Source organism: Narcine bancroftii, chromosome 2 (genome assembly GCF_036971445.1).
Source record: "Narcine bancroftii isolate sNarBan1 chromosome 2, sNarBan1.hap1, whole genome shotgun sequence".
Taxonomy (NCBI): Eukaryota; Metazoa; Chordata; class Chondrichthyes; order Torpediniformes; family Narcinidae; genus Narcine; species Narcine bancroftii.
In genome coordinates, this window is record NC_091470.1 from 263,032,237 (window position 1) to 263,102,519 (window position 70,283).

Below are 70,283 nucleotides of genomic sequence, written 5' to 3' on the forward strand. Positions count from 1 at the left end.
TGCTCCTCTGCTGTTCCTCTGATGCTCCTCTGATGCTCCAATGATGCTCCTCTGATGCTCCTGTGATGCTCCTCTGATGCTCCTCTGATGCTCCTGTGATGCTCCTCTGATGCTCATCTGATGCTCCTCGCTGTTCCTCTGATGCTCCTCTGATGCTCCTCTGATGCTCCTCTGATGATCCTCTGAGGCTCCTCTGATGCTCCTCTGATGCTCCTCTGATGCTCCTCTGATGCTCCTCTGATGCTCCTCTGATGCTCCTCTGATGCTCCTCTGATGCTCCTGTGATGCTCCTGTGATCCTCCTCTGATGCTCCTCTGCTGCTCCTCTGATGCTCCTCTGATGCTCCTCTGATGCTCCTGTGATGCTCCTCTGATGCTCATCTGATGCTCCTCGCTGTTCCTCTGATGCTCCTCTGATGCTCCTCTGATGCTCCTCTGATGATCCTCTGAGGCTCCTCTGATGCTCCTCTGATGCTCCTCTGATGCTCCTCTGATGCTCCTCTGATGCTCCTCTGATGCTCCTCTGATGCTCCTCTGATGCTCCTGTGATGCTCCTGTGATCCTCCTCTGATGCTCCTCTGCTGCTCCTCTGATGCTCCTCTGATGCTCCTCTGATGCTCCTCTGATGCTCCTCTGATGATCCTGTGATGCTCCTCTGATGCTCCTGTGATCCTCCTCTGATGCTCCTCTGATGCTCCTCTGATGCTCCTCTGATGCTCCTCTGATGCTCCTCTGATGCTCCTCTGAGGCTCCTCTGATGCTCCTCTGATGCTCCTCTGATCCTCCTCTGATGCTCCTCTGATGCTCCTCTGATGCTCCTCTGATGCTCCTCTGATGCTCCTCTGATGCTCCTCTGATGCTCCTCTGATGCTCCTCTGATCCTCCTCTGATGCTTCTCTGATGCTCCTCTGATGCTCCTCTGATGCTCCTCTGATGCTCCTCTGATGCTCCAATGATGCTCCTCTGATGCTCCTGTGATGCTCCTCTGTTGCTCCTCTGATGCTCCTGTGATGCTCCTCTGATGCTCATCTGATGCTCCTCTGCTGTTCCTCTGATGCTCCTCTGATGCTCCAATGATGCTCCTCTGATGCTCCTGTGATGCTCCTCTGATGCTCCTCTGATGCTCCTGTGATGCTCCTCTGATGCTCATCTGATGCTCCTCGCTGTTCCTCTGATGCTCCTCTGATGCTCCTCTGATGCTCCTCTGATGATCCTCTGAGGCTCCTCTGATGCTCCTCTGATGCTCCTCTGATGCTCCTCTGATGCTCCTCTGATGCTCCTCTGATGCTCCTCTGATGCTCCTCTGATGCTCCTGTGATGCTCCTCTGATCCTCCTCTGATGCTCCTCTGCTGCTCCTCTGATGCTCCTCTGAGGCTCCTCTGATGCACCTCTGATGCTCCTCTGATCCTCCTCTGATGCTCCTCTGATGCTCCTCTGATGCTCCTCTGATGCTCCTCTGATGCTCCTGTGATCCTCCTCTGATGCTCCTCTGCTGCTCCTCTGATGCTCCTCTGAGGCTCCTCTGATGCACCTCTGATGCTCCTCTGATCCTCCTCTGATGCTCCTCTGATGCTCCTCTGATGCTCCTCTGATGCTCCTCTGATGCTCCTCTGATGCTCCTCTGATGCTCCTCTGATGCTCCTCTGATGCTCCTCTGATGCTCCTCTGATCCTCCTCTGATGCTCCTCTGATGCTCCTCTGATGCTACTCTGATGCTCCTCTGATGCTCCTCTGATGCTCCTCTGATGCTCCTCTGATGCTCCTCTGATGCTCCTCTGATGCTCCTCTGATGCTCCAATGATGCTCCTCTGATGCTCCTGTGATGCTCCTCTGTTGCTCCTCTGATGCTCCTGTGATGCTCCTCTGATGCTCATCTGATGCTCCTCTGCTGTTCCTCTGATGCTCCTCTGATGCTCCAATGATGCTCCTCTGATGCTCCTGTGATGCTCCTCTGATGCTCCTCTGAAGCTCCTGTGATGCTCCTCTGATGCTCATCTGATGCTCCTCGCTGTTCCTCTGATGCTCCTCTGATGCTCCTCTGATGCTCCTCTGATGCTCCTCTGAGGCACCTCTGATGCTCCTCTGATGCTCCTCTGATGCTCCTCTGATGCTCCTCTGATGCTCCTCTGATGCTCCTCTGATGCTCCTGTGATGCTCCTGTGATCCTCCTCTGATGCTCCTCTGCTGCTCCTCTGATGCTCCTCTGAGGCTCCTCTGATGCACCTCTGATGCTCCTCTGATCCTCCTCTGATGCTCCTCTGATGCTCCTCTGATGCTCCTCTGATGCTCCTCTGATGCTCCTCTGATGCTCCTCTGATGCTCCTCTGATGCTCCTCCTATGCTCCTCTGATGCTCCTGCTCCTGCTCCTGCTCCTGCTCCTGCTCATGCTCCTGCTCCTGCTCCTGCTCCTGCTCCTGCTCATCTGATGCTCCTCTGATGCTCCTGCTCCTGCTCCTGCTCCTGCTCCTGCTCCTGCTCCTGCTCCTGCTCCTGCTCCTGCTCCTCTGATGCTCCTCTGATGCTCCTCTGATGCTCCTCTGATTCTCCTCTGAGGCTCCTCTGATGCTCCTCTGATGCTCCTCTGATGCTCCTCTGATGCTCCTGTGATGCTCCTCTGATGCTCCTCTGCTGCTCCTCTGATGCTCATCTGATGCTCCTCTGATGCTCCTCTGATGCTCCTCTGATGCTCCTCTGATGCTCCTCTGATGCTCCTCTGATCCTCCTCTGATGCTCCTCTGATGCTCCTCTGATGATCCTGTGATGCTCCTCGATGCTCCTGTGATCCTCCTCTGATGCTCCTCTGCTGCTCCTCTGATGTTCCTCTGATGCTCCTCTGATGCTCCTCTGATGCTCCTCTGAGGCTCCTCTGATGCTCCTCTGATGCTCCTCTGATCCTCCTCTGATGCTCCTCTGACGCTCCTCTGATGCTCCTCTGATGCTCCTCTGATGCTCCTCTGATGCTCCTCTGATGCTCCTCTGATGCTCCTCTGATCCTCCTCTGAGGCTCCTCTGATGCTCCTCTGATGCTCCTCTGATGCTCCTCTGATGCTCCTCTGATGCTCCAATGATGCTCCTCTGATGCTCCTGTGATGCTCCTCTGATGCTCCTCTGATGCTCCTGTGATGCTCCTCTGATGCTCATCTGATGCTCCTCTGCTGTTCCTCTGATGCTCCTCTGATGCTCCAATGATGCTCCTCTAATGCTCCTGTGATGCTCCTCTGATGCTCCTCTGATGCTCCTGTGATGCTCCTCTGATGCTCATCTGATGCTCCTCGCTGTTCCTCTGATGCTCCTCTGATGCTCCTCTGATGCTCCTCTGATGCTCTTCTGAGGCTCCTCTGATGCTCCTCTGATGCTCCTCTGATGCTCCTCTGATGCTCCTCTGATGCTCCTCTGATGCTCCTCTGATGCTCCTGTGATGCTCCTCTGATGCTCCTGTGATCCTCCTCTGATGCTCCTCTGCTGCTCCTCTGATGCTCCTCTGAGGCTCCTCTGATGCACCTCTGATGCTCCTCTGATCCTCCTCTGATGCTCCTCTGATGCTCCTCTGATGCTCCTCTGATGCTCCTCTGATGCTCCTCTGATGCTCCTCTGAGGCTCCTCTGATGCTCCTCTGATGCTCCTCTGATCCTCCTCTGATGCTCCTCTGATGCTCCTCTGATGCTCCTCTGATGCTCCTCTGATGCTCCTCTGAAGCTCCTCTGATGCTCCTCTGAAGCTCCTCTGATGCTCCTCTGATGCTCCTCTGATGCTCCTCTGATGCTCCTCTGATGCTCCTCTGATCCTCCTCTGATGCTCCTCTGATGCTCCTCTGATGCTCCTCTGATGCTCCTCTGATGCTCCTCTGATGCTCCTCCTATGCTCCTCTGATGCTCCTGCTCCTGCTCCTGCTCCTGCTCCTGCTCATGCTCCTGCTCCTGCTCCTGCTCCTGCTCCTGCTCATCTGATGCTCCTCTGATGCTCCTGCTCCTGCTCCTGCTCCTGCTCCTGCTCCTGCTCCTGCTCCTGCTCCTGCTCCTGCTCCTGCTCCTGCTCCTGCTCCTGCTCCTGCTCCTCTGATGCTCCTCTGATGCTCCTCTGATGCTCCTCTGATGTTCCTCAGATGCTCCTCTGATGCTCCACGTATGCTCCTCTGATGCTCCTCTGATGCTCCTCTGATGCTCCTCTGATGCTCCTCTGATGCTCCTCTGTTGCTCCTCTGATGCTCCCCTGATGCTCCTCTGATGCTCCTCTGATTCTCCACTGATGCCCCTCTGATGCTCCTCTGATGCTCCTCTGATGCTCCTCTGATGCTCCTCTGATGCTCCTCTGAGGCTCCTCTGAGGCTCCTCTGAGGCTCCTCTGATGCTCCTCTGATGCTCCTCTGATGCTCCTCTGATGCTCCTCTGATGCTCCTCTGATGCTCCTCTGATGCTCCTCTGAGGCTCCTCTGATGCTCCTCTGATGCTCCTCTGATGCTCCTCTGATGCTCCTCTGATCCTCCTCTGATGCTCCTGTGCTGCTCCTCTGATGCTCCTCTGATGCTCCTCTGATGCTCCTCTGATGCTCCTCTGAGGCTCCTCTGATGCTCCTCTGATGCTCCTCTGATGCTCCTGCTCCTGCTCCTGCTCCTGCTCCTGCTCCTGCTCCTGCTCCTGCTCCTGCTCCTGCTCCTGCTCCTGCTCCTGCTCCTGCTCCTGCTCCTGCTCCTGCTCCTGCTCCTGTTCCTGCTCCTGCTCCTGCTCCTGCTCCTGCTCCTGCTCCAGCACCTCTGATGCACCTCTGATGCTCCTCTGATGCTCCTCTGATACTCCTCTGATGCTCCTCTGATGCTCCTCTGATGCTCCTCTGATGCTCCTCTGATACTCCTCTGATGCTCCCCAGATGATCCTCTGATGCTCCTCTGATGCTCCTCTGATGCTCCTCTGATGCTCCTCTGATGCTCCTCTGATGCTCCTCTGATGCTACTCTGATGCTCCTCTGATGCTCCTCTGATGCTCCTCTGATCCTCCTCTGATGCTCCTCTGAAGCTCCTCTGATGCTCCTCTGATGCTCCTCTGATGCTCCTCTGATGCTCCTCTGATGCTCCTCTGATGCTCCTCTGATCCTCCTCTGATGCTCCTCTGATGCTCCTCTGATGCTCCTCTGATGCTCCTGTGATGCTCCTCTGATGCTCCTCTGCTGCTCCTCTGATGCTCATCTGATGCTCCTCTGATTCTCCTCAGATGCTCCTCTGATGCTCCTCTGATGCTCCTCTGATGCTCCTCTGATCCACCTCTGATGCTCCTCTGATGCTCCTCTGATGCTCATCTGATGCTCCTGTGATGCTCCTCTGATGCTCCTCTGCTGCTCCTCTGATGCTCATCTGATGCTGCTCTGATTCTCCTCTGATGCTCCTCTGATGCTCCTCTAATGCTCCTCTTATGCTCATATGATCCTCCTCTGATGCTCCTCTGATGCTCCTCTGATGCTCCTCTGATGCTCCTCTGATGCTCCTCTGATGCTCCTCTGATGCTCCTCTGATGCTCCTCTGATGCTCCTCTGATGCTCCTCTGATGCTCCTCTGATCCTCCTCTGCTGCTCCTCTGATGCTCCTCTGCTGCTCCTCTGATGCTCCTCTGATGCTCCTCTGATGCTCCTCTGATGCTCCTGCTCCTGCTCCTGCTCCTGCTCCTGCTCCTGCTCCTGCTCCTGCTCCTGCTCCTGCTCCTGCTCCTGCTCCTGCTCCTGCTCCTGCTCCTGCTCCTGCTCCTGCTCCTGCTCCTGTTCCTGCTCCTGCTGCTGCTCCTGCTCCTGCACCTCTGATGCTCCTCTGATGCACCTCTGATGCTCCTCTGATGCTCCTCTGATACTCCTCTGATGCTCCTTAGATGCTCCTCTGCTGCTCCTCTGATGCTCCTCTGATGCTCCTCTGATGCCTCTGTGATGCTCCTCTGATGCTCCTCTGATTCTCCTCTGATGCTCCGCTGATGCTCCTCTGATGCTCCTCTGATGCTCCTCTGATGCTCCTGCTCCTGATCCTGCTCCTGCTCCTGCTCCTGCTCCTGCTCCTGCTCCTCTGATGCTCCTCTGATGCTCCTCTGATGCTCCTCTGATGTTCCTCTGATGCTCCTCTGATGCTCCTCTGATGCTCCTCTGAGGCTCCTCTGATGCTCCTCTGATGCTCCTCTGATGCTCCTCTGATGCTCCTCTGATGCTCCTCTGATGCTCCTCTGATGCTCCTCTGATCCTCCTCTGATGCTCCTCTGATGCTCCTCTGATGCTCATCTGATGCTCCTCTGATACTCCTCTGATGCTCCTCTGAGGCTCCTCTGAGGCTCCTCTGATGCTCCTCTGATGCTCCTCTGATGCTCCTCTGATGCTCCTCTGATGCTCCTGTGATCCTCCTCTGATGCTCCTGTGCTGCTCCTCTGATGCTCCTCTGATGCTCCTCTGATGCTCCTCTGAGGCTCCTCCGATGCTCCTCTGATGCTCCTCTGATGCTCCTGTGATGCTCCTCTGATGCTCCTCTGCTGTTCCTCTGATGCTCCTCTGATGCTCCTCTGATCCTCCTCTGATGCTCCTCTGAGGCTCCTCTTATGCTCCTCTGATGCTCCTCTGATGCTCCTCTGATGCTCCTCTGATGCTCCTCTGATGCTCCTCTGATGCTCCTCTGATGCTCCTCTGATGCTCCTCTGATCCTCCTCTGATGCTCCTCTGATGCTCCTCTGATGCTCCTCTGATGCTCCTCTGATGCTCCTCTGATGCTCCTCCTATGCTCCTCTGATGCTCCTGCTCCTGCTCCTGCTCCTGCTCCTGCTCCTGCTCCTGCTCCTGCTCCTGCTCCTGCTCCTGCTCCTGCTCCTGCTCCTGCTCCTTCTCCTGCTCCTGCTCCTGCTCCTGCTCCTGCTCCTGCTCCTGCTCCTGTTCCTGCTCCTGCACCTGCTCCTGCACCTCTGATGCTCCTCTGATGCACCTCTGATGCTCCTCTGATGCTCCTCTGATACTCCTCTGATGCTCCTCAGATGCTCCTCTGATGCTCCTCTGATGCTCCTCTGATGCTCCTCTGATACTCCTCTGATGCTCCTCAGATGCTCCTCTGATGCTCCTCTGATGCTCCTCTGATGCTCCTCTGATGCTCCTCTGATGCACCTCTGATGCTCCTCTGATGCACCTCTGATGCTCCTCTGATGCTCCTCTGATACTCCTCTGATGCTCCTCAGATGCTCCTCTGATGCTCCTTTGATACTCCTCTGATGCTCCTCAGATGCTCCTCTGATGCTCCTCTGATGCTCCTCTGATGCTCCTCCGCTGCTCCTCTGATGCTCCTCTGATGCTCATGCTCCTACTCCTGCTCCTCTGATGCTCCTCTGATGCTCCTCTGATCCTCCTCTGATGCTCCTCTGATGCTCCTCTGATGCTCCTCTGATGCTCCTCTGATGCTCCTCTGATGCTCCTCTGATGCTCCTCTGATGCTCCTCTGATCCTCCTCTGATGCTCCTCTGATGCTCCTCTGATGCTCCTCTGATGCTCCTCTGATGCTCCTCTGATGCTCCTCTGATCCTCCTCTGATCCTCCTCTGATGCTCCACTGATGCTCCTCTGATGCTCCTCTGATGCTCCTCTGATGCTCCTGCTCCTGCTCCTGCTCCTGCTCCTGCTCCTGCTCCTGCTCCTGCTCCTGCTCCTGCTCCTCTGATGCTCCTCTGATGCTCCTCTGATGCTCCTCTGATGCTCCTCTGATGCTCCTCTGATGCTCCTGCTCCTGCTCCTGCTCCTCTGATGCTCCTCTGATGACCTCTGATGCTCCTGCTCCTGCTCCTGCTCCTGCTCCTGCTCCTGCTCCTCTGATGCTCCTCTGATGCTCCTCTGATCCTCCTCTGATGCTCCTCTGATGCTCCTCTGATGCTCCTCTGATGCTCCTCTGAGGCTCCTCTGAGGCTCCTCTGATGCTCCTCTGATGCTCCTCTGATGCTCCTCTGATGCTCCTCTGATGCTCCTCTGATGCTCCTGTGATGCTCCTGTGATGCTCCTGTGATGCTCCTCTGATGCTCCTGTGATGCTCCTCTGATGCTCCTCTGCTGCTCCTCTGATGCTGATCTGATTCTCCTCTGATGCTCCTCTGATGCTCCTCTGATGCTCCTCTGATGCTCCTCTGATGCTCCTCTGATCCTCCTCTGATGCTCCTCTGATGATCCTCTGATGCTCCTCTGATGCTCCTCTGAGGCTCCTCTGATGCTCCTCTGATGCTCCTCTGATGCTCCTCTGATGCTCCTCTGATGCTCCTCTGATACTCCTCTGATGCTCCTCTGATGCTCCTGTGATGCTCCTCTGATGCTCCTCTGCTGCTCCTCTGATGCTCATCTGATGCTCCTCTGATTCTCCTCTTATGCTCCTCTGATGCTCCTCTGATGCTCCTCTGATGCTCCTCCGATCCACCTCTGATGCTCCTCTGATGCTCCTCTGATGCTCATCTGATGCTCCTGTGATGCTCCTCTGATGCTCCTCTGATGCTCCTCTGATACTCCTCTGATGCTCCTTAGATGCTCCTCTGCTGCACCTCTGATGCTCCTCTGATGCACCTCTGATGCTCCTCTGATGCTCCTCTGATACTCCTCTGATGCTCCTTAGATGCTCCTCTGCTGCTCCTCTGATGCTCCTCTGATGCTCCTCTGATGCCTCTGTGATGCTCCTCTGATGCTCCTCTGATTCTCCTCTGATGCTCCGCTGATGCTCCTCTGATGCTCCTCTGATGCTCCTCTGATGCTCCTGCTCCTGATCCTGCTCCTGCTCCTGCTCCTGCTCCTGCTCCTGCTCCTCTGATGCTCCTCTGATGCTCCTCTGATGCTCCTCTGATGTTCCTCTGATGCTCCTCTGATGCTCCTCTGATGCTCCTCTGAGGCTCCTCTGATGCTCCTCTGATGCTCCTCTGATGCTCCTCTGATGCTCCTCTGATGCACCTCTGATGCTCCTCTGATGCTCCTCTGATCCTCCTCTGATGCTCCTCTGATGCTCCTCTGATGCTCATCTGATGCTCCTCTGATACTCCTCTGATGCTCCTCTGAGGCTCCTCTGAGGCTCCTCTGATGCTCCTCTGATGCTCCTCTGATGCTCCTCTGATGCTCCTCTGATGCTCCTGTGATCCTCCTCTGATGCTCCTGTGCTGCTCCTCTGATGCTCCTCTGATGCTCCTCTGATGCTCCTCTGAGGCTCCTCCGATGCTCCTCTGATGCTCCTCTGATGCTCCTGTGATGCTCCTCTGATGCTCCTCTGCTGTTCCTCTGATGCTCCTCTGATGCTCCTCTGATCCTCCTCTGATGCTCCTCTGAGGCTCCTCTTATGCTCCTCTGATGCTCCTCTGATGCTCCTCTGATGCTCCTCTGATGCTCCTCTGATGCTCCTCTGATGCTCCTCTGATGCTCCTCTGATGCTCCTCTGATCCTCCTCTGATGCTCCTCTGATGCTCCTCTGATGCTCCTCTGATGCTCCTCTGATGCTCCTCTGATGCTCCTCCTATGCTCCTCTGATGCTCCTGCTCCTGCTCCTGCTCCTGCTCCTGCTCCTGCTCCTGCTCCTGCTCCTGCTCCTGCTCCTGCTCCTGCTCCTGCTCCTGCTCCTTCTCCTGCTCCTGCTCCTGCTCCTGCTCCTGCTCCTGCTCCTGCTCCTGCTCCTGCTCCTGCACCTGCTCCTGCACCTCTGATGCTCCTCTGATGCACCTCTGATTCTCCTCTGATGCTCCTCTGATACTCCTCTGATGCTCCTCAGATGCTCCTCTGATGCTCCTCTGATGCTCCTCTGATGCTCCTCTGATACTCCTCTGATGCTCCTCAGATGCTCCTCTGATGCTCCTCTGATGCTCCTCTGATGCTCCTCTGATGCTCCTCTGATGCACCTCTGATGCTCCTCTGATGCACCTCTGATGCTCCTCTGATGCTCCTCTGATACTCCTCTGATGCTCCTCAGATGCTCCTCTGATGCTCCTTTGATACTCCTCTGATGCTCCTCAGATGCTCCTCTGATGCTCCTCTGATGCTCCTCTGATGCTCCTCCGCTGCTCCTCTGATGCTCCTCTGATGCTCATGCTCCTACTCCTGCTCCTCTGATGCTCCTCTGATGCTCCTCTGATCCTCCTCTGATGCTCCTCTGATGCTCCTCTGATGCTCCTCTGATGCTCCTCTGATGCTCCTCTGATGCTCCTCTGATGCTCCTCTGATGCTCCTCTGATCCTCCTCTGATGCTCCTCTGATGCTCCTCTGATGCTCCTCTGATGCTCCTCTGATGCTCCTCTGATGCTCCTCTGATCCTCCTCTGATCCTCCTCTGATGCTCCACTGATGCTCCTCTGATGCTCCTCTGATGCTCCTCTGATGCTCCTGCTCCTGCTCCTGCTCCTGCTCCTGCTCCTGCTCCTGCTCCTGCTCCTGCTCCTGCTCCTCTGATGCTCCTCTGATGCTCCTCTGATGCTCCTCTGATGCTCCTCTGATGCTCCTCTGATGCTCCTGCTCCTGCTCCTGCTCCTCTGATGCTCCTCTGATGACCTCTGTTGCTCCTGCTCCTGCTCCTGCTCCTGCTCCTGCTCCTGCTCCTCTGATGCTCCTCTGATGCTCCTCTGATCCTCCTCTGATGCTCCTCTGATGCTCCTCTGATGCTCCTCTGATGCTCCTCTGAGGCTCCTCTGAGGCTCCTCTGATGCTCCTCTGATGCTCCTCTGATGCTCCTCTGATGCTCCTCTGATGCTCCTCTGATGCTCCTGTGATGCTCCTGTGATGCTCCTGTGATGCTCCTCTGATGCTCCTGTGATGCTCCTCTGATGCTCCTCTGCTGCTCCTCTGATGCTGATCTGATTCTCCTCTGATGCTCCTCTGATGCTCCTCTGATGCTCCTCTGATGCTCCTCTGATGCTCCTCTGATCCTCCTCTGATGCTCCTCTGATGATCCTCTGATGCTCCTCTGATGCTCCTCTGAGGCTCCTCTGATGCTCCTCTGATGCTCCTCTGATGCTCCTCTGATGCTCCTCTGATGCTCCTCTGATACTCCTCTGATGCTCCTCTGATGCTCCTGTGATGCTCCTCTGATGCTCCTCTGCTGCTCCTCTGATGCTCATCTGATGCTCCTCTGATTCTCCTCTTATGCTCCTCTGATGCTCCTCTGATGCTCCTCTGATGCTCCTCCGATCCACCTCTGATGCTCCTCTGATGCTCCTCTGATGCTCCTCTGATGCTCCTCTGATGCTCCTGTGATGCTCCTCTGCTGTTCCTCTGCTGTTCCTCTGATGCTCCTCTGATGCTCCTCTGATGCTCCTCTGAGTCTCCTCTGATGCTCCTCTGATGCTCCTCTGTTCCTCCTCTGATGCTCCTCTGATGCTCCTCTGATGCTCCTCTGATGCTCCTCTGATGCTCCTATGATGCTCCTCTGATGCTCCTCTGATGCTCCTCTGATGCTCCTCTGATGCTCCTCTGATGCTCCTCTGATGCTCCTCTGATGCTCCTCTGATGCTCCTCTGATCCTCCTCTGATGCTCCTCTGATGCTCCTCTGATGCTCCTCTGATGCTCCTCTGATGCTCCTCTGATGCTCCTCTGATGTTCCTCTGATGCTCCTCTGATGCTCCTCTGATGCTCCTGCTCCTGCTCCTGCTCCTGCTCCTGCTCCTGCTCCTGCTCCTGCTCCTGCTCCTGCTCCTGCTCCTGCTCCTGCTCCTGCTCCTGCTCCTGCTCCTGCCCCTGCTCCTCCTCCTGCTCCTGCTCCTGCTCCTGCTCCTGCTCCTGCTCCGGCTCCTGCTCCGGCTCCTGCTCCGGCTCCTGCTCCTGCACCTCTGATGCTCCTGCTCCTGCTCGATGCTCCTCTGATGCACCTCTGATGCTCCTCTGATGCTCCTCTGATGCTCCACTGATGCTCCTCAGATGCTCCTCTGATGCACCTCTGATGCTCCTCTGATGCTCCTATGATGCTCCTCTGATGCTCCTCATATGCTCCTCTGATGCACCTCTGATGCTCCTCTGATGCTCCTCTGATGCTCCTCTGATGCTCCTCTGATGCTCCTCTGTTGCTCCTCTGATGCTCCTCTGATGCTCCTCTGATGCTCCAATGATGCTCCAATGATGCTCCACTGATGCTCCTCTTATGCTCCTCTGATGCTCCTCTGATGCTCCTCTGATGCTCCTCTGATGCTCCTCTGATGCTCCTCTGATCCTCCTCTGATGCTCCTCTGATGCTCCTCTGATGCTCCTCTGATGCTCCTCTGATGCTCCTCTGATCCTCCTCTGATGCTCCTCTGATGCTCCACTGATGCTCCTCTGATGCTCCTCTGAGGCTCCTCTGAGGCTCCTCTGAGGCTCCTCTGATGCTCCTCTGAGGCTCCTCTGATGCTCCTCTGATGCTCCTCTGATGCTCCTCTGATGCTCCTCTGATGCTCCTCTGATGCTCCTGTGATGCTCCTCTGACGCTCCTCTGCTGCTCCTCTGATGCTCATCTGATTCTCCTCTGATGCTCCTCTGATTCTCCTCTGATGCTCCTCTTATGCTCCTCTGATCCTCCTCTGATGCTCCTCTGATGCTCCTCTGATGCTCCTCTGATCCTCCTCTGATGCTCCTCTGAGGCTCCTCTGATGCTCCTCTGATGCTCCTCTGATGCTCCTCTGATGCTCCTCTGATGCTCCTCTGATGCTCCTCTGATGCTCCTCTGATGCTCCTCTGATCCTCCTCTGATGCTCCTCTGATGCTCCTCTGATGCTCCTCTGATGCTCCTCTGATGCTCCTCTGATGCTCCTCCTATGCTCCTCTGATGCTCCTGCTCCTGCTCCTGCTCCTGCTCCTGCTCCTGCTCCTGCTCCTGCTCCTGCTCCTGCTCCTGCTCCTGCTCCTGCTCCTGCTCCTTCTCCTGCTCCTGCTCCTGCTCCTGCTCCTGCTCCTGCTCCTGCTCCTGTTCCTGCTCCTGCACCTGCTCCTGCACCTCTGATGCTCCTCTGATGCACCTCTGATGCTCCTCTGATGCTCCTCTGATACTCCTCTGATGCTCCTCAGATGCTCCTCTGATGCTCCTCTGATGCTCCTCTGATGCTCCTCTGATACTACTCTGATGCTCCTCAGATGCTCCTCTGATGCTCCTCTGATGCTCCTCTGATGCTCCTCTGATGCTCCTCTGATGCACCTCTGATGCTCCTCTGATGCACCTCTGATGCTCCTCTGATGCTCCTCTGATACTCCTCTGATGCTCCTCAGATGCTCCTCTGATGCTCCTTTGATACACCTCTGATGCTCCTCAGATGCTCCTCTGATGCTCCTCTGATGCTCCTCTGATGCTCCTCCGCTGCTCCTCTGATGCTCCTCTGATGCTCATGCTCCTACTCCTGCTCCTCTGATGCTCCTCTGATGCTCCTCTGATCCTCCTCTGATGCTCCTCTGATGCTCCTCTGATGCTCCTCTGATGCTCCTCTGATGCTCCTCTGATGCTCCTCTGATGCTCCTCTGATGCTCCTCTGATCCTCCTCTGATGCTCCTCTGATGCTCCTCTGATGCTCCTCTGATGCTCCTCTGATGCTCCTCTGATCCTCCTCTGATCCTCCTCTGATGCTCCACTGATGCTCCTCTGATGCTCCTCTGATGCTCCTCTGATGCTCCTGCTCCTGCTCCTGCTCCTCTGATGCTCCTCTGATGACCTCTGATGCTCCTGCTCCTGCTCCTGCTCCTGCTCCTGCTCCTGCTCCTCTGATGCTCCTCTGATGCTCCTCTGATCCTCCTCTGATGCTCCTCTGATGCTCCTCTGATGCTCCTCTGATGCTCCTCTGAGGCTCCTCTGAGGCTCCTCTGATGCTCCTCTGATGCTCCTCTGATGCTCCTCTGATGCTCCTCTGATGCTCCTGTGATGCTCCTGTGATGCTCCTGTGATGCTCCTCTGATGCTCCTGTGATGCTCCTCTGATGCTCCTCTGCTGCTCCTCTGATGCTGATCTGATTCTCCTCTGATGCTCCTCTGATGCTCCTCTGATGCTCCTCTGATGCTCCTCTGATGCTCCTCTGATCCTCCTCTGATGCTCCTCTGATGATCCTCTGATGCTCCTCTGATGCTCCTCTGAGGCTCCTCTGATGCTCCTCTGATGCTCCTCTGATGCTCCTCTGATGCTCCTCTGATGCTCCTCTGATACTCCTCTGATGCTCCTCTGATGCTCCTGTGATGCTCCTCTGATGCTCCTCTGCTGCTCCTCTGATGCTCCTCTGATGCTCCTCTGATGCTCCTCTGATCCTCCTCTGATGCTCCTCTGATGCTCCTCTGATGCTCCTCTGATGCTCCTCTGATGCTCCTCTGATGCTCCTCCTATGCTCCTCTGATGCTCCTGCTCCTGCTCCTGCTCCTGCTCCTGCTCCTGCTCCTGCTCCTGCTCCTGCTCCTGCTCCTGCTCCTGCTCCTGCTCCTGCTCCTTCTCCTGCTCCTGCTCCTGCTCCTGCTCCTGCTCCTGCTCCTGCTCCTGTTCCTGCTCCTGCACCTGCTCCTGCACCTCTGATGCTCCTCTGATGCACCTCTGATGCTCCTCTGATGCTCCTCTGATACTCCTCTGATGCTCCTCAGATGCTCCTCTGATGCTCCTCTGATGCTCCTCTGATGCTCCTCTGATACTCCTCTGATGCTCCTCAGATGCTCCTCTGATGCTCCTCTGATGCTCCTCTGATGCTCCTCTGATGCTCCTCTGATGCACCTCTGATGCTCCTCTGATGCACCTCTGATGCTCCTCTGATGCTCCTCTGATACTCCTCTGATGCTCCTCAGATGCTCCTCTGATGCTCCTTTGATACACCTCTGATGCTCCTCAGATGCTCCTCTGATGCTCCTCTGATGCTCCTCTGATGCTCCTCCGCTGCTCCTCTGATGCTCCTCTGATGCTCATGCTCCTACTCCTGCTCCTCTGATGCTCCTCTGATGCTCCTCTGATCCTCCTCTGATGCTCCTCTGATGCTCCTCTGATGCTCCTCTGATGCTCCTCTGATGCTCCTCTGATGCTCCTCTGATGCTCCTCTGATGCTCCTCTGATCCTCCTCTGATGCTCCTCTGATGCTCCTCTGATGCTCCTCTGATGCTCCTCTGATGCTCCTCTGATCCTCCTCTGATCCTCCTCTGATGCTCCACTGATGCTCCTCTGATGCTCCTCTGATGCTCCTCTGATGCTCCTGCTCCTGCTCCTGCTCCTCTGATGCTCCTCTGATGACCTCTGATGCTCCTGCTCCTGCTCCTGCTCCTGCTCCTGCTCCTGCTCCTCTGATGCTCCTCTGATGCTCCTCTGATCCTCCTCTGATGCTCCTCTGATGCTCCTCTGATGCTCCTCTGATGCTCCTCTGAGGCTCCTCTGAGGCTCCTCTGATGCTCCTCTGATGCTCCTCTGATGCTCCTCTGATGCTCCTCTGATGCTCCTGTGATGCTCCTGTGATGCTCCTGTGATGCTCCTCTGATGCTCCTGTGATGCTCCTCTGATGCTCCTCTGCTGCTCCTCTGATGCTGATCTGATTCTCCTCTGATGCTCCTCTGATGCTCCTCTGATGCTCCTCTGATGCTCCTCTGATGCTCCTCTGATCCTCCTCTGATGCTCCTCTGATGATCCTCTGATGCTCCTCTGATGCTCCTCTGAGGCTCCTCTGATGCTCCTCTGATGCTCCTCTGATGCTCCTCTGATGCTCCTCTGATGCTCCTCTGATACTCCTCTGATGCTCCTCTGATGCTCCTGTGATGCTCCTCTGATGCTCCTCTTCTGCTCCTCTGATGCTCATCTGATGCTCCTCTGATTCTCCTCTTATGCTCCTCTGATGCTCCTCTGATGCTCCTCTGATGCTCCTCCGATCCACCTCTGATGCTCCTCTGATGCTCCTCTGATGCTCATCTGATGCTCCTGTGATGCTCCTCTGATGCTCCTCTGCTGCTCCTCTGATGCTCATCTGATGCTCCTCTGATTCTCCTCTGATGCTCCTCTGATGCTCCTCTGATGCTCCTCTTATGCTCATATGATCCTCCTCTGATGCTCCTCTGATGCTCCTCTGATGCTCCTCTGATGCTCCTCTGATGCTCCTCTGATGCTCCTCTGATGCTCCTCTGATCCTCCTCTGCTGCTCCTCTGATGCTCCTCTGATGCTCCTCTGATGCTCCTCTGATGCTCCTGTGATGCTCCTCTGCTGTTCCTCTGCTGTTCCTCTGATGCTCCTCTGATGCTCCTCTGATGCTCCTCTGATGCTCCTCTGATGCTCCTCTGATGCTCCTGTGATGCTCCTCTGATGCTCCTGTGATCCTCCTCTGATGCTCCTCTGATGCTCCTCTGATGCTCCTCTGATCCTCCTCTGATGCTCCTCTGATGCTCCTCTGATGCTCCTCTGATGCTCCTCTGATGCTCCTCTGATGCTCCTCTGATGCTCCTCTGAGGCACCTCTGATTCTCTTCTGATTCTCTTCTGATGCTCCTCTGATGCTCCTGTGATGCTCCTCTGATGCTCCTCTGATGCTCCTGTGATGCTCCTCTGCTGTTCCTCTGCTGTTCCTCTGATGCTCCTCTGATGCTCCTCTGATGCTCCTCTGAGTCTCCTCTGATGCTCCTCTGATGCTCCTCTGATCCTCCTCTGATGCTCCTCTGATGCTCCTCTGATGCTCCTCTGATGCTCCTCTGATGCTCCTATGATGCTCCTCTGATGCTCCTCTGATGCTCCTCTGATGCTCCTCTGATGCTCCTCTGATGCTCCTCTGAGGCTCCTCTGATGCTCCTCTGATGCTCCTCTGATCCTCCTCTGATGCTCCTCTGATGCTCCTCTGATGCTCCTCTGATGCTCCTCTGATGCTCCTCTGATGCTCCTCTGATGCTCCTGCTCCTGCTCCTGCTCCTGCTCCTGCTCCTGCTCCTGCTCCTGCTCCTGCTCCTGCTCCTGCTCCTGCTCCTGCTCCTGCTCCTGCTCCTGCTCCTGCTCCTGCTCCTGCTCCTGCTCCTGCTCCTGTTCCTGCTCCTGCTGCTGCTCCTGCTCCTGCACCTCTGATGCTCCTCTGATGCACCTCTGATGCTCCTCTGATGCTCCTCTGATACTCCTCTGATGCTCCTTAGATGCTCCTCTGCTGCTCCTCTGATGCTCCTCTGATGCTCCTCTGATGCCTCTGTGATGCTCCTCTGATGCTCCTCTGATTCTCCTCTGATGCTCCGCTGATGCTCCTCTGATTCTCCTCTGATCCTCCTCTGATGATCCTCTGATCCTCCTCTGATGCTCCACTGATGCTCCTCTGATGCTCCTGTGATGCTCCTGTAATGCTCCTCTGATTCTCCTCTGATGCTCCTCTGATGCTCCTCTGATGCTCCTCTGATGCTCCTCTGATGCTCCTCTGATGTTCCTCTGATGCTCCTCTGATGCTCCTCTGATGCTCCTGCTCCTGCTCCTGCTCCTGCTCCTGCTCCTGCTCCTGCTCCTGCTCCTGCTCCTGCTCCTGCTCCTGCTCCTGCTCATGCTCCTGCTCCTGCTCCTGCTCCTGCCCCTGCTCCTCCTCCTGCTCCTGCTCCTGCTCCTGCTCCTGCTCCTGCTCCGGCTCCTGCTCCGGCTCCTGCTCCGGCTCCTGCTCCTGCACCTCTGATGCTCCTGCTCCTGCTCGATGCTCCTCTGATGCACCTCTGATGCTCCTCTGATGCTCCACTGATGCTCCTCAGATGCTCCTCTGATGCACCTCTGATGCTCCTCTGATGCTCCTATGATGCTCCTCTGATGCTCCTCATATGCTCCTCTGATGCACCTCTGATGCTCCTCTGATGCTCCTCTGATGCTCCTCTGATGCTCCTCTGATGCTCCTCCTATGCTCCTCTGATGCTCCTGCTCCTGCTCCTGCTCCTGCTCCTGCTCCTGCTCCTGCTCCTGCTCCTGCTCCTGCTCCTGCTCCTGCTCCTGCTCCTGCTCCTTCTCCTGCTCCTGCTCCTGCTCCTGCTCCTGCTCCTGCTCCTGCTCCTGCTCCTGCTCCTGCACCTGCTCCTGCACCTCTGATGCTCCTCTGATGCACCTCTGATTCTCCTCTGATGCTCCTCTGATACTCCTCTGATGCTCCTCAGATGCTCCTCTGATGCTCCTCTGATGCTCCTCTGATGCTCCTCTGATACTCCTCTGATGCTCCTCAGATGCTCCTCTGATGCTCCTCTGATGCTCCTCTGATGCTCCTCTGATGCTCCTCTGATGCACCTCTGATGCTCCTCTGATGCACCTCTGATGCTCCTCTGATGCTCCTCTGATACTCCTCTGATGCTCCTCAGATGCTCCTCTGATGCTCCTTTGATACTCCTCTGATGCTCCTCAGATGCTCCTCTGATGCTCCTCTGATGCTCCTCTGATGCTCCTCCGCTGCTCCTCTGATGCTCCTCTGATGCTCATGCTCCTACTCCTGCTCCTCTGATGCTCCTCTGATGCTCCTCTGATCCTCCTCTGATGCTCCTCTGATGCTCCTCTGATGCTCCTCTGATGCTCCTCTGATGCTCCTCTGATGCTCCTCTGATGCTCCTCTGATGCTCCTCTGATCCTCCTCTGATGCTCCTCTGATGCTCCTCTGATGCTCCTCTGATGCTCCTCTGATGCTCCTCTGATGCTCCTCTGATCCTCCTCTGATCCTCCTCTGATGCTCCACTGATGCTCCTCTGATGCTCCTCTGATGCTCCTCTGATGCTCCTGCTCCTGCTCCTGCTCCTGCTCCTGCTCCTGCTCCTGCTCCTGCTCCTGCTCCTGCTCCTCTGATGCTCCTCTGATGCTCCTCTGATGCTCCTCTGATGCTCCTCTGATGCTCCTCTGATGCTCCTGCTCCTGCTCCTGCTCCTCTGATGCTCCTCTGATGACCTCTGTTGCTCCTGCTCCTGCTCCTGCTCCTGCTCCTGCTCCTGCTCCTCTGATGCTCCTCTGATGCTCCTCTGATCCTCCTCTGATGCTCCTCTGATGCTCCTCTGATGCTCCTCTGATGCTCCTCTGAGGCTCCTCTGAGGCTCCTCTGATGCTCCTCTGATGCTCCTCTGATGCTCCTCTGATGCTCCTCTGATGCTCCTCTGATGCTCCTGTGATGCTCCTGTGATGCTCCTGTGATGCTCCTCTGATGCTCCTGTGATGCTCCTCTGATGCTCCTCTGCTGCTCCTCTGATGCTGATCTGATTCTCCTCTGATGCTCCTCTGATGCTCCTCTGATGCTCCTCTGATGCTCCTCTGATGCTCCTCTGATCCTCCTCTGATGCTCCTCTGATGATCCTCTGATGCTCCTCTGATGCTCCTCTGAGGCTCCTCTGATGCTCCTCTGATGCTCCTCTGATGCTCCTCTGATGCTCCTCTGATGCTCCTCTGATACTCCTCTGATGCTCCTCTGATGCTCCTGTGATGCTCCTCTGATGCTCCTCTGCTGCTCCTCTGATGCTCATCTGATGCTCCTCTGATTCTCCTCTTATGCTCCTCTGATGCTCCTCTGATGCTCCTCTGATGCTCCTCCGATCCACCTCTGATGCTCCTCTGATGCTCCTCTGATGCTCCTCTGATGCTCCTCTGATGCTCCTGTGATGCTCCTCTGCTGTTCCTCTGCTGTTCCTCTGATGCTCCTCTGATGCTCCTCTGATGCTCCTCTGAGTCTCCTCTGATGCTCCTCTGATGCTCCTCTGTTCCTCCTCTGATGCTCCTCTGATGCTCCTCTGATGCTCCTCTGATGCTCCTCTGATGCTCCTATGATGCTCCTCTGATGCTCCTCTGATGCTCCTCTGATGCTCCTCTGATGCTCCTCTGATGCTCCTCTGATGCTCCTCTGATGCTCCTCTGATGCTCCTCTGATCCTCCTCTGATGCTCCTCTGATGCTCCTCTGATGCTCCTCTGATGCTCCTCTGATGCTCCTCTGATGCTCCTCTGATGTTCCTCTGATGCTCCTCTGATGCTCCTCTGATGCTCCTGCTCCTGCTCCTGCTCCTGCTCCTGCTCCTGCTCCTGCTCCTGCTCCTGCTCCTGCTCCTGCTCCTGCTCCTGCTCCTGCTCCTGCTCCTGCTCCTGCCCCTGCTCCTCCTCCTGCTCCTGCTCCTGCTCCTGCTCCTGCTCCTGCTCCGGCTCCTGCTCCGGCTCCTGCTCCGGCTCCTGCTCCTGCACCTCTGATGCTCCTGCTCCTGCTCGATGCTCCTCTGATGCACCTCTGATGCTCCTCTGATGCTCCTCTGATGCTCCACTGATGCTCCTCAGATGCTCCTCTGATGCACCTCTGATGCTCCTCTGATGCTCCTATGATGCTCCTCTGATGCTCCTCATATGCTCCTCTGATGCACCTCTGATGCTCCTCTGATGCTCCTCTGATGCTCCTCTGATGCTCCTCTGATGCTCCTCTGTTGCTCCTCTGATGCTCCTCTGATGCTCCTCTGATGCTCCAATGATGCTCCAATGATGCTCCACTGATGCTCCTCTTATGCTCCTCTGATGCTCCTCTGATGCTCCTCTGATGCTCCTCTGATGCTCCTCTGATGCTCCTCTGATCCTCCTCTGATGCTCCTCTGATGCTCCTCTGATGCTCCTCTGATGCTCCTCTGATGCTCCTCTGATCCTCCTCTGATGCTCCTCTGATGCTCCACTGATGCTCCTCTGATGCTCCTCTGAGGCTCCTCTGAGGCTCCTCTGAGGCTCCTCTGATGCTCCTCTGAGGCTCCTCTGATGCTCCTCTGATGCTCCTCTGATGCTCCTCTGATGCTCCTCTGATGCTCCTCTGATGCTCCTGTGATGCTCCTCTGACGCTCCTCTGCTGCTCCTCTGATGCTCATCTGATTCTCCTCTGATGCTCCTCTGATTCTCCTCTGATGCTCCTCTTATGCTCCTCTGATCCTCCTCTGATGCTCCTCTGATGCTCCTCTGATGCTCCTCTGATCCTCCTCTGATGCTCCTCTGAGGCTCCTCTGATGCTCCTCTGATGCTCCTCTGATGCTCCTCTGATGCTCCTCTGATGCTCCTCTGATGCTCCTCTGATGCTCCTCTGATGCTCCTCTGATCCTCCTCTGATGCTCCTCTGATGCTCCTCTGATGCTCCTCTGATGCTCCTCTGATGCTCCTCTGATGCTCCTCCTATGCTCCTCTGATGCTCCTGCTCCTGCTCCTGCTCCTGCTCCTGCTCCTGCTCCTGCTCCTGCTCCTGCTCCTGCTCCTGCTCCTGCTCCTGCTCCTGCTCCTTCTCCTGCTCCTGCTCCTGCTCCTGCTCCTGCTCCTGCTCCTGCTCCTGTTCCTGCTCCTGCACCTGCTCCTGCACCTCTGATGCTCCTCTGATGCACCTCTGATGCTCCTCTGATGCTCCTCTGATACTCCTCTGATGCTCCTCAGATGCTCCTCTGATGCTCCTCTGATGCTCCTCTGATGCTCCTCTGATACTACTCTGATGCTCCTCAGATGCTCCTCTGATGCTCCTCTGATGCTCCTCTGATGCTCCTCTGATGCTCCTCTGATGCACCTCTGATGCTCCTCTGATGCACCTCTGATGCTCCTCTGATGCTCCTCTGATACTCCTCTGATGCTCCTCAGATGCTCCTCTGATGCTCCTTTGATACACCTCTGATGCTCCTCAGATGCTCCTCTGATGCTCCTCTGATGCTCCTCTGATGCTCCTCCGCTGCTCCTCTGATGCTCCTCTGATGCTCATGCTCCTACTCCTGCTCCTCTGATGCTCCTCTGATGCTCCTCTGATCCTCCTCTGATGCTCCTCTGATGCTCCTCTGATGCTCCTCTGATGCTCCTCTGATGCTCCTCTGATGCTCCTCTGATGCTCCTCTGATGCTCCTCTGATCCTCCTCTGATGCTCCTCTGATGCTCCTCTGATGCTCCTCTGATGCTCCTCTGATGCTCCTCTGATCCTCCTCTGATCCTCCTCTGATGCTCCACTGATGCTCCTCTGATGCTCCTCTGATGCTCCTCTGATGCTCCTGCTCCTGCTCCTGCTCCTCTGATGCTCCTCTGATGACCTCTGATGCTCCTGCTCCTGCTCCTGCTCCTGCTCCTGCTCCTGCTCCTCTGATGCTCCTCTGATGCTCCTCTGATCCTCCTCTGATGCTCCTCTGATGCTCCTCTGATGCTCCTCTGATGCTCCTCTGAGGCTCCTCTGAGGCTCCTCTGATGCTCCTCTGATGCTCCTCTGATGCTCCTCTGATGCTCCTCTGATGCTCCTGTGATGCTCCTGTGATGCTCCTGTGATGCTCCTCTGATGCTCCTGTGATGCTCCTCTGATGCTCCTCTGCTGCTCCTCTGATGCTGATCTGATTCTCCTCTGATGCTCCTCTGATGCTCCTCTGATGCTCCTCTGATGCTCCTCTGATGCTCCTCTGATCCTCCTCTGATGCTCCTCTGATGATCCTCTGATGCTCCTCTGATGCTCCTCTGAGGCTCCTCTGATGCTCCTCTGATGCTCCTCTGATGCTCCTCTGATGCTCCTCTGATGCTCCTCTGATACTCCTCTGATGCTCCTCTGATGCTCCTGTGATGCTCCTCTGATGCTCCTCTGCTGCTCCTCTGATGCTCCTCTGATGCTCCTCTGATGCTCCTCTGATCCTCCTCTGATGCTCCTCTGATGCTCCTCTGATGCTCCTCTGATGCTCCTCTGATGCTCCTCTGATGCTCCTCCTATGCTCCTCTGATGCTCCTGCTCCTGCTCCTGCTCCTGCTCCTGCTCCTGCTCCTGCTCCTGCTCCTGCTCCTGCTCCTGCTCCTGCTCCTGCTCCTGCTCCTTCTCCTGCTCCTGCTCCTGCTCCTGCTCCTGCTCCTGCTCCTGCTCCTGTTCCTGCTCCTGCACCTGCTCCTGCACCTCTGATGCTCCTCTGATGCACCTCTGATGCTCCTCTGATGCTCCTCTGATACTCCTCTGATGCTCCTCAGATGCTCCTCTGATGCTCCTCTGATGCTCCTCTGATGCTCCTCTGATACTCCTCTGATGCTCCTCAGATGCTCCTCTGATGCTCCTCTGATGCTCCTCTGATGCTCCTCTGATGCTCCTCTGATGCACCTCTGATGCTCCTCTGATGCACCTCTGATGCTCCTCTGATGCTCCTCTGATACTCCTCTGATGCTCCTCAGATGCTCCTCTGATGCTCCTTTGATACACCTCTGATGCTCCTCAGATGCTCCTCTGATGCTCCTCTGATGCTCCTCTGATGCTCCTCCGCTGCTCCTCTGATGCTCCTCTGATGCTCATGCTCCTACTCCTGCTCCTCTGATGCTCCTCTGATGCTCCTCTGATCCTCCTCTGATGCTCCTCTGATGCTCCTCTGATGCTCCTCTGATGCTCCTCTGATGCTCCTCTGATGCTCCTCTGATGCTCCTCTGATGCTCCTCTGATCCTCCTCTGATGCTCCTCTGATGCTCCTCTGATGCTCCTCTGATGCTCCTCTGATGCTCCTCTGATCCTCCTCTGATCCTCCTCTGATGCTCCACTGATGCTCCTCTGATGCTCCTCTGATGCTCCTCTGATGCTCCTGCTCCTGCTCCTGCTCCTCTGATGCTCCTCTGATGACCTCTGATGCTCCTGCTCCTGCTCCTGCTCCTGCTCCTGCTCCTGCTCCTCTGATGCTCCTCTGATGCTCCTCTGATCCTCCTCTGATGCTCCTCTGATGCTCCTCTGATGCTCCTCTGATGCTCCTCTGAGGCTCCTCTGAGGCTCCTCTGATGCTCCTCTGATGCTCCTCTGATGCTCCTCTGATGCTCCTCTGATGCTCCTGTGATGCTCCTGTGATGCTCCTGTGATGCTCCTCTGATGCTCCTGTGATGCTCCTCTGATGCTCCTCTGCTGCTCCTCTGATGCTGATCTGATTCTCCTCTGATGCTCCTCTGATGCTCCTCTGATGCTCCTCTGATGCTCCTCTGATGCTCCTCTGATCCTCCTCTGATGCTCCTCTGATGATCCTCTGATGCTCCTCTGATGCTCCTCTGAGGCTCCTCTGATGCTCCTCTGATGCTCCTCTGATGCTCCTCTGATGCTCCTCTGATGCTCCTCTGATACTCCTCTGATGCTCCTCTGATGCTCCTGTGATGCTCCTCTGATGCTCCTCTTCTGCTCCTCTGATGCTCATCTGATGCTCCTCTGATTCTCCTCTTATGCTCCTCTGATGCTCCTCTGATGCTCCTCTGATGCTCCTCCGATCCACCTCTGATGCTCCTCTGATGCTCCTCTGATGCTCATCTGATGCTCCTGTGATGCTCCTCTGATGCTCCTCTGCTGCTCCTCTGATGCTCATCTGATGCTCCTCTGATTCTCCTCTGATGCTCCTCTGATGCTCCTCTGATGCTCCTCTTATGCTCATATGATCCTCCTCTGATGCTCCTCTGATGCTCCTCTGATGCTCCTCTGATGCTCCTCTGATGCTCCTCTGATGCTCCTCTGATGCTCCTCTGATCCTCCTCTGCTGCTCCTCTGATGCTCCTCTGATGCTCCTCTGATGCTCCTCTGATGCTCCTGTGATGCTCCTCTGCTGTTCCTCTGCTGTTCCTCTGATGCTCCTCTGATGCTCCTCTGATGCTCCTCTGATGCTCCTCTGATGCTCCTCTGATGCTCCTGTGATGCTCCTCTGATGCTCCTGTGATCCTCCTCTGATGCTCCTCTGATGCTCCTCTGATGCTCCTCTGATCCTCCTCTGATGCTCCTCTGATGCTCCTCTGATGCTCCTCTGATGCTCCTCTGATGCTCCTCTGATGCTCCTCTGATGCTCCTCTGAGGCACCTCTGATTCTCTTCTGATTCTCTTCTGATGCTCCTCTGATGCTCCTGTGATGCTCCTCTGATGCTCCTCTGATGCTCCTGTGATGCTCCTCTGCTGTTCCTCTGCTGTTCCTCTGATGCTCCTCTGATGCTCCTCTGATGCTCCTCTGAGTCTCCTCTGATGCTCCTCTGATGCTCCTCTGATCCTCCTCTGATGCTCCTCTGATGCTCCTCTGATGCTCCTCTGATGCTCCTCTGATGCTCCTATGATGCTCCTCTGATGCTCCTCTGATGCTCCTCTGATGCTCCTCTGATGCTCCTCTGATGCTCCTCTGAGGCTCCTCTGATGCTCCTCTGATGCTCCTCTGATCCTCCTCTGATGCTCCTCTGATGCTCCTCTGATGCTCCTCTGATGCTCCTCTGATGCTCCTCTGATGCTCCTCTGATGCTCCTGCTCCTGCTCCTGCTCCTGCTCCTGCTCCTGCTCCTGCTCCTGCTCCTGCTCCTGCTCCTGCTCCTGCTCCTGCTCCTGCTCCTGCTCCTGCTCCTGCTCCTGCTCCTGCTCCTGCTCCTGCTCCTGTTCCTGCTCCTGCTGCTGCTCCTGCTCCTGCACCTCTGATGCTCCTCTGATGCACCTCTGATGCTCCTCTGATGCTCCTCTGATACTCCTCTGATGCTCCTTAGATGCTCCTCTGCTGCTCCTCTGATGCTCCTCTGATGCTCCTCTGATGCCTCTGTGATGCTCCTCTGATGCTCCTCTGATTCTCCTCTGATGCTCCGCTGATGCTCCTCTGATTCTCCTCTGATCCTCCTCTGATGATCCTCTGATCCTCCTCTGATGCTCCACTGATGCTCCTCTGATGCTCCTGTGATGCTCCTGTAATGCTCCTCTGATTCTCCTCTGATGCTCCTCTGATGCTCCTCTGATGCTCCTCTGATGCTCCTCTGATGCTCCTCTGATGTTCCTCTGATGCTCCTCTGATGCTCCTCTGATGCTCCTGCTCCTGCTCCTGCTCCTGCTCCTGCTCCTGCTCCTGCTCCTGCTCCTGCTCCTGCTCCTGCTCCTGCTCCTGCTCATGCTCCTGCTCCTGCTCCTGCTCCTGCCCCTGCTCCTCCTCCTGCTCCTGCTCCTGCTCCTGCTCCTGCTCCTGCTCCGGCTCCTGCTCCGGCTCCTGCTCCGGCTCCTGCTCCTGCACCTCTGATGCTCCTGCTCCTGCTCGATGCTCCTCTGATGCACCTCTGATGCTCCTCTGATGCTCCACTGATGCTCCTCAGATGCTCCTCTGATGCACCTCTGATGCTCCTCTGATGCTCCTATGATGCTCCTCTGATGCTCCTCATATGCTCCTCTGATGCACCTCTGATGCTCCTCTGATGCTCCTCTGATGCTCCTCTGATGCTCCTCTGATGCTCCTCTGTTGCTCCTCTGATGCTCCTCTGATGCTCCTCTGATGCTCCAATGATGCTCCAATGATGCTCCACTGATGCTCCTCTGATGCTCCTCTGATGCTCCTCTGATGCTCCTCTGATGCTCCTCTGATGCTCCTCTGATGCTCCTCTGATCCTCCTCTGATGCTCCTCTGATGCTCCTCTGATGCTCCTCTGATGCTCCTCTGATGCTCCTCTGATCCTCCTCTGATGCTCCTCTGATGCTCCTCTGATGCTCCTCTGATGCTCCTCTGAGGCTCCTCTGAGGCTCCTCTGAGGCTCCTCTGATGCTCCTCTGAGGCTCCTCTGATGCTCCTCTGATGCTCCTCTGATGCTCCTCTGATGCTCCTCTGATGCTCCTCTGATGCTCCTGTGATGCTCCTCTGATGCTCCTCTGCTGCTCCTCTGATGCTCATCTGATTCTCCTCTGATGCTCCTCTGATTCTCCTCTGATGCTCCTCTTATGCTCCTCTGATCCTCCTCTGATGCTCCTCTGATGCTCCTCTGATGCTCCTCTGATGCTCCTCTGATGCTCCTCTGATGCTACTCTGATGCTACTCTGATGCTCCTCTGATGCTCCTCTGATGCTCCTCTGATGCTCCTCTGATTCTCCTCTGATGCTCCTCTGATGCTCCTCTGATGCTCCTCTGATGCTCCTCTGATGCTCCTCTGATCCTCCTCTGATGCTCCTCTGATGCTGTCTGATGCTCCTCTGATCCTCCTCTGATGCTCCTCTGATGAGCCTCTGATGCTCCTCTGATGCTCCTCTGATGCTCCTCTGATGCTCCTCTGATGCTCCACTGATGCTCCTCTGATCCTCCTCTGATGATCCTCTGATGCTCCTCTGATGCTCCTCTGATGCTCCTCTGATGCTCGTCTGATGCTCCACTGATGCTCCTCTGATGCTCCACTGATGCTCCTCTGATGCTCCTCTGATGCTCCTCTGATGCTCCTCTGATGCTCCTCTGATGCTCCTCTGATGCTCCTCTGATGCTCCTCTGATGCTCCTCTGATGCTCCTTCTCCTACTCCTGCTCCTCTGATGCTCCTCGGATGACCTCTGATGCTCCTGCTCCTGCTCCTGCTCCTGCTCCTGCTCCTCTGATGCTCCTCTGATGGTCCTGCTCCTGCTCCTGCTCCTGCTCCTGCTCCTGCTCCTGCTCCTGCTCCTGCTCCTCTGATGCTCCTCTGATGCTCCTGCTCCTGCACCTGCTCCTGCTCCTGCTCCTGCTCCTGCTCCTGCTCCTGCTCCTGCTCCTCTGATGCTCCTCTGATGCTACTGCTCCTGCACCTGCTCCTGCTCCTGCTCCTGCTCCTGCTCCTGCTCCTGCTCCTGCTCCTGCTCCTCTGATGCTCCTCTGATGCTCCTCTGATGCTCCTCTGATGCTCCTCTGATGCTCCACTGATGCTCCTCTGATGCTCCTCTGATGCTCCTCTGATGCTCCTCTGATGCTCCTCTGATGCTCCTCTGATGCTCCTCTGATGCTCCTCTGATGCTCCTCTGATGCTCCTCTGATGCTCCAATGATGCACCTGTGATGCTCCTGTGATGCTCCTGTGATGCTCCTGTGATGCTCCACTGATGCTCGTCTGATGCTCCTCTGATGCTGCTCTGATGCTCCTCTGATCCTCCTCTGATCCTCCTCTGATGCTCCTCTGATGCTCCTCTGATGCTCCTCTGATGCTCCTCTGATTCTCCTCTGATGCTCCTCTGATGCTCCTCTGATGCTCCTCTGAGGCTCCTCTGAGGCTCCTCTGAGGCTCCTCTGAGGCTCCTCTGAGGCTCCTCTGATGCTCCTCTGATGCACCTCTGATTCTCCTCTGAGGCTCCTCTGATGCTCCTCTGATGCTCCTCTGATGCTCCTGTGATGCTCCTCTGATGCTCCTCTGCTGCTCCTCTGATGCTCATCTGATGCTCCTCTGATGCTCCTCTGATGCTCCTCTGATGCTCCTCTGATGCTCCTCTGATGCTCCTCTGATCCTCCTCTGATGCTCCTCTGATGCCTCTCTGATGCTCCTCTGATGCTCCTCTGATGCTCCTCTGATGCTCCTCTGATGCTCCTCTGATGCTACTCTGATGCTCCTCTGATGCTCCTCTGATGCTCCTCTGATGCTCCTCTGATGCTCCTCTGATGCTCCTCTGATCCTCCTCTGATGCTCCTCTGATGCTCCTCTGATGCTCTACTGATGCTCCTCTGATGCTCCTCTGATGCTCCTCTGAGGCTCCTCTGATGCTCCTCTGATGCTCCTCTGATGCTCCTCTGATGCTCCTCTGATGCTCCTCTGATGATCCTGTGATGCTCCTCTGATGCTCCTGTGATCCTCCTCTGATGCTCCTCTGCTGCTCCTCTGATGCTCCTCTGATGCTCCTCTGATGCTCCTCTGATGCTCCTCTGAGGCTCCTCTGATGCTCCTCTGATGCTCCTCTGATCCTCCTCTGATGCTCCTCTGATGCTCCTCTGATGCTCCTCTGATGCTCCTCTGATGCTCCTCTGATGCTCCTCTGATGCTCCTCTGATGCTCCTCTGATGATCCTCTGATGCTCCTCTGTTGCTCCTATGATGCTCCTGTGATGCTCCTCTGATGCTCATCTGATGCTCCTCTGCTGTTCCTCTGATGCTCCTCTGATGCTCCAATGATGCTCCTCTGATGCTCCTGTGATGCTCCTCTGATGCTCCTGTGATGCTCCTCTGATGCTCATCTGATGCTCCTCGCTGTTCCTCTGATGCTCCTCTGATGCTCCTCTGATGCTCCTCTGATGCTCCTCTGAGGCTCCTCTGATGCTCCTCTGATGCTCCTCTGATGCTCCTCTGATGCTCCTCTGATGCTCCTCTGATGCTCCTCTGATGCTCCAATGATGCTCCTCTGATGCTCCTGTGATGCTCCTGTGATCCTCCTCTGATGCTCCTCTGCTGCTCCTCTGATGCTCCTCTGAGGCTCCTCTGATGCACCTCTGATGCTCCTCTGATCCTCCTCTGATGCTCCTCTGATGCTCCTCTGATGCTCCTGTGATGCTCCTGCTACTGCACCTGCTCCTGCTCCTGCTCCTGCTCCTGCTCCTGCTCCTGCTCCTGCTCCTGCTCCTCTGATGCTCCTCTGATGCTCCTGCTCCTGCACCTGCTCCTGCTCCTGCTCCTGCTCCTGCTCCTGCTCCTGCTCCTGCTCCTGCTCCTGCTCCTGCTCCTGCTCCTCTGATGCTCCTCTGATGCTCCTCTGATGCTCCTCTGATGCTCCTCTGATGCTCCACTGATGCTCCTCTGATGCTCCTCTGATGCTCCTCTGATGCTCCTCTGATGCTCCTCTGATGCTCCTCTGATGCTCCAATGATGCACCTGTGATGCTCCTGTGATGCTCCTGTGATGCTCCTGTGATGCTCCTCTGATGCTCGTCTGATGCTCCTCTGATGCTGCTCTGATGCTCCTCTGATCCTCCTCTGATCCTCCTCTGATGCTCCTCTGATGCTCCTCTGATGCTCCTCTGATGCTCCTCTGATGCTCCTCTGATGCTCCTCTGATGCTCCTCTGATGCTCCTCTGAGGCTCCTCTGAGGCTCCTCTGAGGCTCCTCTGAGGCTCCTCTGATGCTCCTCTGATGCTCCTCTGAGGCTCCTCTGATGCTCCTCTGATGCTCCTCTGATGTTCCTCTGATGCTCCTGTGATGCTCCTCTGATGCTCCTCTGCTGCTTCTCTGATGCTCATCTGATGCTCCTCTGATGCTCCTCTGATGCTCCTCTGCTGCTTCTCTGATGCTCATCTGATGCTCCTCTGATGCTCCTCTGATGCTCCTCTGATGCTCCTCTGATGCTACTCTGATGCTCCTCTGAGGCTCCTCTGATGCTCCTCTGAGGCTCCTCTGAGGCTCCTCTGAGGCTCCTCTGATGCTCCTCTGATGCTCCTCTGATCCTCCTCTGATGCTCCTCTGATGCTCCTCTGATGCTCTACTGATGCTCCTCTGATGCTCCTCTGATGCTCCTCTGATGCTCCTCTGAGGCTCCTCTGATGCTCCTCTGATGCTCCTCTGATGCTCCTCTGATGCTCCTCTGATGCTCCTCTGATGATCCTGTGATGCTCCTCTGATGCTCCTGTGATCCTCCTCTGATGCTCCTCTGCTGCTCCTCTGATGCTCCTCTGATGCTCCTCTGATGCTCCTCTGATGCTCCTCTGAGGCTCCTCTGATGCTGCTCTGATGCTCCTCTGATCCTCCTCTGATGCTCCTCTGATGCTCCTCTGATGCTCCTCTGATGCTCCTCTGATGCTCCTCTGATGCTCCTCTGATGCTCCTCTGATGCTCCTCTGATCCTCCTCTGATGCTTCTCTGATGCTCCTCTGATGCTCCTCTGATGCTCCTCTGATGCTCCTCTGATGCTCCAATGATGCTCCTCTGATGCTCCTGTGATGCTCCTCTGTTGCTCCTCTGATGCTCCTGTGATGCTCCTCTGATGCTCATCTGATGCTCCTCTGCTGTTCCTCTGATGCTCCTCTGATGCTCCAATGATGCTCCTCTGATGCTCCTGTGATGCTCCTCTGATGCTCCTCTGATGCTCCTGTGATGCTCCTCTGATGCTCATCTGATGCTCCTCGCTGTTCCTCTGATGCTCCTCTGATGCTCCTCTGATGCTCCTCTGAGGCTCCTCTGATGCTCCTCTGATGCTCCTCTGATGCTCCTCTGATGCTCCTCTGATGCTCCTCTGATGCTCCAATGATGCTCCTCTGATGCTCCTGTGATGCTCCTCTGTTGCTCCTCTGATGCTCCTGTGATGCTCCTCTGATGCTCATCTGATGCTCCTCTGATGCTCCTCTGATGCTCCTCTGATGCTCCTCTGATGCTCCTCTGATGCTCCTCTGATGCTCCAATGATGCACCTGTGATGCTCCTGTGATGCTCCTGTGATGCTCCTGTGATGCTCCTCTGATGCTCGTCTGATGCTCCTCAGATGCTCCTCTGATGCTGCTCTGATGCTCCTCTGATCCTCCTCTGATCCTCCTCTGATGCTCCTCTGATGCTCCTCTGATGCTCCTCTGATGCTCCTCTGATGCTCCTCTGATGCTCCTCTGATGCTCCTCTGATGCTCCTCTGAGGCTCCTCTGAGGCTCCTCTGAGGCTCCTCTGATGCTCCTCTGATGCTCCTCTGATTCTCCTCTGAGGCTCCTCTGATGCTCCTCTGATGCTCCTCTGATGCTCCTCTGATGCTCCTGTGATGCTCCTCTGATGCTCCTCTGCTGCTTCTCTGATGCTCATCTGATGCTCCTCTGATGCTCCTCTGATGCTCCTCTGATGCTCCTCTGATGCTCCTCTGATGCTCCTCTGATCCTCCTCTGATGCTCCTCTGATGCTCCTCTGATGCTACTCTGATGCTCCTCTGATGCTCCTCTGATGCTCCTCTGATGCTCCTCTGATGCTCCTCTGATGCTCCTCTGATCCTCCTCTGATGCTCCTCTGATGCTCCTCTGATGCTCCTCTGATGCTCCTCTGAGGCTCCTCTGATGCTCCTCTGATGCTCCTCTGATGCTCCTCTGATGCTCCTCTGATGCTCCTCTGATGATCCTGTGATGCTCCTCTGATGCTCCTGTGATCCTCCTCTGATGCTCCTCTGCTGCTCCTCTGATGCTCCTCTGATGCTCCTCTGATGCTCCTCTGAGGCTCCTCTGATGCTCCTCTGATGCTCCTCTGATCCTCCTCTGATGCTCCTCTGATGCTCCTCTGATGCTCCTCTGATGCTCCTCTGATGCTCCTCTGATGCTCCTCTGATCCTCCTCTGATGCTTCTCTGATGCTCCTCTGATGCTCCTCTGATGCTCCTCTGATGCTCCAATGATGCTCCTCTGATGCTCCTGTGATGCTCCTCTGTTGCTCCTCTGATGCTCCTGTGATGCTCCTCTGATGCTCATCTGATGCTCCTCTGCTGTTCCTCTGATGCTCCTCTGATGCTCCAATGATGCTCCTCTGATGCTCCTGTGATGCTCCTCTGATGCTCCTCTGATGCTCCTGTGATGCTCCTCTGATGCTCATCTGATGCTCCTCGCTGTTCCTCTGATGCTCCTCTGATGCTCCTCTGATGCTCCTCTGATGCTCCTCTGAGGCTCCTCTGATGCTCCTCTGATGCTCCTCTGATGCTCCTCTGATGCTCCTCTGATGCTCCTCTGATGCTCCTCTGATGCTCCTCTGATGCTCCTGTGATCCTCCTCTGATGCTCCTCTGCTGCTCCTCTGATGCTCCTCTGAGGCTCCTCTGATGCACCTCTGATGCTCCTCTGATCCTCCTCTGATGCTCCTCTGATGCTCCTCTGATGCTCCTCTGATGCTCCTGTGATCCTCCTCTGATGCTCCTCTGCTGCTCCTCTGATGCTCCTCTGAGGCTCCTCTGATGCACCTCTGATGCTCCTCTGATCCTCCTCTGATGCTCCTCTGATGCTCCTCTGATGCTCCTCTGATGCTCCTCTGATGCTCCTCTGATGCTCCTCTGATGCTCCTCTGATGCTCCTCTGATGCTCCTCTGATGCTCCTCTGATCCTCCTCTGATGCTCCTCTGATGCTCCTCTGATGCTACTCTGATGCTCCTCTGATGCTCCTCTGATGCTCCTCTGATGCTCCTCTGATGCTCCTCTGATGCTCCTCTGATGCTCCTCTGCTGCTCCAATGATGCTCCTCTGATGCTCCTGTGATGCTCCTCTGTTGCTCCTCTGATGCTCCTGTGATGCTCCTCTGATGCTCATCTGATGCTCCTCTGCTGTTTCTCTGATGCTCCTCTGATGCTCCAATGATGCTCCTCTGATGCTCCTGTGATGCTCCTCTGATGCTCCTCTGATGCTCCTGTGATGCTCCTCTGATGCTCATCTGATGCTCCTCGCTGTTCCTCTGATGCTCCTCTGATGCTCCTCTGATGCTCCTCTGATGCTCCTCTGAGGCTCCTCTGATGCTCCTCTGATGCTCCTCTGATGCTCCTCTGATGCTCCTCTGATGCTCCTCTGATGCTCCTCTGATGCTCCTGTGATGCTCCTGTGATCCTCCTCTGATGCTCCTCTGCTGCTCCTCTGATGCTCCTCTGAGGCTCCTCTGATGCACCTCTGATGCTCCTCTGATCCTCCTCTGATGCTCCTCTGATGCTCCTCTGATGCTCCTCTGATGCTCCTCTGATGCTCCTCTGATGCTCCTCTGATGCTCCTCCTATGCTCCTCTGATGCTCCTGCTCCTGCTCCTGCTCCTGCTCCTGCTCATGCTCCTGCTCCTGCTCCTGCTCCTGCTCCTGCTCATCTGATGCTCCTCTGATGCTCCTGCTCCTGCTCCTGCTCCTGCTCCTGCTCCTGCTCCTGCTCCTGCTCCTGCTCCTGCTCCTCTGATGCTCCTCTGATGCTCCTCTGATGCTCCTCTGATTCTCCTCTGAGGCTCCTCTGATGCTCCTCTTATGCTCCTCTGATGCTCCTCTGATGCTCCTGTGATGCTCCTCTGATGCTCCTCTGCTGCTCCTCTGATGCTCATCTGATGCTCCTCTGATGCTCCTCTGATGCTCCTCTGATGCTCCTCTGATGCTCCTCTGATGCTCCTCTGATCCTCCTCTGATGCTCCTCTGATGCTCCTCTGATGATCCTGTGATGCTCCTCTGATGCTCCTGTGATCCTCCTCTGATGCTCCTCTGCTGCTCCTCTGATGTTCCTCTGATGCTCCTCTGATGCTCCTCTGATGCTCCTCTGAGGCTCCTCTGATGCTCCTCTGATGCTCCTCTGATCCTCCTCTGATGCTCCTCTGACGCTCCTCTGATGCTCCTCTGATGCTCCTCTGATGCTCCTCTGATGCTCCTCTGATGCTCCTCTGATGCTCCTCTGATCCTCCTCTGAGGCTCCTCTGATGCTCCTCTGATGCTCCTCTGATGCTCCTCTGATGCTCCTCTGATGCTCCAATGATGCTCCTCTGATGCTCCTGTGATGCTCCTCTGATGCTCCTCTGATGCTCCTGTGATGCTCCTCTGATGCTCATCTGATGCTCCTCTGGTGTTCCTCTGATGCTCCTCTGATGCTCCAATGATGCTCCTCTAATGCTCCTGTGATGCTCCTCTGATGCTCCTCTGATGCTCCTGTGATGCTCCTCTGATGCTCATCTGATGCTCCTCGCTGTTCCTCTGATGCTCCTCTGATGCTCCTCTGATGCTCCTCTGATGCTCCTCTGAGGCTCCTCTGATGCTCCTCTGATGCTCCTCTGATGCTCCTCTGATGCTCCTCTGATGCTCCTCTGATGCTCCTCTGATGCTCCTGTGATGCTCCTCTGATGCTCCTGTGATCCTCCTCTGATGCTCCTCTGCTGCTCCTCTGATGCTCCTCTGAGGCTCCTCTGATGCACCTCTGATGCTCCTCTGATCCTCCTCTGATGCTCCTCTGATGCTCCTCTGATGCTCCTCTGATGCTCCTCTGATGCTCCTCTGATGCTCCTCTGAGGCTCCTCTGATGCTCCTCTGATGCTCCTCTGATCCTCCTCTGATGCTCCTCTGATGCTCCTCTGATGCTCCTCTGATGCTCCTCTGATGCTCCTCTGAAGCTCCTCTGATGCTCCTCTGAAGCTCCTCTGATGCTCCTCTGATGCTCCTCTGATGCTCCTCTGATGCTCCTCTGATGCTCCTCTGATCCTCCTCTGATGCTCCTCTGATGCTCCTCTGATGCTCCTCTGATGCTCCTCTGATGCTCCTCTGATGCTCCTCCTATGCTCCTCTGATGCTCCTGCTCCTGCTCCTGCTCCTGCTCCTGCTCATGCTCCTGCTCCTGCTCCTGCTCCTGCTCCTGCTCATCTGATGCTCCTCTGATGCTCCTGCTCCTGCTCCTGCTCCTGCTCCTGCTCCTGCTCCTGCTCCTGCTCCTGCTCCTGCTCCTGCTCCTGCTCCTGCTCCTGCTCCTCTGATGCTCCTCTGATGCTCCTCTGATGCTCCTCTGATGTTCCTCTGATGCTCCTCTGATGCTCCACGTATGCTCCTCTGATGCTCCTCTGATGCTCCTCTGATGCTCCTCTGATGCTCTTCTGATGCTCCTCTGTTGCTCCTCTGATGCTCCCCTGATGCTCCTCTGATGCTCCTCTGACTCTCCACTGATGATCCTCTGATGCTCCTCTGATGCTCCTCTGATGCTCCTCTGATGCTCCTCTGATGCTCCTCTGAGGCTCCTCTGAGGCTCCTCTGAGGCTCCTCTGATGCTCCTCTGATGCTCCTCTGATGCTCCTCTGATGCTCCTCTGATGCTCCTCTGATGCTCCTCTGAGGCTCCTCTGATGCTCCTCTGATGCTCCTCTGATGCTCCTCTGATGCTCCTCTGATCCTCCTCTGATGCTCCTGTGCTGCTCCTCTGATGCTCCTCTGATGCTCCTCTGATGCTCCTCTGATGCTCCTCTGAGGCTCCTCTGATGCTCCTCTGATGCTCCTCTGATGCTCCTGCTCCTGCTCCTGCTCCTGCTCCTGCTCCTGCTCCTGCTCCTGCTCCTGCTCCTGCTCCTGCTCCTGCTCCTGCTCCTGCTCCTGCTCCTGCTCCTGCTCCTGTTCCTGCTCCTGCTCCTGCTCCTGCTCCTGCTCCTGCTCCAGCACCTCTGATGCACCTCTGATGCTCCTCTGATGCTCCTCTGATACTCCTCTGATGCTCCTCTGATGCTCCTCTGATGCTCCTCTGATGCTCCTCTGATACTCCTCTGATGCTCCTCAGATGATCCTCTGATGCTCCTCTGATGCTCCTCTGATGCTCCTCTGATGCTCCTCTGATGCTCCTCTGATGCTCCTCTGATGCTACTCTGATGCTCCTCTGATGCTCCTCTGATGCTCCTCTGATCCTCCTCTGATGCTCCTCTGAAGCTCCTCTGATGCTCCTCTGATGCTCCTCTGATGCTCCTCTGATGCTCCTCTGATGCTCCTCTGATGCTCCTCTGATCCTCCTCTGATGCTCCTCTGATGCTCCTCTGATGCTCCTCTGATGCTTCTGTGATGCTCCTCTGATGCTCCTCTGCTGCTCCTCTGATGCTCATCTGATGCTCCTCTGATTCTCCTCAGATGCTCCTCTGATGCTCCTCTGATGCTCCTCTGATGCTCCTCTGATCCACCTCTGATGCTCCTCTGATGCTCCTCTGATGCTCATCTGATGCTCCTGTGATGCTCCTCTGATGCTCCTCTGCTGCTCCTCTGATGCTCATCTGATGCTGCTCTGATTCTCCTCTGATGCTCCTCTGATGCTCCTCTGATGCTCCTCTTATGCTCATATGATCCTCCTCTGATGCTCCTCTGATGCTCCTCTGATGCTCCTCTGATGCTCCTCTGATGCTCCTCTGATGCTCCTCTGATGCTCCTCTGATCCTCCTCTGCTGCTCCTCTGATGCTCCTCTGATGCTCCTCTGATGCTCCTCTGATGCTCCTGTGATGCTCCTCTGCTGTTCCTCTGCTGTTCCTCTGATGCTCCTCTGATGCTCCTCTGATGCTCCTCTGATGCTCCTCTGATGCTCCTGTGATGCTCCTCTGATGCTCCTGTGATCCTCCTCTGATGCTCCTCTGATGCTCCTCTGATGCTCCTCTGATCCTCCTCTGATGCTCCTCTGATGCTCCTCTGATGCTCCTCTGATGCTCCTCTGATGCTCCTCTGATGCTCCTCTGATGCTCCTCTGAGGCACCTCTGAGGCTCCTCTGATTCTCTTCTGATGCTCCTCTGATGCTCCTCTGATGCTCCTCTGATGCTCCTCTGATGCTCCTCTGATGCTCCTGTGATGCTCCTCTGCTGTTCCTCTGCTGTTCCTCTGATGCTCCTCTGATGCTCCTCTGATGCTCCTCTGAGTCTCCTCTGATGCTCCTCTGATGCTCCTCTGATCCTCCTCTGATGCTCCTCTGATGCTCCTCTGATGCTCCTCTGATGCTCCTCTGATGCTCCTCTGATGCTCCTCTGATGCTCCTCTGATGCTCCTCTGATGCTCCTCTGATGCTCCTCTGATGCTCCTCTGATGCTCCTCTGATGCTCCTCTGATCCTCCTCTGATGCTCCTCTGATGCTCCTCTGATGCTCCTCTGATGCTCCTCTGATGCTCCTCTGATGCTCCTGCTCCTGCTCCTGCTCCTGCTCCTGCTCCTGCTCCTGTTCCTGCTCCTGCTCCTGCTCCTGCTCCTGCTCCTGCTCCTGCTCCTGCTCCTGCTCCTGCTCCTGCTCCTGCTCCTGCTCCTGCTCCTGTTCCTGCTCCTGCTGCTGCTCCTGCTCCTGCACCTCTGATGCTCCTCTGATGCACCTCTGATGCTCCTCTGATGCTCCTCTGATACTCCTCTGATGCTCCTTAGATGCTCCTCTGCTGCTCCTCTGATGCTCCTCTGATGCTCCTCTGATGCCTCTGTGATGCTCCTCTGATGCTCCTCTGATTCTCCTCTGATGCTCCGCTGATGCTCCTCTGATGCTCCTCTGATGCTCCTCTGATGATCCTCTGATCCTCCTCTGATGCTCCACTGATGCTCCTCTGATGCTCCTGTGATGCTCCTGTAATGCTCCTCTGATTCTCCTCTGATGCTCCTCTGATGCTCCTCTGATGCTCCTCTGATGCTCCTCTGATGCTCCTCTGATGTTCCTCTGATGCTCCTCTGATGCTCCTCTGATGCTCCTGCTCCTGCTCCTGCTCCTGCTCCTGCTCCTGCTCCTGCTCCTGCTCCTGCTCCTGCTCCTGCCCCTGCTCCTGCTCCTGCTCCTGCTCCTGCTCCTGCTCCTGCCCCTGCTCCTGCTCCTGCTCCTGCTCCTGCTCCTGCTCCTGCTCCTGCTCCGGCTCCTGCTCCGGCTCCTGCTCCGGCTCCTGCTCCTGCACCTCTGATGCTCCTGCTCCTGCTCGATGCTCCTCTGATGCACCTCTGATGCTCCTCTGATGCTCCTCTGATGCTCCACTGATGCTCCTCAGATGCTCCTCTGATGCACCTCTGATGCTCCTCTGATGCTCCTATGATGCTCCTCTGATGCTCCTCATATGCTCCTCTGATGCACCTCTGATGCTCCTCTGATGCTCCTCTGATGCTCCTCTGATGCTCCTCTGTTGCTCCTCTGATGCTCCTCTGATGCTCCTCTGATGCTCCAATGATGCTCCAATGATGCTCCACTGATGCTCCTGTGATGCTCCTCTGATGCTCCTCTGATGCTCCTCTGATGCTCCTCTGATGCTCCTCTGATGCTCCTCTGATGCTCCTCTGATGCTCCTCTTATGCTCCTCTGATCCTCCTCTGATGCTCCTCTGATGCTCCTCTGATGCTCCTCTGATGCTCCTCTGATGCTCCTCTGATCCTCCTCTGATGCTCCTCTGATGCTGCTCTGATGCTCCTCTGATGCTCCTCTGAGGCTCCTCTGAGGCTCCTCTGAGGCTCCTCTGATGCTCCTCTGAGGCTCCTCTGATGCTCCTCTGATGCTCCTCTGATGCTCCTCTGATGCTCCTCTGATGCTCCTCTGATGCTCCTCTGATGCTCCTCTTATGCTCATATGATCCTCCTCTGATGCTCCTCTGATGCTCCTCTGATGCTCCTCTGATGCTCCTCTGATGCTCCTCTGATGCTCCTCTGATGCTCCTCTGATCCTCCTCTGCTGCTCCTCTGATGCTCCTCTGATGCTCCTCTGATGCTCCTCTGATGCTCCTGTGATGCTCCTCTGCTGTTCCTCTGCTGTTCCTCTGATGCTCCTCTGATGCTCCTCTGATGCTCCTCTGATGCTCCTCTGATGCTCCTGTGATGCTCCTCTGATGCTCCTGTGATCCTCCTCTGATGCTCCTCTGATGCTCCTCTGATGCTCCTCTGATCCTCCTCTGATGCTCCTCTGATGCTCCTCTGATGCTCCTCTGATGCTCCTCTGATGCTCCTCTGATGCTCCTCTGATGCTCCTCTGAGGCACCTCTGAGGCTCCTCTGATTCTCTTCTGATGCTCCTCTGATGCTCCTCTGATGCTCCTCTGATGCTCCTCTGATGCTCCTCTGATGCTCCTGTGATGCTCCTCTGCTGTTCCTCTGCTGTTCCTCTGATGCTCCTCTGATGCTCCTCTGATGCTCCTCTGAGTCTCCTCTGATGCTCCTCTGATGCTCCTCTGATCCTCCTCTGATGCTCCTCTGATGCTCCTCTGATGCTCCTCTGATGCTCCTCTGATGCTCCTCTGATGCTCCTCTGATGCTCCTCTGATGCTCCTCTGATGCTCCTCTGATGCTCCTCTGATGCTCCTCTGATGCTCCTCTGATCCTCCTCTGATGCTCCTCTGATGCTCCTCTGATGCTCCTCTGATGCTCCTCTGATGCTCCTCTGATGCTCCTGCTCCTGCTCCTGCTCCTGCTCCTGCTCCTGCTCCTGTTCCTGCTCCTGCTCCTGCTCCTGCTCCTGCTCCTGCTCCTGCTCCTGCTCCTGCTCCTGCTCCTGCTCCTGCTCCTGCTCCTGCTCCTGTTCCTGCTCCTGCTGCTGCTCCTGCTCCTGCACCTCTGATGCTCCTCTGATGCACCTCTGATGCTCCTCTGATGCTCCTCTGATACTCCTCTGATGCTCCTTAGATGCTCCTCTGCTGCTCCTCTGATGCTCCTCTGATGCTCCTCTGATGCCTCTGTGATGCTCCTCTGATGCTCCTCTGATTCTCCTCTGATGCTCCGCTGATGCTCCTCTGATGCTCCTCTGATGCTCCTCTGATGATCCTCTGATCCTCCTCTGATGCTCCACTGATGCTCCTCTGATGCTCCTGTGATGCTCCTGTAATGCTCCTCTGATTCTCCTCTGATGCTCCTCTGATGCTCCTCTGATGCTCCTCTGATGCTCCTCTGATGCTCCTCTGATGTTCCTCTGATGCTCCTCTGATGCTCCTCTGATGCTCCTGCTCCTGCTCCTGCTCCTGCTCCTGCTCCTGCTCCTGCTCCTGCTCCTGCTCCTGCTCCTGCCCCTGCTCCTGCTCCTGCTCCTGCTCCTGCTCCTGCTCCTGCCCCTGCTCCTGCTCCTGCTCCTGCTCCTGCTCCTGCTCCTGCTCCTGCTCCGGCTCCTGCTCCGGCTCCTGCTCCGGCTCCTGCTCCTGCACCTCTGATGCTCCTGCTCCTGCTCGATGCTCCTCTGATGCACCTCTGATGCTCCTCTGATGCTCCTCTGATGCTCCACTGATGCTCCTCAGATGCTCCTCTGATGCACCTCTGATGCTCCTCTGATGCTCCTATGATGCTCCTCTGATGCTCCTCATATGCTCCTCTGATGCACCTCTGATGCTCCTCTGATGCTCCTCTGATGCTCCTCTGATGCTCCTCTGTTGCTCCTCTGATGCTCCTCTGATGCTCCTCTGATGCTCCAATGATGCTCCAATGATGCTCCACTGATGCTCCTGTGATGCTCCTCTGATGCTCCTCTGATGCTCCTCTGATGCTCCTCTGATGCTCCTCTGATGCTCCTCTGATGCTCCTCTGATGCTCCTCTTATGCTCCTCTGATCCTCCTCTGATGCTCCTCTGATGCTCCTCTGATGCTCCTCTGATGCTCCTCTGATGCTCCTCTGATCCTCCTCTGATGCTCCTCTGATGCTGCTCTGATGCTCCTCTGATGCTCCTCTGAGGCTCCTCTGAGGCTCCTCTGAGGCTCCTCTGATGCTCCTCTGAGGCTCCTCTGATGCTCCTCTGATGCTCCTCTGATGCTCCTCTGATGCTCCTCTGATGCTCCTGTGATGCTCCTCTGATGCTCCTCTGCTGCTCCTCTGATGCTCATCTGATTCTCCTCTGATGCTCCTCTGATGCTCCTCTGATGCTCCTCTTATGCTCCTCTGATCCTCCTCTGATGCTCCTCTGATGCTCTTCTGATGCTCCTCTGATGCTCCTCTGATGCTCCTCTGATGCTACTCTGATGCTACTCTGATGCTCCTCTGATGCTCCTCTGATGCTCCTCTGATGCTCCTCTGATTCTCCTCTGATGCTCCTCTGATGCTCCTCTGATGCTCCTCTGATGCTCCTCTGATGCTCCTGTGATCCTCCTCTGATGCTCCTCTGATGCTGTCTGATGCTCCTCTGATCCTCCTCTGATGCTCCTCTGATGCTCCTCTGATGCTCCTGCTCCTGCTCCTGCTCCTGCTCCTGCTCCTGCTCTTGCTCCTGCTCCTGCTCCTGCTCCTGCTCCTGCTCCTGCTCCTGCCCCTGCTCCTGCTCCTGCTCCTGCTCCTGCTCCTGCTCCTGCTCCTGCTCCGGCTCCTGCTCCGGCTCCTTCTCCGGCTCCTGCTCCTTCAACTCTGATGCTCCTGCTCCTGCTCGATGCTCCTCTGATGCACCTCTGATGCACCTCTGATGCTCCTCTGATGCTCCTCTGATGCTCCACTGATGCTCCTCAGATGCTCCTCTGATGCACCTCTGATGCTCCTCTGATGCTCCTCTGATCCTCCTCTGATGCTCCTCTGATGCTCCTCTGATGCTCCTCTGATGCTCCTCTGAGGCTCCTCTGATGCTCCTCTGATGCTCCTCTGATGCTCCTCTGATGCTCCTCTGATGCTCCTGTGATGCTCCTGTGATGCTCCTCTGATGCTCCTCTGATGCTCCTCTGATGCTCCTGTGATGCTCCTCTGATGCTCCTCTGATGCTCCTCTGATGCTCCTCTGATGCTCCTCTGATGCTCCTCTGATGCTCCTGTGATGCTCCTCTGATGCTCCTCTGATGCTCCTCTGATGCTCCTGTGATGCTCCTCTGATGCTCCTCTGCTGCTCCTGTGATGCTGATCTGATTCTCCTCTGATGCTCCTCTGATGCTCCTCTGATGCTCCTCTGATGCTCCTCTGATGCTCCTCTGATCCTCCTCTGATGCTCCTCTGATGCTCCTCTGATGCTCCTCTGATGCTCCTCTGAGGCTCCTCTGATGCTCCTCTGATGATCCTCTAATGCTCCTCTGATGCTCCTCTGATGCTCCTCTGATACTCCTCTGATGCTCCTCTGATGCTCCTGTGATGCTCCTCTGATGCTCCTCTGCTGCTCCTCTGATGCTCCTCTGGTGCTCCTCTGATTCTCCTCTGATGCTCCTCTGATGCTCCTCTGATGCTCCTCTGATGCTCCTCTGATCCACCTCTGATGCTCCTCTGAATCTCCTCTGATGCTCCTCTGATGCTCCTGTGATGCTCCTCTGATGCTCCTCTGCTGCTCCTCTGATGCTCATCTGATGCTCCTCTGATTCTCCTCTGATGCTCCTCTGATGCTCCTCTGATGCTCCTCTTATGCTCCTCTGATCCTCCTCTGATGCTCCTCTGATGCTCCTCTGATGCTCCTCTGATGATCCTCTGATGCTCCTCTGATGCTCCTCTGATGCTACTCTGATGCTCCTCTGATGCTCCTCTGATGCTCCTCTGATGCTCCTCTGATGCTCCTCTGATGCTCCTCTGATGCTCCTCTGATCCTCCTCTGCTGCTCCTCTGATGCTCCTCTGATGCTCCTCTGATGCTCCTCTGATGCTCCTCTGAGGCTCCTCTGATGCTCCTCTGATGCTCCTCTGATGCTCCTCTGATGCTCCTCTGATGCTCCTCTGATGCTCCTCTGATGCTCCTCTGATGCTCCTGTGATCCTCCTCTGATGCTCCTCTGATGCTCCTCTGATGCTCCTCTGATCCTCCTCTGATGCTCCTCTGATGCTCCTCTGATGCTCCTCTGATGCTCCTCTGATGCTCCTCTGATGCTCCTCTGATGCTCCTCTGAGGCACCTCTGAGGCTCCTCTGATTCTCTTCTGATGCTCCTCTGATGCTCCTCTGATGCTCCTCTGATGCTCCTGTGATTCTCCTCTGATGCTCCTGTGATGCTCCTCTGCTGTTCCTCTGATGTTCCTCTGATGCTCCTCTGATGCTCCTCTGATGCTCCTCTGATGCTCCTCTGAGGCTCCTCTGATGCTCCTCTGATGCTCCTCTGATGCTCCTCTGATGCTCCTCTGATGCTCCTCTGATGCTCCTCTGATGCTCCTCTGATGCTCCTCTGATGCTCCTGCTCCTGCTCCTGCTCCTGCTCCTGCTCCTGCTCCTGCTCCTGCTCCTGCTCCTGCTCCTGCTCCTGCTCCTGCTCCTGCTCCTGCTCCTGCTCCTGCTCCTGCTCCTGCTCCTGCTCCTGCTCCTGCTCCTGTTCCTGCTCCTGCTGCTGCTCCTGCTCCTGCACCTCTGATGCTCCTCTGATGCACCTCTGATGCTCCTCTGATGCTCCTCTGATACTCCTCTGATGCTCCTTAGATGCTCCTCTGATGCTCCTCTGATGCTCCTCTGATGCTCCTCTGATGCCTCTGTGATGCTCCTCTGATGCTCCTCTGATTCTCCTCTGATGCTCCGCTGATGCTCCTCTGATGCTCCTCTGATGCTCCTCTGATGATCCTCTGATCCTCCTCTGATGCTCCTCTTATGCTCATCTGATGCTCCTCTGATGCTCCTCTGATCCACCTCTGATGCTCCTCTGATGCTCCTCTGATGCTCATCTGATGCTCCTCTGATGCTCCTCTGATGCTCCTCTGATGCTCCTCTGATGCTCCTGTGATGTTCCTCTGATGCTCCTCTGATGCTCCTCTGATGCTCCTGCTCCTGCTCCTGCTTCTGCTCCTGCTCCTGCTCCTGCTCCTGCTCCTGCTCCTGCTCCTGCTCCTGCTCCTGCTCCTGCCCCTGCTCCTGCTCCTGCTCCTGCTCCTGCTCCTGCTCCTGCTCCTGCTCCGGCTCCTGCTCCGGCTCCTGCTCCGGCTCCTGCTCCTGCAACTCTGATGCTCCTGCTCCTGCTCGATGCTCCTCTGATGCACCTCTGATGCTCCTCTGATGCTCCTCTGATGCTCCACTGATGCTCCTCAGATGCTCATCTGATGCTCCTCTGATGCTCCTCTGCTGCTCCTCTGATGCTCATCTGATGCTCCTCTGATTCTCCTCTGATGCTCCTCTGATGCTCCTCTGATGCTCCAATTATGCTCATCTGATCCTCCTCTGATGCTCCTCTGATGCTCCTCTGATGCTCCTCTGATGCTCCTCTGATGCTCCTCTGATGCTCCTCTGATGCTCCTCTGATGCTCCTCTGATGCTCCTCTGATGCTCCTCTGATGCTCCTCTGATCCTCCTCTGCTGCTCCTCTGATGCTCCTCTGATGCTCCACTGATGCTCCTCTGATGCTCCTGTGATGCTCCTCTGCTGTTCCTCTGCTGTTCCTCTGATGCTCCTCTGATGCTCCTCTGATTCTCCTCTGATGCTCCTCTGATGCTCCTCTGATGCTCCTGTGATGCTCCTGTGATGCTCCTGTGATCCTCCTCTGATGCTCCTCTGATGCTCCTCTGATGCTCCTCTGATGCTCCTCTGATGCTCCTCTGAGGCTCCTCTGATGCTCCTCTGATGCTCCTCTGATGCTCCTCTGATGCTTCTCTGATGCTCCTCTGAGGCACCTCTGATGCTCCTCTGATGCTCCTGTGATGCTCCTCTGATGCTCCTGTGATGCTCCTCTGCTGTTCCTCTGCTGTTCCTCTGATGCTCCTCTGATGCTCCTCTGATGATCCTCTGAGGCTCCTCTGATGCTCCTCTGATCCTCCTCTGATGCTCCTCTGATGCTCCTCTGATGCTCCTCTGATGCTCCTCTGATGCTCCTATGATGCTCCTCTGATGCTCCTCTGATGCTCCTCTGATGCTCCTCTGATGCTCCTCTGATGCTCCTCTGATGCTCCTCTGATGCTCCTCTGTGGCTCCTCTGATGCTCCTCTGATGCTCCTCTGATGCTCCTCTGATGCTCCTCTGATGCTCCTCTGATGATCCTGTGATGCTCCTCTGATGCTCCTGTGGTCCTCCTCTGATGCTCCTCTGCTGCTCCTCTGATGTTCCTCTGATGCTCCTCTGATGCTCCTCTGATTCTCCTCTGAGGCTCCTCTGATGCTCCTCTGATGCTCCTCTGATCCTCCTCTGATGCTCCTCTGATGCTCCTCAGATGCTCCTCTGATGCTCCTCTGATGCTCCTCTGATGCTCCTCTGATGCTCCTCTGATGCTCCTCTGATCCTCCTCTGATGCTCCTCTGATGCTCCTCTGATGCTCCTGTGATGCTCCTCTGATGCTCCTCTGCTGCTCCTCTGATGCTCCTCTGGTGCTCCTCTGATTCTCCTCTGATGCTCCTCTGATGCTCCTCTGATGCTCCTCTGATGCTCCTCTGATCCACCTCTGATGCTCCTCTGAATCTCCTCTGATGCTCCTCTGATGCTCCTGTGATGCTCCTCTGATGCTCCTCTGCTGCTCCTCTGATGCTCATCTGATGCTCCTCTGATTCTCCTCTGATGCTCCTCTGATGCTCCTCTGATGCTCCTCTTATGCTCCTCTGATCCTCCTCTGATGCTCCTCTGATGCTCCTCTGATGCTCCTCTGATGATCCTCTGATGCTCCTCTGATGCTCCTCTGATGCTACTCTGATGCTCCTCTGATGCTCCTCTGATGCTCCTCTGATGCTCCTCTGATGCTCCTCTGATGCTCCTCTGATCCTCCTCTGCTGCTCCTCTGATGCTCCTCTGATGCTCCTCTGATGCTCCTCTGATGCTCCTCTGAGGCTCCTCTGATGCTCCTCTGATGCTCCTCTGATGCTCCTCTGATGCTCCTCTGATGCTCCTCTGATGCTCCTCTGATGCTCCTCTGATGCTCCTGTGATCCTCCTCTGATGCTCCTCTGATGCTCCTCTGATGCTCCTCTGATCCTCCTCTGATGCTCCTCTGATGCTCCTCTGATGCTCCTCTGATGCTCCTCTGATGCTCCTCTGATGCTCCTCTGATGCTCCTCTGAGGCACCTCTGAGGCTCCTCTGTTTCTCTTCTGATGCTCCTCTGATGCTCCTCTGATGCTCCTCTGATGCTCCTGTGATGCTCCTCTGATGCTCCTGTGATGCTCCTCTGCTGTTCCTCTGATGTTCCTCTGATGCTCCTCTGATGCTCCTCTGATGCTCCTCTGATGCTCCTCTGAGGCTCCTCTGATGCTCCTCTGATGCTCCTCTGATGCTCCTCTGATGCTCCTCTGATGCTCCTCTGATGCTCCTCTGATGCTCCTCTGATGCTCCTCTGATGCTCCTGCTCCTGCTCCTGCTCCTGCTCCTGCTCCTGCTCCTGCTCCTGCTCCTGCTCCTGCTCCTGCTCCTGCTCCTGCTCCTGCTCCTGCTCCTGCTCCTGCTCCTGCTCCTGCTCCTGCTCCTGCTCCTGCTCCTGTTCCTGCTCCTGCTGCTGCTCCTGCTCCTGCACCTCTGATGCTCCTCTGATGCACCTCTGATGCTCCTCTGATGCTCCTCTGATACTCCTCTGATGCTCCTTAGATGCTCCTCTGATGCTCCTCTGATGCTCCTCTGATGCTCCTCTGATGCCTCTGTGATGCTCCTCTGATGCTCCTCTGATTCTCCTCTGATGCTCCGCTGATGCTCCTCTGATGCTCCTCTGATGCTCCTCTGATGATCCTCTGATCCTCCTCTGATGCTCCTCTTATGCTCATCTGATGCTCCTCTGATGCTCCTCTGATCCACCTCTGATGCTCCTCTGATGCTCCTCTGATGCTCATCTGATGCTCCTCTGATGCTCCTCTGATGCTCCTCTGATGCTCCTCTGATGCTCCTGTGATGTTCCTCTGATGCTCCTCTGATGCTCCTCTGATGCTCCTGCTCCTGCTCCTGCTCCTGCTCCTGCTCCTGCTCCTGCTCCTGCTCCTGCTCCTGCTCCTGCTCCTGCTCCTGCTCCTGCCCCTGCTCCTGCTCCTGCTCCTGCTCCTGCTCCTGCTCCTGCTCCTGCTCCGGCTCCTGCTCCGGCTCCTGCTCCGGCTCCTGCTCCTGCAACTCTGATGCTCCTGCTCCTGCTCGATGCTCCTCTGATGCACCTCTGATGCTCCTCTGATGCTCCTCTGATGCTCCACTGATGCTCCTCAGATGCTCATCTGATGCTCCTCTGATGCTCCTCTGCTGCTCCTCTGATGCTCATCTGATGCTCCTCTGATTCTCCTCTGATGCTCCTCTGATGCTCCTCTGATGCTCCAATTATGCTCATCTGATCCTCCTCTGATGCTCCTCTGATGCTCCTCTGATGCTCCTCTGATGCTCCTCTGATGCTCCTCTGATGCTCCTCTGATGCTCCTCTGATGCTCCTCTGATGCTCCTCTGATGCTCCTCTGATCCTCCTCTGCTGCTCCTCTGATGCTCCTCTGATGCTCCACTGATGCTCCTCTGATGCTCCTGTGATGCTCCTCTGCTGTTCCTCTGCTGTTCCTCTGATGCTCCTCTGATGCTCCTCTGATTCTCCTCTGATGCTCCTCTGATGCTCCTCTGATGCTCCTGTGATGCTCCTGTGATGCTCCTGTGATCCTCCTCTGATGCTCCTCTGATGCTCCTCTGATGCTCCTCTGATGCTCCTCTGATGCTCCTCTGAGGCTCCTCTGATGCTCCTCTGATGCTCCTCTGATGCTCCTCTGATGCTTCTCTGATGCTCCTCTGAGGCACCTCTGATGCTCCTCTGATGCTCCTGTGATGCTCCTCTGATGCTCCTGTGATGCTCCTCTGCTGTTCCTCTGCTGTTCCTCTGATGCTCCTCTGATGCTCCTCTGATGCTCCTCTGAGGCTCCTCTGATGCTCCTCTGATGCTCCTCTGATCCTCCTCTGATGCTCCTCTGATGCTCCTCTGATGCTCCTCTGATGCTCCTCTGATGCTCCTATGATGCTCCTCTGATGCTCCTCTGATGCTCCTCTGATGCTCCTCTGATGCTCCTCTGATGCTCCTCTGATGCTCCTCTGATGCTCCTCTGTGGCTCCTCTGATGCTCCTCTGATGCTCCTCTGATGCTCCTCTGATGCTCCTCTGATGCTCCTCTGATGATCCTGTGATGCTCCTCTGATGCTCCTGTGGTCCTCCTCTGATGCTCCTCTGCTGCTCCTCTGATGTTCCTCTGATGCTCCTCTGATGCTCCTCTGATTCTCCTCTGAGGCTCCTCTGATGCTCCTCTGATGCTCCTCTGATCCTCCTCTGATGCTCCTCTGATGCTCCTCAGATGCTCCTCTGATGCTCCTCTGATGCTCCTCTGATGCTCCTCTGATGCTCCTCTGATGCTCCTCTGATCCTCCTCTGATGCTCCTCTGATGCTCCTCTGATGCTCCTCTGATGCTCCTCTGATGCTCCTCTGATGCTCCAATGATGCTCCTCTGATGCTCCTGTGATGCTCCTCTGATGCTCCTCTGATGCTCCTCTGATGCTCCTCTGATGCTCATCTGATGCTCCTCTGCTGTTCCTCAGATGCTCCTCTGATGCTCCAATGATGCTCCTCTAATGCTCCTGTGATGCTCCTCTGATGCTCCTCTGATGCTCCTGTGATGCTCCTCTGATGCTCATCTGATGCTCCTCGCTGTTCCTCTGATGCTCCTCTGATGCTCCTCTGATGCTCCTCTGATGCTCCTCTGAGGCTCCTCTGATGCTCCTCTGATGCTCCTCTGATGCTCCTCTGATGCTCCTCTGATGCTCCTCTGATGCTCCTGTGATGCTCCTCTGATGCTCCTGTGATCCTCCTCTGATGCTCCTCTGCTGCTCCTCTGATGCTCCTCTGAGGCTCCTCTGATGCACCTCTGATGCTCCTCTGATCCTCCTCTGATGCTCCTCTGATGCTCCTCTGATGCTCCTCTGATGCTCCTCTGATGCTCCTCTGATGCTCCTCTGAAGCTCCTCTGAGGCTCCTCTGATGCTCCTCTGATGCTCCTCTGATCCTCCTCTGATGCTCCTCTGATGCTCCTCTGATGCTCCTCTGATGCTCCTCTGATGCTCCTCTGAAGCTCCTCTGATGCTCCTCTGAAGCTCCTCTGATGCTCCTCTGATGCTCCTCTGATGCTCCTCTGATGCTCCTCTGATGCTCCTCTGATCCTCCTCTGATGCTCCTCTGATGCTCCTCTGATGCTCCTCTGATGCTCCTCTGATGCTCCTCTGATGCTCCTCCTATGCTCCTCTGATGCTCCTGCTCCTGCTCCTGCTCCTGCTCCTGCTCATGCTCCTGCTCCTGCTCCTGCTCCTGCTCATCTGATGCTCCTCTGATGCTCCTGCTCCTGCTCCTGCTCCTGCTCCTGCTCCTGCTCCTGCTCCTGCTCCTGCTCCTGCTCCTGCACCTGCTCCTGCTCCTGCTCCTCTGATGCTCCTCTGATGCTCCTCTGATGCTCCTCTGATGTTCCTCTGATGCTCCTCTGATGCTCCACGTATGCTCCTCTGATGCTCCTCTGATGCTCCTCTGATGCTCCTCTGACGCTCCTCTGATGCTCCTCTGTTGCTCCTCTGATGCTCCCCTGATGCTCCTCTGATGCTCCTCTGATTCTCCACTGATGCTCCTCTGATGCTCCTCTGATGCTCCTCTGATGCTCCTCTGATGCTCCTCTGATGCTCCTCTGAGGCTCCTCTGAGGCTCCTCTGAGGCTCCTCTGATGCTCCTCTGATGCTCCTCTGATGCTCCTCTGATGCTCCTCTGATGCTCCTCTGATGCTCCTCTGATGCTCCTCTGAGGCTCCTCTGATGCTCCTCTGATGCTCCTCTGATGCTTTTCTGATGCTCCTCTGATCCTCCTCTGATGCTCCTGTGCTGCTCCTCTGATGCTCCTCTAATGCTCCTCTGATGCTCCTCTGATGCTCCTCTGAGGCTCCTCTGATGCTCCTCTGATGCTCCTCTGATGCTCCTGCTCCTGCTCCTGCTCCTGCTCCTGCTCCTGCTCCTGCTCCTGCTCCTGCTCCTGCTCCTGCTCCTGCTCCTGCTCCTGCTCCTGCTCCTGCTCCTGCTCCTGCTCCTGCTCCTGTTCCTGCTCCTGCTCCTGCTCCTGCTCCTGCTCCTGCTCCAGCACCTCTGATGCACCTCTGATGCTCCTCTGATGCTCCTCTGATACTCCTCTGATGCTCCTCTGATGCTCCTCTGATGCTCCTCTGATGCTCCTCTGATACTCCTCTGATGCTCCACAGATGCTCCTCTGATGCTCCTCTGATGCTCCTCTGATGCTCCTCTGATGCTCCTCTGATGCTCCTCTGATGCTCCTCTGATGCACCTCTGATGCTCCTCTGATGCTCCTCTGATACTCCTCTGATGCTCCTCAGATGCTCCTCTGATGCTCCTCTGATACTCCTCTGATGCTCCTCAGATGCTCCTCTGATGCTCCTCTGATGCTACTCTGATGCTCCTCTGATGCTCCTCTGATGCTCCTCTGATCCTCCTCTGATGCTCCTCTGAAGCTCCTCTGATGCTCCTCTGATGCTCCTCTGATGCTCCTCTGATGCTCCTCTGATGCTCCTCTGATGCTACTCTGATCCTCCTCTGATGCTCCTCTGATGCTCCTCTGATGCTCCTCTGATGCTCCTCTGATGCTCCTCTGATGCTCCTCTGATGCTCCTCTGATGCTCCTCTGATCCTCCTCTGATGCTCCACTGATGCTCCTCTGATGCTCCTCTGATGCTCCTCTGATGCTCCTCTAATGCTCCTCTGATGCTCCTCTGATCCTCCTCTGATGCTCCACTGATGCTCCTCTGATGCTCCTCTGATGCTCCTCTGATGCTCCTCTGATGCTTCTCTGATGCTCCTCTGACGCTCCTCTGATGCTCCTCTGATGCTCCTCTGATGCTCCTGCTCCTGCTCCTGCTCCTCTGATGCTCCTCTGATGAACACTGATGCTCCTGCTCCTGCTCCTGCTCCTGCTCCTGCTCCTGCTCCTCTGATGCTCCTCTGATGCTCCTCTGATCCTCCTCTGATGCTCCTTTGATGCTCCTCTGATGCTCCTCTGATGCTCCTCTGAGGCTCCTCTGATGCTCCTCTGATGCTCCTCTGATGCTCCTCTGATGCTCCTCTGATGCTCCTCTGATGCTCCTGTGATGCTCCTCTGATGCTCCTCTGCTGCTCCTGTGATGCTGATCTGATTCTCCTCTGATGCTCCTCTGATGCTCCTCTGATGCTCCTCTGATGCTCCTCTGATGCTCCTCTGATCCTCCTCTGATGCTCCTCTGAGGCTCCTCTGATGCTCCTCTGATGCTCCTCTAATGCTCCTCTGATGCTCCTCTGATGCTCCTCTGATACTCCTCTGATGCTCCTCTGATGCTCCTGTGATGCTCCTCTGATGCTCCTCTGCTGCTCCTCTGATGCTCCTCTGATGCTCCTCTGCTGCTCCTCTGATGCTCCTCTGATGCTCCTCTGATGCACCTCTGATGCTCCTCTGATGCTCCTCTGATGCTCCTCTGATGCTCCTGTGATGCTCCTCTGATGCTCCTCTGCCGCTCCTCTGATGCTCATCTGATGCTCCTCTGATTCTCCTCTGATGCTCCTCTGATGCTCCTCTGATGCTCCTCTTATGCTCCTCTGATCCTCCACTGATGCTCCTCTGATGCTCCTCTGATGCTCCTCTGATGCTCCTCTGATGCTCCTCTGATGCTACTCTGATGCTCCTCTGATGCTCCTCTGATGCTCCTCTGATGCTCCTCTGATGCTCCTCTGATGCTCCTCTGATCCTCCTCTGCTGCTCCTCTGATGCTCCTCTGATGCTCCTCTGATGCTCCTCTGATGCTCCTCTGAGGCTCTTCTGATGCTCCTCTGATGCTCCTCTGATGCTCCTCTGATGCTCCTCTGATGCTCCTCTGATGCTCCTCTGATGCTCCTCTGATGCTCCTGTGATCCTCCTCTGATGCTCCTCTGATGCTCCTCTGATGCTCCTCTGATCCTCCTCTGATGCTCCTCTCATGCTCCTCTGATGCTCCTCTGATGCTCCTCTGATGCTCCTCTGATGCTCCTCTGATGCTCCTCTGAGGCACCTCTGAGGCTCCTCTGATTCTCTTCTGATGCTCCTCTGATGCTCCTCTGATGCTCCTCTGATGCTCCTGTGATGCTCCTCTGATGCTCCTGTGATGCTCCTCTGCTGTTCCTCTGATGTTCCTCTGATGCTCCTCTGATGCTCCTCTGATGCTCCTCTGATGCTCCTCTGAGGCTCCTCTGATGCTCCTCTGATGCTCCTCTGATCCTCCTCTGATGCTCCTCTGATGCTCCTCTGATGCTCCTCTGATGCTCCTCTGATGCTCCTATGATGCTCCTCTGATGCTCCTCTGATGCTCCTCTGATGCTCCTCTGATGCTCCTCTGATGCTCCTCTGATGCTCCTCTGATGCTCCTCTGATGCTCATCTGATCCTCCTCTGATGCTCCTCTGATGCTCCTCTGATGCTCCTCTGATGCTCCTCTGATGCTCCTCTGATGCTCCTCTGATGCTCCTGCTCCTGCTCCTGCTCCTGCTCCTGCTCCTGCTCCTGCTCCTGCTCCTGCTCCTGCTCCTGCTCCTGCTCCTGCTCCTACTCCTGTTCCTGCTCCTGCTGCTGCTCCTGCTCCTGCACCTCTGATGCTCCTCTGATGCACCTCTGATGCTCCTCTGATGCTCCTCTGATACTCCTCTGATGCTCCTTAGATGCTCCTCTGATGCTCCTCTGATGCTCCTCTGATGCTCCTCTGATGCCTCTGTGATGCTCCTCTGATGCTCCTCTGATTCTCCTCTGATGCTCCGCTGATGCTCCTCTGATGCTCCTCTGATGCTCCTCTGATGATCCTCTGATCCTCCTCTGATGCTTCACTGATGCTCCTCTGATGCTCCTGTGATGCTCCTGTAATGCTCCTCTGATTCTCCTCTGATGCTCCTCTGATGCTCCTCTGATGCTCCTCTGATGCTCCTCTGATGCTCCTCTGATGCTCCTCTGATGCTCCTCTGATGTTCCTCTGATGCTCCTCTGATGCTCCTCTGATGCTCCTGCTCCTGCTCCTGCTCCTGCTCCTGCTCCTGCTCCTGCTCCTGCTCCTGCTCCTGCTCCTGCTCCTGCCCCTGCTCCTGCTCCTGCTCCTGCTCCTGCTCCTGCTCCTGCTCCTGCTCCGGCTCCTGCTCCGGCTCCTGCTCCGGCTCCTGCTCCTGCAACTCTGATGCTCCTGCTCCTGCTCGATGCTCCTCTGATGCACCTCTGATGCTCCTCTGATGCTCCTCTGATGCTCCACTGATGCTCCTCAGATGCTCCTCTGATGCACCTCTGATGCTCCTCTGATGCTCCTCTGATCCTCCTCTGATGCTCCTCTGATGCTCCTCTGATGCTCCTCTGATGCTCCTCTGAGGCTCCTCTGATGCTCCTCTGATGCTCCTCTGATGCTCCTCTGATGCTCCTCTGATGCTCCTCTGATGCTCCTGTGATGCTCCTCTGATACTCCTCTGATGCTCCTCTGATGCTCCTGTGATGCTCCTCTGATGCTCCTCTGATGCTCCTCTGATGCTCCTCTGATGCTCCTCTGATGCTCCTCTGATGCTCCTCTGATGCTCCTGTGATCCTCCTCTGATGCTCCTCTGATGCTCCTCTGATCCTCCTCTGATGCTCCTCTGATGCTCCTCTGATGCTCCTCTGATCCTCCTCTGATGCTCCTCTGATGCTCCTCTGATGCTCCTCTGATGCTCCTCTGAGGCTCCTCTGATGCTCCTCTGATGCTCCTCTGATGCTCCTCTGATGCTCCTCTGATGCTCCTCTGATACTCCTCTGATGCTCCTCTGATGCTCCTGTGATGCTCCTCTGATGCTCCTCTGCTGCTCCTCTGATGCTCATCTGATGCTCCTCTGATTCTCCTCTGATGCTCGTCTGATGCTCCTCTGATGCTCCTCTGATGCTCCTCTGATCCACCTCTGATGCTCCTCTGATGCTCCTCTGATGCTCCTCTGATGCTCCTCTGATCCTCCTCTGATGCTCCTCTGATGCTCCTCTGATGCTCCTCTGATGCTCCTCTGAGGCTCCTCTGATGCTCCTCTGATGCTCCTCTGATGCTCCTCTGATGCTCCTCTGATGCTCCTCTGATACTCCTCTGATGCTCCTCTGATGCTCCTGTGATGCTACTCTGATGCTCCTCTGCTGCTCCTCTGATGCTCATCTGATGCTCCTCTGATTCTCCTCTGATGCTCGTCTGATGCTCCTCTGATGCTCCTCTGATGCTCCTCTGATCCACCTCTGATGCTCCTCTGATGCTCCTCTGATGCTCATCTGATGCTCCTGTGATGCTCCTCTGATGCTCCTCTGCTGCTCCTCTGATGCTCATCTGATGCTCCTCTGATTCTCCTCTGATGCTCCTCTGATGCTCCTCTGATGCTCCTCTTATGCTCATCTGATCCTCCTCTGATGCTCCTCTGATGCTCCTCTGATGCTCCTCTGATGCTCCTCTGATGCTCCTCTGATGCTCCTCTGATGCTCCTCTGATGCTCCTCTGATGCTCCTCTGATGCTCCTCTGATCCTCCTCTGCTGCTCCTCTGATGGACCTCTGATGCTCCTCTGATGCTCCTCTGATGCTCCTGTGATGCTCCTCTGCTGTTCCTCTGCTGTTCCTCTGATGCTCCTCTGATGCTCCTCTGATGCTCCTCTGATGCTCCTCTGATGCTCCTCTGATGCTCCTGTGATGCTCCTGTGATGCTCCTGTGATCCTCCTCTGATGCTCCTCTGATGCTCCTCTGATGCTCCTCTGATCCTCCTCTGATGCTCCTCTGATGCTCCTCTGATGCTCCTCTGATGCTCCTCTGATGCTCCTCTGATGCTCCTCTGAGGCACCTCTGAGGCTCCTCTGATTCTCTTCTGATGCTCCTCTGATGCTCCTCTGATGCTCCTCTGATGCTCCTGTGATGCTCCTCTGATGCTCCTGTGATGCTCCTCTGCTGTTCCTCTGCTGTTCCTCTGATGCTCCTCTGATGCTCCTCTGATGCTCCTCTGAGGCTCCTCTGATGCTCCTCTGATGCTCCTCTGATCCTCCTCTGATGCTCCTCTGATGCTCCTCTGATGCTCCTCTGATGCTCCTCTGATGCTCGTATGATGCTCCTCTGATGCTTCTCTGATGCTCCTCTGATGCTCCTCTGATGCTCCTCTGATGCTCCTCTGATGCTCCTCTGATGCTCCTCTGATGCTCCTCTGATGCTCCTCTGATACTCCTCTGATGCTCCTCTGATGCTCCTGTGATGCTCCTCTGATGCTCCTCTGCTGCTCCTCTGATGCTCATCTGATGCTCCTCTGATTCTCCTCTGATGCTCCTCTGATGCTCCTCTGATGCTCCTCTGATGCTCCTCTGATCCACCTCTGATGCTCCTCTGATGCTCCTCTGATGCTCATCTGATGCTCCTGTGATGCTCCTCTGATGCTCCTCTGCTGCTCCTCTGATGCTCATCTGATGCTCCTCTGATTCTCCTCTGATGCTCCTCTGATGCTCCTCTGATGCTCCTCTTATGCTCATCTGATCCTCCTCTGATGCTCCTCTGATGCTCCTCTGATGCTCCTCTGATGCTCCTCTGATGCTCCTCTGATGCTCCTCTGATGCTCCTCTGATGCTCCTCTGATCCTCCTCTGCTGCTCCTCTGATGCTCCTCTGATGCTCCTCTGATGCTCCTGTGATGCTCCTCTGCTGTTCCTCTGCTGTTCCTCTGATGCTCCTCTGATGCTCCTCTGATACTCCTCTGATGCTCCTCTGATGCTCCTCTGATGCTCCTCTGATGCTCCTCTGATGCTCCTCTGAGGCTCCTCTGATGCTCCTCTGATGCTCCTCTGATGCTCCTGCTCCTGCTCCTGCTCCTGCTCCTGCTCCTGCTCCTGCTCCTGCTCCTGCTCCTGCTCCTGCTCCTGCTCCTGCTCCTGCTCCTGCTCCTGCTCCTGCTCCTGCTCCTGCTCCTGCTCCTGCTCCTGCTCCTGCTCCTGCTCCTGCTCCTGCTCCAGCACCTCTGATGCACCTCTGATGCTCCTCTGATGCTCCTCTGATACTCCTCTGATGCTCCTCTGATGCTCCTCTGATGCTCCTCTGATGCTCCTCTGATGCTCCTCTGATGCTCCTCTGATGCTCCTCTGATGCTCCTCTGATCCTCCTCTGCTGCTCCTCTGATGCTCCTCTGATGCTCCTCTGATGCTCCTGTGATGCTCCTCTGCTGTTCCTCTGCTGTTCCTCTGATGCTCCTCTGATGCTCCTCTGATACTCCTCTGATGCTCCTCTGATGCTCCTCTGATGCTCCTCTGATGCTCCTCTGATGCTCCTCTGAGGCTCCTCTGATGCTCCTCTGATGCTCCTCTGATGCTCCTGCTCCTGCTCCTGCTCCTGCTCCTGCTCCTGCTCCTGCTCCTGCTCCTGCTCCTGCTCCTGCTCCTGCTCCTGCTCCTGCTCCTGCTCCTGCTCCTGTTCCTGCTCCTGCTCCTGCTCCTGCTCCTGCTCCTGCTCCAGCACCTCTGATGCACCTCTGATGCTCCTCTGATGCTCCTCTGATACTCCTCTGATGCTCCTCTGATGCTCCTCTGATGCTCCTCTGATGCTCCTCTGATCCACCTCTGATGCTCCTCTGATGCTCCTCTGATGCTCCTCTGATGCTCCTCTGATCCTCCTCTGATGCTCCTCTGATGCTCCTCTGATGCTCCTCTGATGCTCCTCTGAGGCTCCTCTGATGCTCCTCTGATGCTCCTCTGATGCTCCTCTGATGCTCCTCTGATGCTCCTCTGATACTCCTCTGATGCTCCTCTGATGCTCCTGTGATGCTACTCTGATGCTCCTCTGCTGCTCCTCTGATGCTCATCTGATGCTCCTCTGATTCTCCTCTGATGCTCGTCTGATGCTCCTCTGATGCTCCTCTGATGCTCCTCTGATCCACCTCTGATGCTCCTCTGATGCTCCTCTGATGCTCATCTGATGCTCCTGTGATGCTCCTCTGATGCTCCTCTGCTGCTCCTCTGATGCTCATCTGATGCTCCTCTGATTCTCCTCTGATGCTCCTCTGATGCTCCTCTGATGCTCCTCTTATGCTCATCTGATCCTCCTCTGATGCTCCTCTGATGCTCCTCTGATGCTCCTCTGATGCTCCTCTGATGCTCCTCTGATGCTCCTCTGATGCTCCTCTGATGCTCCTCTGATGCTCCTCTGATGCTCCTCTGATCCTCCTCTGCTGCTCCTCTGATGCACCTCTGATGCTCCTCTGATGCTCCTCTGATGCTCCTGTGATGCTCCTCTGCTGTTCCTCTGCTGGTCCTCTGATGCTCCTCTGATGCTCCTCTGATGCTCCTCTGATGCTCCTCTGATGCTCCTCTGATGCTCCTGTGATGCTCCTGTGATGCTCCTGTGATCCTCCTCTGATGCTCCTCTGATGCTCCTCTGATGCTCCTCTGATCCTCCTCTGATGCTCCTCTGATGCTCCTCTGATGCTCCTCTGATGCTCCTCTGATGCTCCTCTGATGCTCCTCTGAGGCACCTCTGAGGCTCCTCTGATTCTCTTCTGATGCTCCTCTGATGCTCCTCTGATGCTCCTCTGATGCTCCTGTGATGCTCCTCTGATGCTCCTGTGATGCTCCTCTGCTGTTCCTCTGCTGTTCCTCTGATGCTCCTCTGATGCTCCTCTGATGCTCCTCTGAGGCTCCTCTGATGCTCCTCTGATGCTCCTCTGATCCTCCTCTGATGCTCCTCTGATGCTCCTCTGATGCTCCTCTGATGCTCCTCTGATGCTCGTATGATGCTCCTCTGATGCTTCTCTGATGCTCCTCTGATGCTCCTCTGATGCTCCTCTGATGCTCCTCTGATGCTCCTCTGATGCTCCTCTGATGCTCCTCTGATGCTCCTCTGATGCTCCTCTGATACTCCTCTGATGCTCCTGTGATGCTCCTGTGATGCTCCTCTGATGCTCCTCTGCTGCTCCTCTGATGCTCATCTGATGCTCCTCTGATTCTCCTCTGATGCTCCTCTGATGCTCCTCTGATGCTCCTCTGATGCTCCTCTGATCCACCTCTGATGCTCCTCTGATGCTCCTCTGATGCTCATCTGATGCTCCTGTGATGCTCCTCTGATGCTCCTCTTCTGCTCCTCTGATGCTCATCTGATGCTCCTCTGATTCTCCTCTGATGCTCCTCTGATGCTCCTCTGATGCTCCTCTTATGCTCATCTGATCCTCCTCTGATGCTCCTCTGATGCTCCTCTGATGCTCCTCTGATGCTCCTCTGATGCTCCTCTGATGCTCCTCTGATGCTCCTCTGATGCTCCTCTGATGCTCCTCTGATCCTCCTCTGCTGCTCCTCTGATGCTCCTCTGATGCTCCTCTGATGCTCCTGTGATGCTCCTCTGCTGTTCCTCTGCTGTTCCTCTGATGCTCCTCTGATGCTCCTCTGATACTCCTCTGATGCTCCTCTGATGCTCCTCTGATGCTCCTCTGATGCTCCTCTGATGCTCCTCTGAGGCTCCTCTGATGCTCCTCTGATGCTCCTCTGATGCTCCTGCTCCTGCTCCTGCTCCTGCTCCTGCTCCTGCTCCTGCTCCTGCTCCTGCTCCTGCTCCTGCTCCTGCTCCTGCTCCTGCTCCTGCTCCTGCTCCTGCTCCTGCTCCTGCTCCTGCTCCTGTTCCTGCTCCTGCTCCTGCTCCTGCTCCTGCTCCTGCTCCAGCACCTCTGATGCACCTCTGATGCTCCTCTGATGCTCCTCTGATACTCCTCTGATGCTCCTCTGATGCTCCTCTGATGCTCCTCTGATGCTCCTCTGATACTCCTCTGATGCTCCTCTGATGCTCCTCTGATGCTCCTCTGATGCTCCTCTGATACTCCTCTGATGCTCCTCAGATGATCCTCTGATGCTCCTCTGATGCTCCTCTGATGCTCCTCTGATGCTCCTCTGAGGCTCCTCTGAGGCTCCTCTGAGGCTCCTCTGATGCTCCTCTGATGCTCCTCTGATGCTCCTCTGATGCTCCTCTGATGCTCCTCTGATGCTCCTCTGAGGCTCCTCTGATGCTCCTCTGATGCTCCTCTGATGCTCCTCTGATGCTCCTCTGATCCTCCTCTGATGCTCCTGTGCTGCTCCTCTGATGCTCCTCTGATGCTCCTCTGATGCTCCTCTGATGCTCCTCTGATGCTCCTCTGATGCTCCTCTGATGCTCCTCTGATGCTCCTCTGATGCTCCTCTGATGCTCCTCTGATGCTCATCTGATCCTCCTCTGATGCTCCTCTGATGCTCCTCTGATGCTCCTCTGATGCTCCTCTGATGCTCCTCTGATGCTCCTCTGATGCTCCTGCTCCTGCTCCTGCTCCTGCTCCTGCTCCTGCTCCTGCTCCTGCTCCTGCTCCTGCTCCTGCTCCTGCTCCTGCTCCTACTCCTGTTCCTGCTCCTGCTGCTGCTCCTGCTCCTGCACCTCTGATGCTCCTCTGATGCACCTCTGATGCTCCTCTGATGCTCCTCTGATACTCCTCTGATGCTCCTTAGATGCTCCTCTGATGCTCATCTGATGCTCCTCTGATGCTCCTCTGATGCCTCTGTGATGCTCCTCTGATGCTCCTCTGATTCTCCTCTGATGCTCCGCTGATGCTCCTCTGATGCTCCTCTGATGCTCCTCTGATGATCCTCTGATCCTCCTCTGATGCTTCACTGATGCTCCTCTGATGCTCCTGTGATGCTCCTGTAATGCTCCTCTGATTCTCCTCTGATGGTCCTCTGATGCTCCTCTGATGCTCCTCTGATGCTCCTCTGATGCTCCTCTGATGCTCCTCTGATGCTCCTCTGATGTTCCTCTGATGCTCCTCTGATGCTCCTCTGATGCTCCTGCTCCTGCTCCTGCTCCTGCTCCTGCTCCTGCTCCTGCTCCTGCTCCTGCTCCTGCTCCTGCTCCTGCCCCTGCTCCTGCTCCTGCTCCTGCTCCTGCTCCTGCTCCTGCTCCTGCTCCGGCTCCTGCTCCGGCTCCTGCTCCGGCTCCTGCTCCTGCAACTCTGATGCTCCTGCTCCTGCTCGATGCTCCTCTGATGCACCTCTGATGCTCCTCTGATGCTCCTCTGATGCTCCACTGATGCTCCTCAGATGCTCCTCTGATGCACCTCTGATGCTCCTCTGATGCTCCTCTGATCCTCCTCTGATGCTCCTCTGATGCTCCTCTGATGCTCCTCTGATGCTCCTCTGAGGCTCCTCTGATGCTCCTCTGATGCTCCTCTGATGCTCCTCTGATGCTCCTCTGATGCTCCTCTGATGCTCCTGTGATGCTCCTCTGATACTCCTCTGATGCTCCTCTGATGCTCCTGTGATGCTCCTCTGATGCTCCTCTGATGCTCCTCTGATGCTCCTCTGATGCTCCTCTGATGCTCCTCTGATGCTCCTCTGATGCTCCTGTGATCCTCCTCTGATGCTCCTCTGATGCTCCTCTGATCCTCCTCTGATGCTCCTCTGATGCTCCTCTGATGCTCCTCTGATCCTCCTCTGATGCTCCTCTGATGCTCCTCTGATGCTCCTCTGATGCTCCTCTGAGGCTCCTCTGATGCTCCTCTGATGCTCCTCTGATGCTCCTCTGATGCTCCTCTGATGCTCCTCTGATACTCCTCTGATGCTCCTCTGATGCTCCTGTGATGCTCCTCTGATGCTCCTCTGCTGCTCCTCTGATGCTCATCTGATGCTCCTCTGATTCTCCTCTGATGCTCGTCTGATGCTCCTCTGATGCTCCTCTGATGCTCCTCTGATCCACCTCTGATGCTCCTCTGATGCTCCTCTGATGCTCCTCTGATGCTCCTCTGATCCTCCTCTGATGCTCCTCTGATGCTCCTCTGATGCTCCTCTGATGCTCCTCTGAGGCTCCTCTGATGCTCCTCTGATGCTCCTCTGATGCTCCTCTGATGCTCCTCTGATGCTCCTCTGATACTCCTCTGATGCTCCTCTGATGCTCCTGTGATGCTACTCTGATGCTCCTCTGCTGCTCCTCTGATGCTCATCTGATGCTCCTCTGATTCTCCTCTGATGCTCGTCTGATGCTCCTCTGATGCTCCTCTGATGCTCCTCTGATCCACCTCTGATGCTCCTCTGATGCTCCTCTGATGCTCATCTGATGCTCCTGTGATGCTCCTCTGATGCTCCTCTGCTGCTCCTCTGATGCTCATCTGATGCTCCTCTGATTCTCCTCTGATGCTCCTCTGATGCTCCTCTGATGCTCCTCTTATGCTCATCTGATCCTCCTCTGATGCTCCTCTGATGCTCCTCTGATGCTCCTCTGATGCTCCTCTGATGCTCCTCTGATGCTCCTCTGATGCTCCTCTGATGCTCCTCTGATGCTCCTCTGATGCTCCTCTGATCCTCCTCTGCTGCTCCTCTGATGGACCTCTGATGCTCCTCTGATGCTCCTCTGATGCTCCTGTGATGCTCCTCTGCTGTTCCTCTGCTGTTCCTCTGATGCTCCTCTGATGCTCCTCTGATGCTCCTCTGATGCTCCTCTGATGCTCCTCTGATGCTCCTGTGATGCTCCTGTGATGCTCCTGTGATCCTCCTCTGATGCTCCTCTGATGCTCCTCTGATGCTCCTCTGATCCTCCTCTGATGCTCCTCTGATGCTCCTCTGATGCTCCTCTGATGCTCCTCTGATGCTCCTCTGATGCTCCTCTGAGGCACCTCTGAGGCTCCTCTGATTCTCTTCTGATGCTCCTCTGATGCTCCTCTGATGCTCCTCTGATGCTCCTGTGATGCTCCTCTGATGCTCCTGTGATGCTCCTCTGCTGTTCCTCTGCTGTTCCTCTGATGCTCCTCTGATGCTCCTCTGATGCTCCTCTGAGGCTCCTCTGATGCTCCTCTGATGCTCCTCTGATCCTCCTCTGATGCTCCTCTGATGCTCCTCTGATGCTCCTCTGATGCTCCTCTGATGCTCGTATGATGCTCCTCTGATGCTTCTCTGATGCTCCTCTGATGCTCCTCTGATGCTCCTCTGATGCTCCTCTGATGCTCCTCTGATGCTCCTCTGATGCTCCTCTGATGCTCCTCTGATACTCCTCTGATGCTCCTCTGATGCTCCTGTGATGCTCCTCTGATGCTCCTCTGCTGCTCCTCTGATGCTCATCTGATGCTCCTCTGATTCTCCTCTGATGCTCCTCTGATGCTCCTCTGATGCTCCTCTGATGCTCCTCTGATCCACCTCTGATGCTCCTCTGATGCTCCTCTGATGCTCATCTGATGCTCCTGTGATGCTCCTCTGATGCTCCTCTGCTGCTCCTCTGATGCTCATCTGATGCTCCTCTGATTCTCCTCTGATGCTCCTCTGATGCTCCTCTGATGCTCCTCTTATGCTCATCTGATCCTCCTCTGATGCTCCTCTGATGCTCCTCTGATGCTCCTCTGATGCTCCTCTGATGCTCCTCTGATGCTCCTCTGATGCTCCTCTGATGCTCCTCTGATCCTCCTCTGCTGCTCCTCTGATGCTCCTCTGATGCTCCTCTGATGCTCCTGTGATGCTCCTCTGCTGTTCCTCTGCTGTTCCTCTGATGCTCCTCTGATGCTCCTCTGATACTCCTCTGATGCTCCTCTGATGCTCCTCTGATGCTCCTCTGATGCTCCTCTGATGCTCCTCTGAGGCTCCTCTGATGCTCCTCTGATGCTCCTCTGATGCTCCTGCTCCTGCTCCTGCTCCTGCTCCTGCTCCTGCTCCTGCTCCTGCTCCTGCTCCTGCTCCTGCTCCTGCTCCTGCTCCTGCTCCTGCTCCTGCTCCTGCTCCTGCTCCTGCTCCTGTTCCTGCTCCTGCTCCTGCTCCTGCTCCTGCTCCTGCTCCAGCACCTCTGATGCACCTCTGATGCTCCTCTGATGCTCCTCTGATACTCCTCTGATGCTCCTCTGATGCTCCTCTGATGCTCCTCTGATGCTCCTCTGATGCTCCTCTGATGCTCCTCTGATGCTCCTCTGATGCTCCTCTGATCCTCCTCTGCTGCTCCTCTGATGCTCCTCTGATGCTCCTCTGATGCTCCTGTGATGCTCCTCTGCTGTTCCTCTGCTGTTCCTCTGATGCTCCTCTGATGCTCCTCTGATACTCCTCTGATGCTCCTCTGATGCTCCTCTGATGCTCCTCTGATGCTCCTCTGATGCTCCTCTGAGGCTCCTCTGATGCTCCTCTGATGCTCCTCTAATGCTCCTGCTCCTGCTCCTGCTCCTGCTCCTGCTCCTGCTCCTGCTCCTGCTCCTGCTCCTGCTCCTGCTCCTGCTCCTGCTCCTGCTCCTGCTCCTGCTCCTGTTCCTGCTCCTGCTCCTGCTCCTGCTCCTGCTCCTGCTCCAGCACCTCTGATGCACCTCTGATGCTCCTCTGATGCTCCTCTGATACTCCTCTGATGCTCCTCTGATGCTCCTCTGATGCTCCTCTGATGCTCCTCTGATCCACCTCTGATGCTCCTCTGATGCTCCTCTGATGCTCCTCTGATGCTCCTCTGATCCTCCTCTGATGCTCCTCTGATGCTCCTCTGATGCTCCTCTGATGCTCCTCTGAGGCTCCTCTGATGCTCCTCTGATGCTCCTCTGATGCTCCTCTGATGCTCCTCTGATGCTCCTCTGATACTCCTCTGATGCTCCTCTGATGCTCCTGTGATGCTACTCTGATGCTCCTCTGCTGCTCCTCTGATGCTCATCTGATGCTCCTCTGATTCTCCTCTGATGCTCGTCTGATGCTCCTCTGATGCTCCTCTGATGCTCCTCTGATCCACCTCTGATGCTCCTCTGATGCTCCTCTGATGCTCATCTGATGCTCCTGTGATGCTCCTCTGATGCTCCTCTGCTGCTCCTCTGATGCTCATCTGATGCTCCTCTGATTCTCCTCTGATGCTCCTCTGATGCTCCTCTGATGCTCCTCTTATGCTCATCTGATCCTCCTCTGATGCTCCTCTGATGCTCCTCTGATGCTCCTCTGATGCTCCTCTGATGCTCCTCTGATGCTCCTCTGATGCTCCTCTGATGCTCCTCTGATGCTCCTCTGATGCTCCTCTGATCCTCCTCTGCTGCTCCTCTGATGCACCTCTGATGCTCCTCTGATGCTCCTCTGATGCTCCTGTGATGCTCCTCTGCTGTTCCTCTGCTGGTCCTCTGATGCTCCTCTGATGCTCCTCTGATGCTCCTCTGATGCTCCTCTGATGCTCCTCTGATGCTCCTGTGATGCTCCTGTGATGCTCCTGTGATCCTCCTCTGATGCTCCTCTGATGCTCCTCTGATGCTCCTCTGATCCTCCTCTGATGCTCCTCTGATGCTCCTCTGATGCTCCTCTGATGCTCCTCTGATGCTCCTCTGATGCTCCTCTGAGGCACCTCTGAGGCTCCTCTGATTCTCTTCTGATGCTCCTCTGATGCTCCTCTGATGCTCCTCTGATGCTCCTGTGATGCTCCTCTGATGCTCCTGTGATGCTCCTCTGCTGTTCCTCTGCTGTTCCTCTGATGCTCCTCTGATGCTCCTCTGATGCTCCTCTGAGGCTCCTCTGATGCTCCTCTGATGCTCCTCTGATCCTCCTCTGATGCTCCTCTGATGCTCCTCTGATGCTCCTCTGATGCTCCTCTGATGCTCGTATGATGCTCCTCTGATGCTTCTCTGATGCTCCTCTGATGCTCCTCTGATGCTCCTCTGATGCTCCTCTGATGCTCCTCTGATGCTCCTCTGATGCTCCTCTGATGCTCCTCTGATGCTCCTCTGATACTCCTCTGATGCTCCTCTGATGCTCCTGTGATGCTCCTCTGATGCTCCTCTGCTGCTCCTCTGATGCTCATCTGATGCTCCTCTGATTCTCCTCTGATGCTCCTCTGATGCTCCTCTGATGCTCCTCTGATGCTCCTCTGATCCACCTCTGATGCTCCTCTGATGCTCCTCTGATGCTCATCTGATGCTCCTGTGATGCTCCTCTGATGCTCCTCTTCTGCTCCTCTGATGCTCATCTGATGCTCCTCTGATTCTCCTCTGATGCTCCTCTGATGCTCCTCTGATGCTCCTCTTATGCTCATCTGATCCTCCTCTGATGCTCCTCTGATGCTCCTCTGATGCTCCTCTGATGCTCCTCTGATGCTCCTCTGATGCTCCTCTGATGCTCCTCTGATGCTCCTCTGATGCTCCTCTGATCCTCCTCTGCTGCTCCTCTGATGCTCCTCTGATGCTCCTCTGATGCTCCTGTGATGCTCCTCTGCTGTTCCTCTGCTGTTCCTCTGATGCTCCTCTGATGCTCCTCTGATACTCCTCTGATGCTCCTCTGATGCTCCTCTGATGCTCCTCTGATGCTCCTCTGATGCTCCTCTGAGGCTCCTCTGATGCTCCTCTGATGCTCCTCTGATGCTCCTGCTCCTGCTCCTGCTCCTGCTCCTGCTCCTGCTCCTGCTCCTGCTCCTGCTCCTGCTCCTGCTCCTGCTCCTGCTCCTGCTCCTGCTCCTGCTCCTGCTCCTGCTCCTGCTCCTGCTCCTGTTCCTGCTCCTGCTCCTGCTCCTGCTCCTGCTCCTGCTCCAGCACCTCTGATGCACCTCTGATGCTCCTCTGATGCTCCTCTGATACTCCTCTGATGCTCCTCTGATGCTCCTCTGATGCTCCTCTGATGCTCCTCTGATGCTCCTCTGATGCTCCTCTGATGCTCCTCTGATGCTCCTGTGATGCTCCTCTGATGCTCCTCTGCCGCTCCTCTGATGCTCATCTGATGCTCCTCTGATTCTCCTCTGATGCTCCTCTGATGCTCCTCTGATGCTCCTCTTATGCTCCTCTGATCCTCCACTGATGCTCCTCTGATGCTCCTCTGATGCTCCTCTGATGCTCCTCTGATGCTCCTCTGATGCTACTCTGATGCTCCTCTGATGCTCCTCTGATGCTCCTCTGATGCTCCTCTGATGCTCCTCTGATGCTCCTCTGATCCTCCTCTGCTGCTCCTCTGATGCTCCTCTGATGCTCCTCTGATGCTCCTCTGATGCTCCTCTGAGGCTCTTCTGATGCTCCTCTGATGCTCCTCTGATGCTCCTCTGATGCTCCTCTGATGCTCCTCTGATGCTCCTCTGATGCTCCTCTGATGCTCCTGTGATCCTCCTCTGATGCTCCTCTGATGCTCCTCTGATGCTCCTCTGATCCTCCTCTGATGCTCCTCTGATGCTCCTCTGATGCTCCTCTGATGCTCCTCTGATGCTCCTCTGATGCTCCTCTGATGCTCCTCTGAGGCACCTCTGAGGCTCCTCTGATTCTCTTCTGATGCTCCTCTGATGCTCCTCTGATGCTCCTCTGATGCTCCTGTGATGCTCCTCTGATGCTCCTGTGATGCTCCTCTGCTGTTCCTCTGATGTTCCTCTGATGCTCCTCTGATGCTCCTCTGATGCTCCTCTGATGCTCCTCTGAGGCTCCTCTGATGCTCCTCTGATGCTCCTCTGATCCTCCTCTGATGCTCCTCTGATGCTCCTCTGATGCTCCTCTGATGCTCCTCTGATGCTCCTATGATGCTCCTCTGATGCTCCTCTGATGCTCCTCTGATGCTCCTCTGATGCTCCTCTGATGCTCCTCTGATGCTCCTCTGATGCTCCTCTGATGCTCATCTGATCCTCCTCTGATGCTCCTCTGATGCTCCTCTGATGCTCCTCTGATGCTCCTCTGATGCTCCTCTGATGCTCCTCTGATGCTCCTGCTCCTGCTCCTGCTCCTGCTCCTGCTCCTGCTCCTGCTCCTGCTCCTGCTCCTGCTCCTGCTCCTGCTCCTGCTCCTACTCCTGTTCCTGCTCCTGCTGCTGCTCCTGCTCCTGCACCTCTGATGCTCCTCTGATGCACCTCTGATGCTCCTCTGATGCTCCTCTGATACTCCTCTGATGCTCCTTAGATGCTCCTCTGATGCTCCTCTGATGCTCCTCTGATGCTCCTCTGATGCCTCTGTGATGCTCCTCTGATGCTCCTCTGATTCTCCTCTGATGCTCCGCTGATGCTCCTCTGATGCTCCTCTGATGCTCCTCTGATGATCCTCTGATCCTCCTCTGATGCTTCACTGATGCTCCTCTGATGCTCCTGTGATGCTCCTGTAATGCTCCTCTGATTCTCCTCTGATGCTCCTCTGATGCTCCTCTGATGCTCCTCTGATGCTCCTCTGATGCTCCTCTGATGCTCCTCTGATGCTCCTCTGATGTTCCTCTGATGCTCCTCTGATGCTCCTCTGATGCTCCTGCTCCTGCTCCTGCTCCTGCTCCTGCTCCTGCTCCTGCTCCTGCTCCTGCTCCTGCTCCTGCTCCTGCCCCTGCTCCTGCTCCTGCTCCTGCTCCTGCTCCTGCTCCTGCTCCTGCTCCGGCTCCTGCTCCGGCTCCTGCTCCGGCTCCTGCTCCTGCAACTCTGATGCTCCTGCTCCTGCTCGATGCTCCTCTGATGCACCTCTGATGCTCCTCTGATGCTCCTCTGATGCTCCACTGATGCTCCTCAGATGCTCCTCTGATGCACCTCTGATGCTCCTCTGATGCTCCTCTGATCCTCCTCTGATGCTCCTCTGATGCTCCTCTGATGCTCCTCTGATGCTCCTCTGAGGCTCCTCTGATGCTCCTCTGATGCTCCTCTGATGCTCCTCTGATGCTCCTCTGATGCTCCTGTGATGCTCCTCTGATACTCCTCTGATGCTCCTCTGATGCTCCTGTGATGCTCCTCTGATGCTCCTCTGATGCTCCTCTGATGCTCCTCTGATGCTCCTCTGATGCTCCTCTGATGCTCCTCTGATGCTCCTGTGATCCTCCTCTGATGCTCCTCTGATGCTCCTCTGATCCTCCTCTGATGCTCCTCTGATGCTCCTCTGATGCTCCTCTGATCCTCCTCTGATGCTCCTCTGATGCTCCTCTGATGCTCCTCTGATGCTCCTCTGAGGCTCCTCTGATGCTCCTCTGATGCTCCTCTGATGCTCCTCTGATGCTCCTCTGATGCTCCTCTGATACTCCTCTGATGCTCCTCTGATGCTCCTGTGATGCTCCTCTGATGCTCCTCTGCTGCTCCTCTGATGCTCATCTGATGCTCCTCTGATTCTCCTCTGATGCTCGTCTGATTCTCCTCTGATGCTCCTCTGATGCTCCTCTGATCCACCTCTGATGCTCCTCTGATGCTCCTCTGATGCTCCTCTGATGCTCCTCTGATCCTCCTCTGATGCTCCTCTGATGCTCCTCTGATGCTCCTCTGATGCTCCTCTGAGGCTCCTCTGATGCTCCTCTGATGCTCCTCTGATGCTCCTCTGATGCTCCTCTGATGCTCCTCTGATACTCCTCTGATGCTCCTCTGATGCTCCTGTGATGCTACTCTGATGCTCCTCTGCTGCTCCTCTGATGCTCATCTGATGCTCCTCTGATTCTCCTCTGATGCTCGTCTGATGCTCCTCTGATGCTCCTCTGATGCTCCTCTGATCCACCTCTGATGCTCCTCTGATGCTCCTCTGATGCTCATCTGATGCTCCTGTGATGCTCCTCTGATGCTCCTCTGCTGCTCCTCTGATGCTCATCTGATGCTCCTCTGATTCTCCTCTGATGCTCCTCTGATGCTCCTCTGATGCTCCTCTTATGCTCATCTGATCCTCCTCTGATGCTCCTCTGATGCTCCTCTGATGCTCCTCTGATGCTCCTCTGATGCTCCTCTGATGCTCCTCTGATGCTCCTCTGATGCTCCTCTGATGCTCCTCTGATGCTCCTCTGATCCTCCTCTGCTGCTCCTCTGATGCACCTCTGATGCTCCTCTGATGCTCCTCTGATGCTCCTGTGATGCTCCTCTGCTGTTCCTCTGCTGTTCCTCTGATGCTCCTCTGATGCTCCTCTGATGCTCCTCTGATGCTCCTCTGATGCTCCTCTGATGCTCCTGTGATGCTCCTGTGATGCTCCTGTGATCCTCCTCTGATGCTCCTCTGATGCTCCTCTGATGCTCCTCTGATCCTCCTCTGATGCTCCTCTGATGCTCCTCTGATGCTCCTCTGATGCTCCTCTGATGCTCCTCTGATGCTCCTCTGAGGCACCTCTGAGGCTCCTCTGATTCTCTTCTGATGCTCCTCTGATGCTCCTCTGATGCTCCTCTGATGCTCCTGTGATGCTCCTCTGATGCTCCTGTGATGCTCCTCTGCTGTTCCTCTGCTGTTCCTCTGATGCTCCTCTGATGCTCCTCTGATGCTCCTCTGAGGCTCCTCTGATGCTCCTCTGATGCTCCTCTGATCCTCCTCTGATGCTCCTCTGATGCTCCTCTGATGCTCCTCTGATGCTCCTCTGATGCTCGTATGATGCTCCTCTGATGCTTCTCTGATGCTCCTCTGATGCTCCTCTGATGCTCCTCTGATGCTCCTCTGATGCTCCTCTGATGCTCCTCTGATGCTCCTCTGATGCTCCTCTGATACTCCTCTGATGCTCCTCTGATGCTCCTGTGATGCTCCTCTGATGCTCCTCTGCTGCTCCTCTGATGCTCATCTGATGCTCCTCTGATTCTCCTCTGATGCTCCTCTGATGCTCCTCTGATGCTCCTCTGATGCTCCTCTGATCCACCTCTGATGCTCCTCTGATGCTCCTCTGATGCTCATCTGATGCTCCTGTGATGCTCCTCTGATGCTCCTCTGCTGCTCCTCTGATGCTCATCTGATGCTCCTCTGATTCTCCTCTGATGCTCCTCTGATGCTCCTCTGATGCTCCTCTTATGCTCATCTGATCCTCCTCTGATGCTCCTCTGATGCTCCTCTGATGCTCCTCTGATGCTCCTCTGATGTTCCTCTGATGCTCCTCTGATGCTCCTCTGATGCTCCTCTGATCCTCCTCTGCTGCTCCTCTGATGCTCCTCTGATGCTCCTCTGATGCTCCTGTGATGCTCCTCTGCTGTTCCTCTGCTGTTCCTCTGATGCTCCTCTGATGCTCCTCTGATACTCCTCTGATGCTCCTCTGATGCTCCTCTGATGCTCCTCTGATGCTCCTCTGATGCTCCTCTGAGGCTCCTCTGATGCTCCTCTGATGCTCCTCTGATGCTCCTGCTCCTGCTCCTGCTCCTGCTCCTGCTCCTGCTCCTGCTCCTGCTCCTGCTCCTGCTCCTGCTCCTGCTCCTGCTCCTGCTCCTGCTCCTGCTCCTGCTCCTGCTCCTGCTCCTGTTCCTGCTCCTGCTCCTGCTCCTGCTCCTGCTCCTGCTCCAGCACCTCTGATGCACCTCTGATGCTCCTCTGATGCTCCTCTGATACTCCTCTGATGCTCCTCTGATGCTCCTCTGATGCTCCTCTGATGCTCCTCTGATGCTCCTCTGATGCTCCTCTGATGCTCCTCTGATGCTCCTCTGATCCTCCTCTGCTGCTCCTCTGATGCTCCTCTGATGCTCCTCTGATGCTCCTGTGATGCTCCTCTGCTGTTCCTCTGCTGTTCCTCTGATGCTCCTCTGATGCTCCTCTGATACTCCTCTGATGCTCCTCTGATGCTCCTCTGATGCTCCTCTGATGCTCCTCTGATGCTCCTCTGAGGCTCCTCTGATGCTCCTCTGATGCTCCTCTGATGCTCCTGCTCCTGCTCCTGCTCCTGCTCCTGCTCCTGCTCCTGCTCCTGCTCCTGCTCCTGCTCCTGCTCCTGCTCCTGCTCCTGCTCCTGCTCCTGCTCCTGTTCCTGCTCCTGCTCCTGCTCCTGCTCCTGCTCCTGC